We start from the raw sequence: 72089 nt of genomic DNA on the forward strand, positions 1-72089 counted from the left end.
ACGATTTAAAAATGCTTGAAAAAAATATTTTGATTTTCTTAATAATAGGTATGTACATATATTACAATTATATACGTGTTATATATTTATTGCGGGAATGTCAGGATAGACATCATTTTTGGTAATTAATCGTTCCAACTCAAGTCACACAAAAGCAAGTATTATTTAAACGTAAATCACGGTCGGCGTATAATTTGTACCTTTGCCTTAGTTTGTATTAAAAAAGAAAACAAATCCTTCATTGCAGTATGTTTTTTTCCTTCAAGCTATAAACGCTTTAATCTCATTAAACGAGTTTTATGAGATGTCTCAAGTCGTTAAAACTTCGTAACAATTAAGATAAATTGAATGTTATAAACATATATAGTCTGATAATACTTTAAGTTAACTTGTAAGGTTCTGGTGTTCTCTGTGAGGAGTGTCATCCGGAGAGAGGGGGGTTGATACCTCAGCCCACCACGTTGTCACTTTGTTGGTAAACATAGAATTTTATCTGAGTAAGAAATGTTTACATTAGGAGATAGATTTTTGTAATACCTAACTGAATGTCTAAACCATATAATACTGCTATATACCCAGTTTTACTCGCTTTTAAATTAGAATACTGTTGGAATTTCTTGTCTCGTGTATATATTCAATTCTAACTACTAAAGAATCTAGACTAGAATCTAAAATCCTTTCTAAAATTATAAAGGCGAAAGTTTTTGTGTACGGGTGGGTGTTACTCATCCACGCAAATTTATTGAATAGATTTTAATGAAACTTTACAATAATATAGTTTATACATCCGAATTACATATAGGCTAAAATTTATGAAGATATTGTTTGAATAATACCTGAAAACCAACCCCCATAGCTACTCCTTTTATAATGCTTATAAAAAAGAATTTAGCTATATACATATATGTGTATATGTCAACGTATCTCAGAAACTATCTACGAACGAAATTACATTTATATTTCAATCGAAGTGCGTTCAATAGAATATCATATTTATTTATGATGATTCGATAAACTTCAAAGTAAACAAGACTGATAGCTTTTAGAGTCACGCAACGATATATGACAGGATTAACTTTCGACGGGAACATTCCGCTTTGTTAGATTCAAATAAACACAACTGTTATACTAAAAGCGGATTTTCCAGCATTAAATATTGACAGGCAAATATACGTCTGAAGTTTATGAGAAGATCTGTCGCGTCCGTTAGATCGACTATTATTTTCGCAATATACTATGAATTCAATGACAAAAACAATTAAATACATGTTCAACGTTTGAACACACTCCACACAATCCACATAAGGATTTCATTGATGTTTTCCTTCGCCGCCGAGCACGAAATGAATTACAAATACAAATTATACATGTGCTGCGTTTAGTGCTGCTTGCCTGGACTTGAACCCGCAATGAATACGCTTTTTAACCACTCTGCTCTCCTCTGCTTTTAAGGTGTAGCTCATATTATCATTGTACCACAAACCAAGTAAGATGTTATGTCTGGATAGTATCACTGGACTCGCCCTTCAAACCGGAACACAGATAATATTAAGTATTGCTATTTGGCAGTACTAAATGTGTTGAGTGGGCTGTACCTACTCAGACAGCTTGCACAAAGCCCCACCAAGTTAAAAAACCAAGTTTAAAATGTATCCACGGCACAGGGGTGGGTTATCTTATAAATATGTAACGCACTTCAATGTAACATTTAAATTTTTCCAAAGCGTCTGTCGAAATTATTATTCATGAATGCACGCGTTTAACAAAAGGTGAATTTCGTCTTACAATTCAAGAACTCCGATTATATTTTAATAACTATATCCCGTGACTTTTATGCGGATACTAGTTTTTGATTAAGGCTTTATTTAAAGGGATTCGTTTTGTTTGTTGATCTTTATTTATAATTTTACTATATTTTTTTTATATTAATAAATGAGACTTTATTGTAATACCAAACTGAAAAACTAAATCAAAATATATAAAACTTATACCAAAATATGCAACGTGTTTCGGAGAAGATTTTATTATGAAATCTGTGCGTAGTATAAAACAAAGTCGTTTCCCGTCGTTACTCGTTAAATCTTTTAGACTACAATGGATTTTAACGCGGTTTACATCAATAAACAGACTGATTCAAGAGGAATGTTTGTGCGTATAATACATGCACATTAAATTTGAGAAAAGTCCAGTATTTCAACTATCCTAACCGGAAAAAATAAGATTTTTTTTCTGTTTACAATTGTTCTTTAATCTAAAATTTGTATATAGACCTTCACTGTACCTCAGTGAAACCGGGAGGGTTAGCTAGTAGAAGGTATTATATAAGGCTCAATTTTTAATATCATTGCTCTGTTCAGTGTTCAATTGTTTAAACAGACAAAGACAGATAAATATGGTCACATGCCGTTTAAAAACGATTACAATCAAAAACGCAAATCCATCTTAAATAACCGCGACAAAAAAGCATTATTGAAATTAAACAAGAACATCTCTAGCTAACATTTATAATTGAATGTTCTAAAACGACGAACCAAAGGTTCCATTAAACTAAACGCCACGACGAATAACTAATTTACGTAAGAAACATCTCAAATAAATCGAATATTTAATATTTTTATATAAATATGTTATTTAAAATGATTTAGTTAAAAATACGACAGTATATAATATTGTAAGGGGCTAAAAATATGGGGTCAATAGTTCGTTGCCCGTTATAATAGTTCCGAAGGTGTGCCGCCCGGATGCTGGATCGATAGAGAGCGTCTGAACGGGTAGTGATGTGCCTATTGTTGAAATATCGATAACATAATTTTGTCATTATTTTTTTCAAGCGACACGTACAACGTTGCAATATATTTTCGCAAGTAAAATCTCTGAAATATTTTACTAACGTCAACATAACCCGATCCTATAATTAGTCAATTATTTTGAACACGATGCCTTCGTAACTTAACTCTTAACACTTAGTTTACTTAAACTTGATCCTATCGTAATATTTAGTGTAATTACAGAGTAATTCCGCAATTTTCAAGCAGTTAACTTAGATGATGGATTTTGCACCTCGTTCCGATTAAGTTAACGACGTTACGCGAATTTTACGCCGTTTAAAGTAACGGACATCGCTCTTGGCGAGTTAATTATAACTTAGATATATATAAGTTATATAATTCGGGCGGAAGAGTCCCCCTGTTCAAACAGAATTCATCCTAAGTTGGACGCTGTTAAGAAACTGAATAATGGACGAATACATAATCAATTATACTGCTAATTGTAATTTTTTTTGAAAGCTGAGTGAGCCGGTTTCATAAGTACATTGGAAACATGATTACAACAGGTGACATGTTGATCTGAATTAAATAAATAAATTAATATCCGACAACATCACACACATTACTCTGATCCCAATGCAAGCAGCTGAAGCACTTGTGTTATGGAAAATCAGAAGTAACGACGGCACCACAAACACCCTGACCCAAGACAATATAGAAAACTAATGAACTTTTTCTACATCGACTCGGCCGGGAATCGAACCCGAGATCTCGGAGTAGTGAGTTAAGTAGTGAGTTAAGTGAGTGAGTGTGAAGCTACCATCGGTTTGGAATGCAGATTATACCGAGAAGAAACGGCAACAAATTCGAAAATAAAATTAAAATTGAGACACAAAATTAAAAAATTAACAAATTGACAATTGCTTCTCAACAAATACTATGTAAAATTACGTATTTTCGGAATATTAATGATTTTGTTAGAAAACTGGTGAACACACTACTCGACCACGGAGCTCGTCAAAATTTCCGTAGAAAATTTTACATTTACCAGAGAATATTTTTTAATGTCACGTTCAGAAAGCATTGATGATACTGTTCAGTATTATAAATAATAACATTCGTTTGTTAAAATTCGTTTAAAGCCATAGATACATTAATATCTTTACACGATTGATGAAATATAGTAACTAGTAAGTTTCTTGGTCGTTGAATCTACATTCCGAAGGCATATCTTTCAACCAAAGATTATATAGACAGTGAAAAGTAGGGAGCTAATACTTGTTGACATTCAAACAGGATATATAATTGTATTTAACTAACATAATGTATCTCAAATGTTGTAAAGGTTAACTTTTTGTCGGTTCTCGGTAGAATCTACATTCCGTATCGGTTGATACAGTTCTGTAAAATGACGATTGCTAAGTCCTCGTAAAAGTCTACTCGAATAAAGTATATTCTGCTTTGTTGGACCCGCCGCTGGACCGATTTCCATCTATACAAGTAAAAGATAAATATTTCAACTATCGGAATCCTTGTTACGTCACAAATAGGAATGTCCAATGAGAATTCTTTCTATAGCGTCTCTATGGAGCTGAATTATGTCAGCGAATTTATTTTGAGGTTTTTGTATACGATACGATGTATGCTGTAAGATAAACTATAGCTTGCTTACCGTGAGATATATAGTAACCGTCATTAGGATTCGAACTTGGACCGTTGGTCTAAAACCTTTAAGAGTTTTTTTTCATATTATATGATTTGAATCTTTAAAATGTAATTTGAATTATTTAGACTTGAGATTCTCTTACGGGCTTCGATTAATTTTAATTTGAAAATATTTGATTTTATATGTTACAATTATATGTACATATACTAGCCGTGCCCGCGACTTCGTCTGCGTCAAACAAAGTTATTGTTGTCGCCTAAGTTACTCCCAGCTAGCCAGAAAATCCCTTCAAAATCGGTCCAGCCGTTTCAAAAATTGAAAAACATGTTATTTTGGCCTATGTACCGTGTATACAAACATATGCATTTAGTATAAAGCGGTTATTTTAAAATTACAAACAGACACTCCAATTTTATTATATGTATATATATAGCTTTTTTTTTATTTCGGCAAATGGGCCGCTTGATGGTAAATAGTCACAACCGACACTTAAATAAACATGATATAAAATATAGAACGTAAAGTCGTTTGTCCTGCGCCCGAACTCTTTCCGGCCGTATCGGATTCGCCGTCCCATCGGATCTGGAGAGGGAATTGAAAGTGTACCTGTTCTTGCACACACTTGTGCACTGCGTCCTGCGTAGCTGGCTGGTCTCACGATGACGTTCAATTCAACATCATCGTTAGAATTTTGTTAAAGATCATCAGTAAACACGATCATTCGATACATTGTCTAGCTGAACCATTAGTTTAACGTAACTGCTCTACCTTCGTAGGTCGATTGTGTTATAACTTTATCAAAGAATGCGCTATCTGATGTACAAAATACTGTTTTTAAAATTGACTGGTTAGGACAGCTAGATCTCTCGTGGTAGTAGCCTTATAGGTGATAGATTGTCTTTTAAATAAGACATTTCATACGAGTAAATAAATGATGTAATGTATCATTAACATCAAAAGCGTAATTAAATTATTAATAACACAGATCATACGTTTTGTTACAAGTTTAAATAAATTACTTTTTTTATAAAATAAAAATTTAACAAATATAATTTAATTTGTTTTGCTGTCTGTACTCTCACGCACACCATCTTGTTAGCACTCACACACACATACGAAAGCACGTTGATAATAATGAAATTCTAAATGAAATATATCACGCTCGAATTTCGAATCAATTATATCAATTTTGATCACTATATATTATAAAAAAAAGTCTCCTCGGCAAGTCTGTCTGTAATCAATCGAAAAACTACCGAATAGGTTCTCATACGTTAGTTAGATTTTCCCACTTGACAGAGCTATTTATAAGAGATGTTTAGGTTAATAATTCCAAGAAATGTTCCAAAGAATTGTTTAGTTTAATCCCGAGACACCGCGTCAGAATTCCAAGTTGCATCCGCTCGGATGTCACCTAAATGCCGGAAAATTCACAACAGCGCGATTTTCAGGGTTTTTTCTGCCAAGCACAACTACTCTGTGTACAACTGCTTTCACCGGCCCTTTTTTCCGAACCGATACGACTTGGAAACCTTAAGAAAAAGAGCCTACACATTGCTTAAAGGCCTCTTGTGTTCGACATGTCTATAAGAGGAAGTAGTAACTTTCCATCAGGAGAACCTCCTGATCATGTGCCATCTATTTCATTAAATATATATACATATATACTATTATGTTCGTTAATCTGTCTCGAGTATATAAGACACTACCGTCGATAACAGCTTTCCTGTGTATTCAATCAATCAAGTCTTTGACCTTCATTGGAGTCGGGAAGGTCATTTCCTATTTGCTTTCATTTTATTCGAGATGTATCTGTTTTTCTTTGTTACACACAACTCTCTTAGAATCTATATTTATATCTAAAACTTTTATTAAAAAATCACATACTTTACTCAATTGGGATGTAGTCTATTAAGAGTACCTAAATTATCTTCAAAATACACGTAATTTTACATATGTTACATACATACGTTCAAGTTATTTGTGGAATTAACACTGTTTAGGACCCTTTCCCACCAAAACCAGGTCGTCTATTTAAACGGAAGACAGCCATACTTTCGTTTTCAGATCCCCGATCAGTTTGCGTTCAGTATGAATTTGAACAGTGTTACATACATTGGACTGCCTCTGGGATATCCTCTTTAGATTGAACAAGAAAGCCGATGGTCCTTCCTGGTGAAAACGGGTCCTTACCGTAAACCCTAGTAAAAACCGACAAGAAACTCAGCAGTTACTATTTCATTTTAATACTTATTACAAGTCATACCACTACTGGTTGTGATATACAAAGGTCTCCCTTTCAAAACACTCGTTTTTGAAAGCATATTGGATAAGAAAGAAACACTTTTAAAAGTTACTTTTGTTTTTGTTTCACAAAAGTCAAAATGTAAAAAATGCTTTATGCGAATAGGCTCTTACAAGCAGTTTTGAATCGTCATTGAACAGACTATATCAAGTTAAGCCACCACCGATTTGGAATGTATAATACTCTTTTTCAACATTTAAAACATGTTCACTCTTGGATGTCAAAACAGCTGAATAAATTTTGAAAGAACTTTTACAGTAAGGTAGAGAACTTAACAAATAATAGTCTAGTCAAATTCATATCCTGAAAACAATTAGGATTTATAGAAAAAAATAAATCAAAATTACGGATAACCCGACAAAATAATACCGGTTAAACTATTACGCAATTTACCGCAAAAAATGTTTTATATATTAAAGTGAATAAATTAAATTAATTATTAATATTATAAATGTTATTTTTGAGCGTCTAAATTAATATTATATGATTAATAGCAGAAGGGTGTACGGAATTCGATTTATTAAGTCGGTCGTTCAAAGCAATTTAGTTCAAAATTGATTTTGAGTCATTTTAGAGAGCCGTCGTTTCGTTTATTATATTTCTCGTCTTTATACTTATTCTAATATATTTTATAATAAACTTAAGATCACTTTATGATCACTATTGGAAGCTTTTAAAGCTCTAAGAGACCTGGAAAAGAGAGCACCTGATTTTGCGTGCGACCAATTCATGACTCATTTCCCGCATGAGTCGGAAAATATCTGTTATGGGTTAAGCTTGAAAGCCTCTCCTGAAGATGACAGGAGGCCCTTACCCGGAAACGGAATATTTGCAACCTTTTTTTAATGTAATATTATTTTGATATTAAAGTTTTTGTTTGAACAAAAAGCGTTTGACAAATACGACAGCCATATTGATGACGTCATAACACATTTTAATGAAGTCCCTTATCCATTCTGATAATTATTTGTCAACTTTGACGTACTTCTTGATAAATAAAATATCATTGCACTTTGTTAACGATCTTTTGGATATAAATGATATTGCGTCAAAATTATTCGATTACGTCATACCTAATAAGAAGTTAACAGCCTTAGTTAAAAACGTACTTTATTTAAACATGAATTGCTCTCATTCTGACATTATAGATTTGTCATATAAATGAGGAAGACAGCATTGTTACCACACGCACAAAAAAGGCACATATTATTTAGATTGTATCCCTCTTTGAAGATTTAATTGAAAACGTCTATCTTGCCAATATACCGCAATAGTTGGACTTCGTTTAAGGCTGTATAAAAGTATTATAATTAAAAAAAAAATGCATGTACTTTCATGTGTACTCGCGTGAGCAGTTCTACTTCTACGGCTAGCTTATATATCATGAAAAAACACTTAAAATAATTATTATTATTACGATATATTTAATTTAATTTTTTAAATCACAAATTTAAACATTCACAATAAATATTTGTAATAAATAAGGCGTTGTCTATTTCGATCGACTTGACGCTTAAATAGCAGTTTAGCGAGCTTCGTCGTGTCATTTTAATCGCCCAGTACGCATCATACTAATTCATACTCATATTTTTTCATGACGCACCAAAATAAGTACAACTTCCACTAAAATAAGTGATCTCGCTTACACTTACGTACACGAGGTCGTGAGCTTATTCAATTAGAATTGTTTTCAAATTGAATATTTTACTAATGTGACGAACTACATCGAAATTCGTGGAACAACTGATTATTAGTTTGTTTTTTTTTTTTTAATGGCGATGAAGTTGCTCACTAAGACGCCAATTACGACAACATCACACCTTTCAACTTAAATTTCGATATCACTCTGGGAAAAAGCTAACAGAAACATAAACGACCATTTTAATTATTACTGACACTTGACACTGTGTGTCATTTATTGTATTATAGTTTGTGTCTTATTTTTTTAGTATTATTTAATTTTAAAATCGGTACAAAAGTATCGACAAAAATCCATCGACTACACCCCATCACAATCAGTAACCCTCCATACGGTATGCATTCCTGCACAGCTACATGTAGATTTGAGAATGATTCCAGGGGTAGTACACCGCAAATTTTTTCATTTGACTTACCCCTTATAGACAAGCCATGTCTACAAATAACAAAGAAGTACTAACAGAGCCGAACGATCGATATTTTTTTAATTATACCTACGAAACAATTGTCCGTGATTAAAAAAAATATATATACATACAGTGTAGTTTATACATAAGTGAACAATTATTAACAAAGGCAGTCAAGATTTTCGTTAATTAATTTGTAAACTCGTTATAAAAACTTTAAAAAGGTTATTGTTTCCGTAAATAATTGTACATTTGCCACTTAAACAATAAAAGATAAATTAAAAAAGTTGTCAATACACAAAGGCACAAATTATTCTGCTCAAAATTATGTATTATTAAAATTGTATCTTTAATTACACATACCCATTCGAATGAGATTTAATCGGGAGAGAAGACGATTACTTTTTTTAATTAATCTTAGGCAAAGGTAAAATATTGTGAAGCTTTAAATTGTTTATTTGCACTATGTTTGTCCACTTATTCGTTATTTTAAATGTACTCCGTGTTGCTTATTACTTGAAGCTTGAGTAAATCAGTGTAATTACAGATAATATAACATTGGATCCAATAGTTGGCAACGCATTGACGTTATGAAAAGTTTACACTATTTAATAAAATCAAAATGTACTTTATTCAAGTAGGCTTTTACAAGCACTTTTGAATCGTCATTTAACAAACTTTATTAAATGAAGCTAGCATCGGTTCGGAATGCAGATTCTACCGAGAATGTTCCTTACTACATACAATTATTATCACTGATTCTATCAAAGTGATCAATGTTACTGTGGATATACATATATATTGTTGTAAATATATTGTGACGCAACAATTCCTACTTTGTTAAAAACATCCCGAAGAGTATCAATATTATATTATCTAGTTCCAAGATTATAAATAGGCCGGAATGCACTCTTTTGTAGTTTAATAGTTAATATCTCGTTTTAGTACTGTACTAGGTTTGAGTCCGGGATCGGGTTATAAAAAAAACGGGTTTTTTTGTCGATAAAGTATTATTATCAACCCGGGGTGTGTTCATTTGCTTCGAGCAAATAGATGGTTCGAGAAAATCTGTTAACAAACAGAGGAGAAAAGGCGCTGAAGTGTTTCGTCGTTTTCTATTTAAATATTTGTATAAATATATATGATAAAACTCAGCTTAGAGATAGACACGATATCTATTTATTTATTTCCGGAAATTTAAAGATATTTCAGATATCATACGTCACTCTGCATATAAAGACGAATGTACAAGCATTAAATTAATTATAGTCCATGAGGCGAAATTGAATTTAAATGTTCAATTGAAAAAATATGTAACACTAAAATCTCATATTCAATACTGAAGTTTTTGATTTATTCATTCGTTGAAGCGACGAAATATATGAAATGCTTTTATTAATTTTATTACTCGAACCGTTAACCAATGATTTCATTATCAATACAATTTTTAATGTTTTTACATGAATTTCGAGCTGATTTATAAATCCTTACTGTTATTGTATATATGGAATATAATTTGATAGTGCCTTGTGCAAGCCCGTCTGGGTGGTACCACCTACTCATCACATATTCTACCGCCAAACAGCAATGTATACTAATATTATAAATGCGAAAGTAACTCTGTCCGTTACATTTTCACGAACCGATTTTGATGAAATTATTAGCAAATTTGAACCCCAAGGTAGGACATATGCTTTTTATACCTAAAACCTACGAAACCACCGTCCCCTTAAACTGAGAGTGAAAATACTAGTTTTATATTGTTGTGTTCAAGTTTGGAGATATATTATCAAATAACATCACAGTTCCTAAGGTTGGTGGCGCATGGGCGATGTAAGGCGACTTACATTTTCCATAGTGCCAATGTCTATGAGCATTGACAACGTATCATCAGGTTGCCTATTTGGATATTTATAAGGTTTTTTTTTCAAATTATTTCTGTATAGTTAAGTTATATAACTGTAATTTGATTTGAGTGCTGAGTCATCAGTTTCGTGCCATTTAATGTTGTAGAATCTAATTTCCACAATGATAAAAGATGCTTATTTAATAAAATATATAATTTATGTAAATTAGTGGAACACAGCAAGTAAGTTACAAGTTCTTCTCAATGAAGTTATCGGATTGAGACGATATCATTGGTCGATAATAATCTATGGTATGTATTATGGATTTGCGAAAAAATCGCGTTTGAACGTCGACGAAGCTATCGGAACTTAAGAATTGAATTAAATAAATAAATTGAATAGCCTAATCCATATTGTAAATTCGAAAGTAGGTCTGCTTGTTTGTTATATTGTCGTTTTAATTACTCAACCAATAGTCCCTGACATAAAATGCTTAGTAGTGCTAGTAGGAACTAGTAAGAAAAGAAAAAAAACGTAAAAATAGTTTTACGTTTTTTTTTTACCTTTAATGGACTTAGCAGTGAATATACAGCCGAATACTTGGGTAAATATTACAAAGATACCAAAGCTCTAAAGCTCACACAGAACAATCCTAAAGCTACTTATCAGTACTGTTACGTGTCTGTCCATCCGGTCATTATTCGGCACCCTTATAGCAGTTACACTGAGCATCCCATATTAAAATCTGTTAAAACATTAAGATTGTGTTCGGGCAAATGTTAAACTAAACGCCAAAATCATGATACTTGTCTTAATATGGTTGAAGATGAAATGAAAAATTTTAAATTTAGGTCTTAAAAAAATATTACTTTTTTTTAATAATAAGTATGAGGTGACTGCCATACTAGATTATACTTACATATAACTAAAAACATCATAAAATAATAATATTTAACAATTAAAATAACTTTAAGTCACTACATTAGGACAAGAAGGTAATATTCAAACAAATGGGCTTTGTTTTCATTATCTAACATATTACGACAATAAACAAGTCGATACTTCAGTCATCCATGACATTCAAGATATTATGCCCCTAACTATAAAGATAAATGAGCTGCATATATCCAACTTACAGGTAAAGTAAATTATTAGAATAAATTCGGACTACAAAATCTATACAGTAACTTGTAATTATCTAATTCCACATAATTTCATACAAGTTTTTTTTTAAAACAACCGATGGAACCGACAACAAATGGAAACCAATACTGATTACATAAATATATACCGATAATGGCCATCATTTGTGAGGGAACAATGCTCTTTTATAGGCCAAGAGTCGACTTCGTTTTAACAAAACAGTTTTAACAAAACGAAATTAAACATTAATTATATTTTTATACTCTTGGGGTCGCTTTATTTGTTTGTGGTTAATGAAATTTTAAGGAGAATGCTTATTAATGTCATCTATTCTTTTTAACGTAAACGTAATTAATGTTAACAAAATTCAGAGAAGTTTCTTGTTGTGGAACTTCGTTTGAAATAAAAAAAAACTTTTTCGTTATAATACTATGGTGTTTAAAAATATATTGGCGCTGATTTTAATAATTTTCAAATAATACGTTGCTTATCGCATTTAAACTAGTTACCTGCTAACAGTAAATTAAATTTTAGTAAAGTTGTATTAATTGTTTGTATTAATTCTACAATACAATCGGCTTATTCGTAGAATTTTAGTAAAATTCGACCAAATATTAGACCGGATTAGTAACGGATTATTTTATAAATAAATATATTCGTCAAAAGACGAAAGCAATTTAGATTGTGTGAGGTAACAATATTAAGCAGAGATTAGGAAGAAAAAGTAGGCCATTTTGTTTCAAACATTATCTTTAAAAAATTTAAATTATAATTTCTCAATAATATTCCGAGAACTTTGAATATAATTTAAACACCTATACTCTATTCCAACCATGACAGGAAAAAGCTAAATAAACAACATTCGACAGCAAATTGACGCGATATCATTGGTCGAGAGCTTGATTAATCTATGATATTCACTATGGTTTTGCGAAAAAATGACGTTTTGAATGTCGACGAAACTGTTGTCGAAATTTTGAAAGTAACATTAAAGTTGAAATAAGTAGTTAAGTATAATAAGTGTTGTATCATAAATAAGTTTATGATTAATATATGTATCGTATATTAATCTTAAACTCTTAGTAGTACAAAATTTAGCTGAATTATTAGTAAATCGTATGAAATACGGAAAGTAAATGTAAAGTTTGTTTATCTTTTTCCTACTTCCATTGGAATAGGCTATATATGTATTTATTATATCATATATACTACTGGGGCTTAATCTCGATCATATATCGTTTATGTGAAATAATTTAAAATTATAACAGTAAGGGTGATTAAAAATCTCAACCTCATCACTTATTGGTAGAAATGTATTAATTTAAGAAAATTAAAATACCAATGACATATTCAAAACTGCAAATATATAGATATGAACAATTATATTATCTTATTCAATGTAAAATACATAAGAAATTTATCAAATAACGCAAACGAAATCGTATTCGAACCAAAGATACGATCATTAATAACTAAACTATTTCTTAACAATTGAAGATTACTCGTCAAATTCAAAACATGCGATCTATTGATGTATATAACAACACAATTACCTTACAAAATGTTTATACACAATTAAAATTTAACCAAACCTAATTTATCAAAACACACAAAGGATACACGATAAATGAACTTGAAAATTCAATAAGGAATGCGTTAAGGGGATTCGTCATCGTCCCTCGGACTATTTTACAATAGATACAAATCAATCAACGTAGATAAAAAGATTCAAAGGATTCTATTAATACAAATTTTTGCATCAATTTCGGAAGTTTATTATATATTATCTATCTATTTAAACAGTTTAGCAAATATATTTTTTGATGATGGCCATACATATAGAACTATAAGACACATTTATTCTATACTTAAGATGTTATGTCTATTGTGCTTGTAATTACACTGGCTCTCTCATTCCCGAGCTGGAACTACCGCCAAACAACTGTATTGCTGTTTGGCGGTAGTATTTATTAATTAAAGACGGTATTGAAATTTCGTAGTTTTAAAAATAAAATATGTTGCGTCACGGGGGATGATGTAAGGATTCTAGCGATACCTACTTCCAAATCGGTTCAGGCATTTAAAAGTTATGGAATAAATAACATGCATACAAAAACCTTAGATTTTTTGTATATTTAGATAATGTCGCACTACAAAAGAACTAAAACGAACGAGCCAATTTTATTGTCTTGGTGAGATTGACAGCTACTCTCGATACTCGCCGAACGTCATAATACTTTAATAATGTGCGTGTGCTTAGTGGCCATCTGTTGACCTCTTTTTTCCACAGATTATCTAGAAATATATATTATCAAAAACGTGAACACTGAAAACATTACACTCTTTTGGGCAGTCGTGTAAATGATAATTAATATTTCCAAATGTTCATACATTATTTATTAATATGGCCAATAAAATCGTTTATTATTTATAAATATATCCCAAGAGATTTGGCGCGTAACTCATTGACATTTCGGGCGCCATTTTGTGAGGTTGACATTTTATCAAAATGTCGACTCGACCATTAAAATTTCTTTTGTAAATATATACGTTATGTTATAATAACAGCGGCTTAATTTGTTATAGTATGTTAAAATGTCAGCGGATTTTAAATATTTAATTGTTATTTTTGAAGTATTGTGAATTAATTTTACGGTTTCAAATAAATGAGATTTGACTTAAAATATATTTAGTTGAGAAATAATAAAGTATTTTATGTACAATATTATTATATTTACATTACTATTACGCCATATTTTATATATCAACTAAACCCACAATATATCTTCAAATAGTATAACAATATTTAAATTACATAACTTGCCTTTTGCCAAATATCAAATAACACTGTATGAGGTACCTATTGTACAGAGGATAATATATAAGATGCAAAATTCCAGATAAATTTTGACAATACCGATCACAAAACCAATAACGAAAATGACCGAACGCATTATCAAGATGCCTCGTTCAATAATTTTAACGGCCGTAAATATAAGCTAGATATTCCAGCTATCCGCCACTAGATGGCGCTACACAAACTATTCCGTCGTCGTCGACTTCGCATAGTTCCCTTTGAATTTATGCCAAAATATGGGGGTTGATAGATATTTCGAAGAGGAAACTTTGCCGAGTTTTGGCGACTGTAGATTAAACTTAACATTGTCCTGGTTGAGCCGGATTGCGGTCGACTTTGATGTCAAAAAGCAACGAAAATTTCGGGAATATAATTTATTTAATGCTCTTGCGGTTAGATAGATATGATGTTTATTATTTTCAAAGTACTATTACAAATATTGCAAATAGCAAGATTATTATACCAAAGGTTTGAAGTTAAGCGATATGAATTTTATATAATAGCATTAATATTACATACAAATCTCATTATTATATTTATATGGCTTGTATATTTAACATAAGGTTTGTAATTGTATGTATATGCAATACATCAATAATGAATCGACGATTTGACTAGGGAATAATAATTATGATAGTGTAATTTATTTTATGATTGAATTGTAACGAAAAATGTTAACACTAGGTTTTTTAAAATAAAAAAAATCTTTCAAATTGACTTCAACATTTCCCTGAATTGAAGAACTGTTTATTTCATTACATAAACCATACACAGTCTAATTATCGTATTGTATAATGTTGATATATCCAGAAACGATTTTCATTAAACCCATGATGTTGATTGTCTACTATTTGAACATCTCTGACATAATCTGTATTACGCAAAGACATTTATAGATAAATAATGTCTACATCCAAAGATTATATTATATTTGATAAAACGCTTCTTATAATGCAAATAAAACAAAAGGAATAGCACAAGCAATTTTGAATCATTTTTAAGGATTCAATTTAAAGCAAACTCTGATTAATCATTTGTATAATAAACCATCAATTTGGCAGAGCCGAGCGTCCCGTGACGGCCACAACAATATCCCTTCCAACTCTCAATAAAATTATATATATTTGTAGTATTCAGAATAATGCTCGTTTTAATTTAAATATTAACAAAATATAAATAACCGTGACTTTTTGGTCATACCAAAAAAGCACAAAAGTGCTTCAAGATATTGGTATGAACAAAAATAATACAGGTTTTAAAATACTATACCCGCCATTTCTGACATTTACACATGTCAAATGTCAAATTTCCCGCCAAATCTCGCTAGCGGGCGTACTTAATCTACCGTGAAAGCTTTGAAATCATATTTGGAATGAAAAATTGTATTTGTTTAATTTAAAAATTATAAAAAAAATGTCCAAATTGCTATTAATGTTTGTTTATTTTTTTGTACTTTTTGAACGATTTTTTGTACCTTTTATACTTTTTGATTAAAAAATATTCGATTGCATAACCTAATATTAGTAGTAGACACTTATCTGACTGAGCGAACTTTAATTTCTACGTTAAAATTAAACATAATATGTAATACAATATAAAAACATCAGTTAGGTTCTGTATATCTTTACTGACATAGAATAATAAATCTAACATATACAAAAATATAAAGTACAACATTTACAAAATAATATTATTTTTTTTAAAAACAAACTTATTATACATAAGTAAAAATATATCTTATCTAGAATTCTATGAATGTATCTCGTGGCGACATCTATCGGTGAATAGCAGAACAAATTTTAAATATACCTCTTAGGATTATCGCTTTTTCTGCTCGAACGCTTCAATGCGTTTTGAAGTGAACAGACACACAAAACAAGTAAGATTGCGGTTTTCTATATTATTACCGACTGAATGCTTCCAATATGAAATGCATAATAATTTTCAACAAATATATCTACTAGCGCCTCATGTGTGAAAACTATGATATATTATTATTAAATAAGAAAAAGTATTACAATTATTTTCAAAATTGGAATTCATTTGGAGGCGCCGGGTATCGATCCCGGTACCTCTCGCATGCTAAGCGAGCGCTCTACCATCTGAGCTACGCCCCCGTTGGGAAGGTTTGCGAAATTATATTACAATATCTATCATTGAATACATTGAATAGTATTAAAACATTACATTGATCAATTTATATATGGCAATAAATATTATTTATATAAATAATATTAAAATAATATTTTTTAAAAAAATCATCTGTTTAAATAATATGTATACAAGAATAGTACACAGGTACATTTATATACATTAACTATGTAAACTATTGTTTTTTTTAATATTATACAAACGTGCAAACATGCTAGGAAACAGATTCTTATTTTTGTAAATTGATTTACAATTTGCTTAAAACCATAACAGCAATAAAAATATACAACATTGATCTCAAAATAAAAAAACAACGAGAATGTCACAACAATAAAACCTCCAATTAAATCATAAGCCCCGATTTCAATTCATAATAATCTTAAAAGATGTTATTGAGAAAGTTTTCATTACGTAAAAATCACAAAATGGCGGTTTCCGAACTCCTCGAACTATTAATTGACGTTTTGAATTATAACCCTTTCAAAACCTCTGAAAGTTTCCTAACTTCGTTCCATACTTGAAATTAATAACCGATATTTTTTTAATTTAATAAATACCGAAGCAAAGGTTTTTGTTTTAAAGTCAGTAATTTACAAGCAATTATTTTATTTTACCTGTCAAATCTTGGATCCAAATTATTCAATTCGATTCTTAGTTTAATGGCTTTTAGTTGTGCCGACAGGGCAGATCCAAATTATAAACATTTATTTATTACTGGTGACAATACAATCCTAGTTTAATAAATGTCATCTATTAATTCTCAACTTGGCTGTATGAAAAAGATTGGTGCTCTATTAAATAATCAAACAAAAAAAAAAAACAATTTGTCACATAAATCAATGTGGATTCGTATGCAAAAGCAAGTATTAATTCGTTATAGAGAAATTTTATTTTTCGTCATAATTGTTTGAGAGTTAATTAAAAATTGTCTCGGTTCTCAATGATGCCAATTAACTGGAGTATTCTTTTTAGGGATTCGCGGAACAAAAGAGAAAACCACTTGATAATATTCTGAATTATAATGTAATTGTGATTAAAATTGAACCATTATTACCATTCGTTAAAAAGTAACATCGTTCGTCTCAATTGGGCCGTGTTATACAGAAAGAAACCAACCCACTGAAGCACTATTAAAAGTTTATTATTTTAAAGACATTTCACAAACTTTTTTTTAAATTTCAAATATTGTTTTTATATTTTAAATCTTAAAAACTTTACATTTCTGGACAATACGGGACGATAGACAATTGTTCGTAAACAAAAAACATAACTTAATTTTTTTACATTTCAAAATGTTCACATTCGTCGCTGAAATATTTCTATGTGAAGGATATAAAGATTTACAGTTTAATCCAAAATATGAGTTTTAGAGTTTTTGAAAACAAAACATATTTCGTTACACACATATCAATGATTTCTATCTTTTATAAAGTTTAAAACCTACGGAACCAGCGATGCGTTTGCGGAACGCACTTCACAATATCCCCATAATCTGTCTGTCCGGGGAGTATAATCCGATTATCTATTTTTTAATTCCCTTTAGTTTTGTAGACGAAATATCCGGAAACAATTTTTAGATAAAAAATATTTTGTCTTTTATTAACCAGTGACATTATATATACCTAATATAGGTATTATATATTGCAACGCTGTATGTACGTCAAATATTTTGAAACATTTTGGACATTTATATTTGTTAATAATAATATGGCAGATATTAACTACGCACGCACAAGTCGGAGGGCGAGATCTAGTTCCCGATATAGAAAATTAGGACGTCTGTCAATATGTTCAGATCTTCTATAATCCGTTATTAATTACTTAGGTACTAAACAGCATTTTAAGTTATCGTAGATCTGACGCAAATTTAGTGACGTAACTGTAAATCTGAAATGGTGGGCGGTAGATGATGAATGTAAAATAACATTTTAAAGACTTATTATAATTATTATTGTCTTTGTTACAGATTAAATATATACTCCAAACTACACAGATGACGCGGTAAGTTTTTTTTTAAACATTACATAACTAATCAATTGTTTACACCAAAAATATTCTTAAAGTATAAGTACTTACCTAGTTTTAAAATAAATTAAACCCAAAAAAAAAACAAATTGATAAATGTCAGAACATATTTGATTTTAAAAATAGAACTTATATAATGTTTTATTATAATATACGTACATAAATAATTTCGAAGCAAAGTATTTAATAAAATTTATACACATAATCAATTATATATTAATATAATTGATTATTTAGTGCACTTCCTGACAAAAAATCTATCATAAAAATAGCGTCGAACAAAAATTAAATCACATTGCAATATGTTAAACTACATTTCAAGGACCGTCAGCGTTTCTCAAACTTATGCTTTTTTTTAACATAAATCAAATATGAATGTCTTATAATGACTCAAAGACATTTTCGTCGTTTGCTTCATCCCCTAATCTTTCTTAACTAGCCGTATTCATAAAAGTGTCCGCCACAAATAATCCTCACAATTATATACATCAATACTGAATATGTTATTTATTTTATTAAAAAAAAAAGTAAGGGTAGAAATATATTATAAAAATTAGTTACATCAAGTTTTATAAAATAATTTATTATTTACATCAGAAAGACAATATTAACATATATATCAGTGTTAAACAGTTAGCATAAAACACATTTTTATTCCTTCACTTATCAGCGCCGTTACACGTGTCGGTCTGTCCGTCCGGCCATTACTCCGCTGCTATCAACCCTAATAACAGTTAAACCCCTCTTTATTAAAAGCGGTTTCAGCATTAAGATTTTGTTTTATTAAGGCAAAAGGTCCGAAGCAATTTTTTTTCTATACACGAATTGAAAATAATTTGATTTTCAACTAGGGCCTTTTTATACTTATACTTATCATTGGTTATAGTAGTAGTTCCTCAGTTTATAATAATTTTTAAATTAATACATGTTGCCCATAAGAACGTAAAAGATACTTAGTTTTATAAAAATCTGTAGCTTCAAATGTCAAGTAGCATACATATAAATTGAAACAGATATGAGATACATAAGGATAATTTTAGCAATGTAAATAATAATCTTATTATGTATGTGTACTACGTTACATGCGTACGTAAAATACCTGATGTAATTGCTTGGCCGTTCTTGTTTAATTTTAGACACTATCACTAAAATCCGCAAAAACATGTAGCATAGTCTAATTATTCAATCTACCATTTTCATTATAGTTGAATCAAAGCAACACAAAGGGCACACGTCCCCGAACTATGTAATATTGTGTACCTCCAAATTCATTGGCTTACGTCACACAGTAGGTACGTACCTATGAGAATTTCATTAGAGGGAAAATATCCCAGCTTTACCTTAGGGTGACTACACACGAGAGACTAGACATATTTTCGTCTGAGCTATGCAATTATTATTGTCTTAGGCCTGTCGGCTTGAGTGAAATATTTTCAATCATTTTAACCAATATTGCATCATGCTTGTGCTTATTATTAAGCCTATCCAATATAAGGTGTATATACAACACCTTAAGATATCTATATTATGCCTCATTTAAAGCTACATTATCAATAGAAAAGTCAACTTATATGTGAAAGAATAAGTTTCTCAAATACACATAACATTATTATCAGAAGGTTTCGTGAGCGTTTATATTTTTAACAAAACTAATTATATCATGAATGTCTGTAATATAAGGTATATTACAGACATTCATGATATAATTAGTTTTTAAGATAGAGTAAATCATGGTATTATTAAAAAGGTTATTTTTCAGTTTATCGTTGATTCATGATTCCCATTTTGTTATATTGAGGCGATTAGTTCTTTAATCTACTATTAAGTATGCAAAATGAAATTTGAAAACAGAAGAGAAACAATTCACTTTATTAATATAAAAGATCCTTTTAAATTAAGATTTTATGATATATAACTCACCCAAAGAAAAATTACTATTTGTTAATTTCATTATTAAAAATAAGCGTATGAATTATTGCCTTAAAAAATTACATTCATTCGAATGCGTTTAAATGTAAATTGTTAATGTTCCAACAATTAAAAAAAAAAAATTGTTGCATATTTATTGCTATAAAATTCTATAATTTGAGTTGAAATTATGTGAAATGACCATTAATGCAGCATAATTTTCTTCATCTCACTTATCACAGTCAGAAATTCATAAAGTTTAAGGTTCGTCTATTAACAAATGAGTCTTAAAAGGCACTAAAAATAGTTTTATTTCCCTTGGAGTACAAATGCATATCCATAAGGGTACATTACGCCTTATGAGTTACAAAACACCGCCTGAAACAAAGTGACGCATTAAAAGATCATACTCATTGTGATGAGATCTGGGTCGCAGTGTGTGGTGTAATGTTCATTTCACGGCGATATCTACAATCGCTACCATTTCCCACAAATATAAAAAGCAGAGTAAATGTGTTATAGGAAATATTATTTTAACGGTTTTAAAATCGATACATATATCTTCCTTATAAAATTTTAATAATAACGAATATGGAAACTAAATTGTTTTTTTATTTTATTTAATATATAAAAAGCCAAGTTTTATCTTTAGAACATAATGCACATGCAATATTTTACTTTATTTAAATGATTGATGCAGAGTATTCTATCTTAGCCAAAGTATACTTGAAGTTTGAGCTATACAAATAAAGATTGTTATATAAAAAGCAACATTGTTAAGCTTGAGTGGTTTTAGGGGTAGTACATTTCCGCTAAAACTATAATTTTAGACCACGCGCCATGATTCCACCCAAGAGCGTAATTATAGTCGCTTTTGCCTGCCAACACAGTATTTGCATTACTTCACGTTGAAATTTCCAAGTCACAATGCTGAAACTGAAAAAAAAAATTACGTTTTCAAGCCGTTTACGTGGTTCACGGTGCGCTGGGTACGGTGGAGTTTTGAGTGATTATTAATTTGACGTTTGATATTACGGCTCGGTTTCGAGTAGACTAAATTTTTTTAGTTTGTTTACGGGTGGTTAATTAAAGGAAACTGTAACAACGCTGCACAACTTTAAGTTAATTAGTTTCGAAATCTGAAATATTAAACAATGAAATACTCTTGACTGTAAGCAGTCGTAACTTTTGATTTATTTCTTTTTATTTATCTTTATTAATCATTTCAAAAGAAATAATTCTTAATGAAAACATACTCATACCAAGCATGAGATTCGCTCAAAATTCCAAAAACGAAGTATTATCGCTGTGTAAAGTGATATAAAAAACGGAATTCTAACATTTAAAAATGGATCAAAAGACTGAAAAATTGTCTCTTAAACTTCTAAATGCCCCATTGAATAAAAACTTTGTCATGTTTCAGAAACATTTAAGTGTCTTCCCCTGTCAGTGGTTACAATGGTTACTAAGGAGGAATCTTTTTTATCTTTTGAGCCTGAAAAAATGGATCGCAACACTTAAAATAATATTATTTTTTCTATACTATATAAAAATAAAATTGATCTAAGATGCATTTACTTCTTCGAATAATTAACAAATCTGTTTTTATATCTACAATACTTCATTTTAATTTACATTTAATTTCAGAATGGTAACATTTATGAAATTATAAAATAACATTTTTACTTTGGTGATTGTAATAACTCTGTTGACAGATGGATGTCTTGGATAAACGAAATATTTTACATTAAGGAATGTTAACCTAAATATTTGTTATAGCACATCAAAAGATGTGTCTCGCGAAATGTTAAATTTATTTCACAAACAAGACTGTCAACGCAGTTGATGATTATGAAATAAAAATTTAATATTTATACGAAAATTCTATTTACTTGAATATTAGTGCATAAATTTTACCTATACACTTAACATATATTTGGCGCATTTAGATTAAATTAATAAGTCCGTGTTTGAAGTGTTCCTTATACAAATTACTGGTATTAGTGATAAAACGTTTATTCGGACTATATACATGAACTCAAAATTAATCTAGTTGTTTATTAAATATTTGCCAAAATACCATACTGTTTACAATAAAAATAGTTTGAACTAAAAGTCACTATATGATACTACTGAATAGAATTGCTATGCTTTTAATTACATAATGGTTTCAGAACCACTGACCGCTCTATTACAAGCTTCTGGAAAAAGAACGCCATTGGTTGGTTGTATACGCGCCTAGTGACTATCAATCGTAGAGCGCTTAAACCGCTTAACAATTGTACATTTATAGCAGAATTATTATTATTATAAAAATATTTAATAAAAATACATGTAACAGGCATAATTTATTTTCAATAAAAATAATAGGATCATACGAAAATAAATAATTTAAAATAATGAAATAGCGTGATTAACAATATACTTATCAATTATTCTAAAAAAAAAAAAAAATATGAGGAGAATATATTAAAAATTTTCGAGCGCTACAAGCGCTTTAGTATCACGAAACTAAATTCCTCCCTTCATCTATTTCTGTCATCATTCACTCTTTTCGTTCAAATCATGCCATGTCAGTTTGAAACAGCGCGATTTCAGTGATACTCGTTTCATATAATATTATGATTTGAATAAATATTTACAGTAAACAATATTTGTTTAACATTATAAAAGTTTATTATAATATTTCTGTTAAATTTCGGTGTTGAAACGTTGTAAATATGATTACTTTTATCTTATTAGTGTCAAGATTTTGGCGGTTAATAGTATTGCGTTTTGTTTCATAATGGCGGATTTTTATCTCGTGTTTTATATTGAATAAAATGGTGAGTTATCTTTTTTATTTAAAAACATTTTAATGTCCACTAAATTGTTTTTTTACAATATCATTTTGTTCGTAATTAAATTGATGATATATGATAGTAATATTTGTATAAAAAAACATTGTCATATAAATTTTGTTAATTTTAAAAACTAAGTTCTTGTCATTTATTAAATCTAATGTTCATTTCATTCAGGAATCATTGCTTAGCCTAAATAACTAATATTATTTAGCATCTCACTCACAAAGAGAAAGGACTATCAAAATATGTACAGTAATTTTCGTTTATACCACAAAAATATTTTAATAATAGACGCGTGTTTTTACGGAAATCACTTAAAAATGACATTAAAGTTTTATTAAAACTGGGTTAATAATATTTGGTGTTAACGGCGATGTGTAAAAACATCGTTTTATAAATGATAACGATTTTTTCACATTAAACATGACTGACATGTTTTCCACACCCTAAAGCCACTCCTATCCATTAAATACTATCTTTATGTAAAGCAATACTAATAAAGTACTATTACACTATTAGTGCATAACCCGACATACTGGACAGGGATAATAAATATCTGAAGTTTTGTACATAGGATTAATGATAATGTTACAAGCATAAAAAAAAAGTTAGCACATACTTTACGAATAAAATGATGACTAACCATAGATCAATATTATAAGATTTAAAAAGTTATTTAAAAATATTGTTTCGGTTTTACATTATTTAAATAATTGGTAAACAATTAATAATAATAATATAATAAAATTTACTGTTATTTTTGAACAGAAGCATGTTTAGGAAAATGTGATCGCACTTTCGTCCTACTCTGAAAATTAAAAAATAGGCAGTTATAGTTTGTATGATGTAATACCAACAGTATAAGGCATACTGTAGGATATCATTCACTTTGTTGGCCCTCCCTATCATCAGAACCAAGCGCTTTGCAAACTCTAAATAATGTGCACAGCTAATTTACACAGTTTTGAAATTTATACGGCGTCTGTATTTCCGGACTGTTTAGCCCCTAATGCCTATGTATCTTCAATCTGCATTTAATATGTTTGTCTTCTGACATTGCGGCCAAGACTTTATAAAATAATACCTTTGCCTATTCCAAGAAAATAAAAAGGAAACTTTGTGACTGTCAAACTTGTTAACGTATTCCTAGTGTTAATTGTAGCGCTGCGTAGCTGCTGCATGACCTCATTGTTTCAAACGATTCAAATTTCAACCAATCAATTTTATTTATTGTTGTATGAATTCTGTCATGGACTTTGTGCTGTCGAGGTACAGATGTGTGATTGGACTTGGGCACGCTTCACCGGCACAGTTTGCTTTATAGTTTTTAAAATGGGCGTGGCATCTAACAGGCACTTTCAAATATTAACCATCTCTTACATCGCCAATGTGCCAATCACGAGAACTAAGTTATGATATGTATGTCCCTCCTGTGGTAACACTAGGTCACTTACCCTTCAAACCAATACTGAGTAATGCTGGTTGGCGGCACAGAGTAAAAATTTAAAAGTAAAAAATCTTTTATTTCGTACAAATTATGACACTAACGTCATTGTTTTAATTGACTTGATTAATTTAAAAGACGTAAAGTAGGAAACGATTAGTCTTAGTTCATGGAATATTTATAATGATAAACATACAAATAACACTAATTTATGTTACAATATATCTTTAGAAGTGTGGTAAAAGTTAGAAGTGAGCTTAAATCATTATTCAATTTAAATGCGTCGTGGCTGACTAATAAATAAATAACTTTGTTTTATGCGACCGCCATATTGAACGCCATTTTAATTTTGACATTTTTCGCAAGCCTGCCAAGCGGAATAGTTCGAATGTTTAATTTCAAAGTTAGAACGCGAACGAACGACTCGCACGTCCAAAATCGTGTCAGCGATGTTAGGGATTCTTTTTTTGAATTTATGGAATTCTATCATATGTTTAAAGTTATAGAGAATTAAAGTCATCCAATTTTTGGACGCAGAAACCATTCAATCAGATCATTCGTTCTGAATTTTAATTCGGTCTTATGCGATGAACCGTGACTGTTCTGTTTAGTGTTAATGAACTGTAGAATATAATTTAGTGTTTTGTTAGTATTAGCTAAACCCTGGCTTTGCACGGCTATAATATATATCATCATATTTCAACAAATTAACGCAAAATCTCAATGAATTCACCTAAACCAGAGTGAATGAAGCACTTCACGTAGTTCTAGTTTATCGTTTTGACGTTGTCTTGACTATAATACATTTTGGACATTTATTGCACTCTTTCTGTGTCCCTCTAACAAGCGTGCCAATTTCACGGCGATCGATTGAAGCGTTGAGGCGTGAAGACAAATATTCAATTTGCCATTTGAAATATCTGTATTTAAAACATTGTCAAAGTTTTTGTGGAAAATACAGTAACTTTAGAAAATTTGATAATTATTGAACATTTAATTATATCGCTTATTGAGAATTTAATTTATAATAAGGCTTGTGAGTCCAAATTGCCGTTCAAGAATTAATTATTATATTCATAAGTTTAGGACAATGTCTGAAATTCAGTGAGAAAATTCGGTTAAAAAGTTATATAATACGCATTAAATACAATTAATTGTAAAAATAGGGAAATATCATGCCCAAAAGGGCATGCCCATAAACCAATAATTCTCGTAGTTAGTCTTGCAATACAATTTTTCGATAACAATAAAATACGAGTAGGTAGCAACATTTCTGATGTTTGTAGTTTAAGGTAAATGAAGAGATTAAAAAAAAAACTTGTAATATATATTTTGAACTAGTAATTTGTATGTCTACTAATTTCCGCTCATCTACGCTGGCGTGTGTATGTTACCCTATGTTCCTTGCTGTACCCTTGACTGCATGTATGAAAAAATTCATAATGATCGGCTTTGACAAATTTAATTACAATCTTTTTAGTAGCTATGAGGTAACAGGAGAGTTACTTGTACATTTATTATTTTGTTATAGATGTAGAGCGTTTGTCTGTCCGCGCGAATCTTGTTCAAACATCACCAATACCCCGAGCCCCCATATTCAATTACCCATTGAATGCCCGCACGGTTCCCATGGCGTATTGTCCCAAAATCGACCCACGTGCGGGGCAGATGTTGCGTAGGAGTTTATTTTTTTTGTACCATAGGATGACCATCGCTTACGGTTTTCTATGGACTAGTCTCAAACGATCTTTAATCGTTTGTTTTTTTAAATTATATATGTTTATTGCGTGAAGTCACAATTTCATGCAGGATCTGTTCATTTAATTGTATTTGTTAATTGGTGATAAAATAATAATAACTGCCAATTAATAAAAGTAGAATCTTACATTCCGATCCAGTGGTGATTGTACAATTGATTTGATATCGTTTGGTTTAATATTATGTGTAGAAACTCACTTTGCTTTTTGAATAGTGCATATTCTTTTAGACGTATCGTATATAGAAAATATACGTGTATACGTATATATAAAAAAAAATCTTCATCAATCAAAGTTCTTCATATTCCGTTTAGGAGGAGGGATTAGGCCTTTATAACTTCACGATATATGTTTAAAATACAGGATGCATATATCGTGCAATCTACGAAACGCGGACGAAACCGCGCGGCAAAGCTATTATCTAACAGAAATAGTAAAAATTTCGTCTACAGTAGTTTCGAATCAGTAAATTACAAGAATTCTCAAGTTAGCTTGAAACTTTTTATAAAAAGTAGTTTTTTTTTTGTTTTTTTTTTTTCGAACCGAGAGATTTATTTTTATCAACAGAACTCGTGCCTTCAGAGACCCACTCTAATTAAAGTTATCTAATTGCAGTACAAAAGTTATCATTCCGTGTAAAGTATTCTTGAAATCAGTGGTCGGTTTAAAGTTTTACGAATCGGAATTAATTATTCCCTGGATGCTAAAGTTTTTCCACTTTGAATCTTGTAATATAATCACTCTGTGATAAATTAATTTTAGTTGAATTTTAATGGTTTTTAATGATGAAGTTTAAATTGTTAACATCGAATCGCCTTTAATAGTCAAAGTCTGGTCGATGTTACCAATTTAAATCAGTACTTTTTTTAAAACCTTGCTTAGATGTTAATAGTCTTCAAAAACTAAATTTGACTATGAAACGCATGAATGTCTAGAATAGAGATATTATAGGAGATGAGGATGACGATATCTTCTGAGTGGCCTAAGTGTGTTTTAATTTTGACGCCCCGTGTATTTTTTTTTTTTGAATAATTAACAATAATAAATACTAGCCAAACTGGACAGATGTTTTGTCTGTAATTGTGAATAAATTATTTTCGTAATGGCGATCGCTTAAACGTTGTAGAAGCTGATGAACTGCAGATTTAGTAGTGAGTTACGACAGTGGTTTATAAAAAAGCATTCACATGATATATTTACACGTAGTGTCGACTTTAACGTGAACCGTCTAACAATGTAAGTTTTTAATTATCTATTTAAATTTCGGAATGTAGATTCTACTATGAACCGACAAGAAACTCAACAGTTATTGTTTCCTATTTAAGAAATCCTTGAAATTAACGTGTACTATATTTGAATGCTTTTTTGTTATTTATATTATTAATATAAACAAATATGCCGTATTGATTAGGGTTTTTTTTTTTAAATTTAATATAGTCTTCTAAACGTCAGTTTAATGGTCACCACACACGGGCATGCTTATCTACAGTTTGAACAACGACAGATGTATAGCATCCGTACAACAAAAATCCCTATTCCTTTATTCATTTTAATTTGTTGTAATTCTGCTGTACAATGCTAGAGCGAGACGGTGTTGCGTCTCTCTCTCTCTCTCTCGAGTAGATTTGTTCGTGATTTTGAATTACAACAGTGGATAATACAAGTGCTGTAGGTTTTATTATTATTATCTATGTTAAAGTTGCTCTGGTAATTGAATGAGTGAACGAACGAATAGAGGACCGGAATATGATGTGTTACCAATTGGTTGTTATTTTGGACTTAAAGTTGCCGTTGTAATTTAATGAATGGATGGACGATCGGATAGATTTTTTTTTGTCTTATTAGTACTTAATGCATTTATTGTTTCTTTTAAAATCATAGAGTGTGTTGGTTAAATATAGCGATTCATTTCTTAACCAATTCCAAGTCATCAAATAAGAGGCACATATGTTGGTGTTCTTGGACACTCAGTTAAAAGGTTTTTTATTTAAAGGCCTGTACACAAACATTAATTCGATGTCGTAATCCGATGGGACCATACGACCGTTGATAGTTGATTCTTCTATCCCTCCAGAAAGCTATAGAATTCCAATACTGGACATAACCTTAGCCTCCCTTAAAAACGTGCCTTGTTCCCCTTTAAATCTAACCGTCCATCTTATTCGGTAGCGTACTGTAGATACTTTAGTTGAATGCCCTTCTTCAGCAAAATTACTCTACGTTTATATAATATAGTATCACCAAAGTTGCCCCTCTCATTTCCTTCCCACTAAGTTCTCGATTTCAGGAATTTTGGCTGTGCATTTAGTCAGTTATTACAATATATTTTTTATGCATAGTTTAATTATACTAAGTACATAATAGGTTTCAGCGCTGTCAAGTCAAAAATGACATCATATATATATGTATATATGTATAAATAACTATGTTTAAACATTAGCAGACTGTAGAGTAATCAAACAGATGTTACGATCGTGCTACGTCACTGTTGATCTGTGAAAAAACAGACGCTCAGCTATTTCATTGAAACAAATATATATTTATTGTGTTTAATACATATTTTTTTATCATTTTTCAATTTGTAACTATATATGTAAATCCGTATATATGAACGGTCTTCGAATATATAATATATTAGTTACATGGTACAAAAAGTAGCCTATAGGGTCCATATAGAATAGATTATAAAAATGCGTTGTACTAATACTTGTTGACTTCCAGGTAGAACATATTATATACATATATAATTGTATTTAACTAACATAACTTTGTATATTAAATGTTGAAAAAGAGTAACTGCTGAGTTTCTTCTCGGTTCTTCTCGGTAGAATCTACATTCCGTACCGGTGGAAGCTTCGCTTAATATAGTCCTGTAAAATGACGATTCAAAAGTGCCTGTATATTTTGTTTTTTTTTTTTTGTATCAAATTTCATCAAATTCGGTTCACTGATTTACTGCGAAAGCGTAACAGGCAAACATATACATAGACAGATACATTCAATATTAAAATCTCTAACTAGATTTAATACTTTTTTAATAAAATTGACTCATTATTCTATACTATCTAAATGAAAGAGTAGCTTACTGTTAATATTCGTTGATGTTTATATAGGACACATATGTATAATTGTATATGTCTAGCGACCAGCTCCAGCTTCGTAAGGGTTCAATTTATTAATCTCTGAAGTGATATGATATCAATATAATGTATATAGTATATATACCTATGTATATATAAAAATCTTAGAATCGAATCAGTAGTTCCTGAGATATTAGTATAGATTATTATATGAAAAACAGTTACTATTAAGTTTCTTGACGGTCTAATCAACATTCCAAGATTTTGAAATCTTGTGAAATGACCATTCAAAAGTACTTTTAAGGGTTTATTTGAATTCGAAAGTATTTCGTTTTAGATTTTTGAATTAGTTGGATAAAACCCGGTTATTCTACAGGTGTTGTAGGTCTGCTACTAAATATAATACAATCAATTGTAGTTTATAACGAGCCGCGTATGTTTGAATCAATTTTATTAATTGTATAATACAGTCGCGTACAGTGTGTCTGATAGCGCGGCCTTCACTCGCTGATAACCCGATAACAGATAAACGCCGAGGGCATTGTCGAACCTTGCCTATGAAACGGGCTGGAGTAATTTTGTTATTTAAAAAAAATTAAATTAACGTTATCCTAAATGATATTGTGATTGCGGCGCCTTAGTTACTCAACGATCATGAAATTTTGTATACAGTATATGTATGTATGTGTGTATGTATGTATGTATAGAATGTGTGTGTAAGGTGTACGGAACAGTATATAGGGTTAATAACACCTAACACGTGGGCAGGAAGATAGTTTTCTAAGTATTTGTAAACGTAAATTAACTCTGTCTGCTTGGTATGGAATCACGACTAAAACGCCGATATTTTTACCTAGAGCGAGGTAGACTAGGTCTAGGAAATAGATGAGGACAGGGTTTTCGATGGGGGAAAATTGGCGAATAGACTGATGGTGTCACAAGATGGTGTCACCGAGAACAGTCATTACTACCAATTTATAATATTTAAATGAACTAAACCAATTATTATAACGTATGGATACTGTTATTGTACGTGACTTGATTCGAGACCATTTATCGTTATTTTATAGATACCCGGGTTCTGGGGGTTCCCTCGGGGTATTTATTTACCCTTCCTCGATAACGATCGGAAAATTTTTGAGATCGTTTTAACATCGGAACTGCCGTGCTCCACTCGTGATCTGACGGAGTGAGATCACTCTCAACACCTGAAGAGCTAGACACTAGAGTGTAGTCTAGTACTAGAGCACTGAATCCATAAGGCATAGATGTTGATGATTTTATCCAGGATAAAAAAGTTTACATAAAACACCGGTCCATATACTATCTCTATGCGAAGAATAGTTAATAGTAGAGCTTTGTGCAAACCTTTCTGGGGGGTACCAACCCCCTACCACACGTTAAGCAACGAAACAGCAATACTAAAGTATTGTGTTCCACTTTGACGGCTGAGTGAACCAATGTAACTTCAGGCACTTAACATCTTAGTTGCCAAGCTTGGTTGGTTGGCGATGTAGGTAAGGAATGATTAATAGTATTAAAAGTGCCACTGTCTAAGGACTTTGGTGACCACTTACCATCTACACACTTTTATAAAGAATAACAAATTGAAAGTCGGTTGTAATGCTTATTGAACATACCTGAGATTTTATGCTGACCAGGTTGTTATTGTAATACAATATACACTTGATTTAAATAGTGTGTTGTTGTGTTATGTTCCTAGAAATTATTGTTTGGTATTGTATAATATATATACTATTGAATAGGTACCTAATGTTGCCTTACGATATTGTTCGTTACAAGCTTTGCAGCGGTTTTATTCAACTTCGATTCCATTGAAATTTCTTTGTTCGATACTAGATTCTGATCGCGTCTTTAGGGGGTGGTGGTTACCACATACCAATCTTTAGGCTTCGCACGGGTGCTTTATTAATAAAGAATATGATAGAGTACTCAGGAATCATTTAGCTTTCTATCAGTGATTTTTCTTAGAATTTGATCATTAGTTTCAGAGATTACTCTCTATATATAAACAAATAAATTTCACCTCTGTATAATATTATTATTATTAGTATATATATGGAATAGTTACTGTCTCTTGTGAGATGTGAATTTGATTTTTTTTTATTTAATAACGCGTTTAAATCCCCGGTATATTTCAGTAGTCGATTAAAAATGTACAGAATCTCAAAGACTTACTGCACTTCAGCGTTTTACAATAGGTTTTAGCGGTCACAGCCGTCAGTGTCGCCTGGTCGGACCCCTCGCCATAACGTCAGAGGAGCACCCTCGCACTACACAACTGTAAACTCTATCATCATATAAATAAAGCTCGGAATACGTTGGAAGTTTGCGGTATAAATCCACAGCATCCCCATACGGCTAAGCTCTCAAAAGATCGATTCTTCAGTTACAAAGTCAGTATCCGTCTTGTTTGTAGACTGGTCGTAAGATTCGATCCGGTCGTGTTGATTGTTGAGTTAGTTGTCAACGGATTTGCGGGGTTTATAAGAAATATACACGATGGCTTCCTTTTTACTGAATGACTTGATGACAGGGCTCGTTTAATTTGATAATGGATGTGTATGCTTGGTGGTACGGTCTGGGTAGGTACCACCCACTCATCAGTTATTGTATCTGTCGTCGAACACAAATACTTGGCACTGCTTTGTTGCGGTTTGAAGGGTGAGTGAGCCAGTGTGACTACAGGCACAAGGGACGTAACATCTTAGCTCCCAAGATTGGTGGCGCACTGGCGATGTAAGGAATGATTAATATTTCTAACTGCGCCATGTCTAGGGGCGGTAGTGATCACTTAACATCAGGTGGTTCAATTGCGGTCCGCCTATCTATTACATAAAAAAAAAGTATAGTTAATAGAAAAAAGACCACTTATGATTCGTTTTTGAACGACTTCGTACGGGTAAATTTCATATAAAGTGGTATGGGAACGGTACCCCCCCCCATTTTAACTCCTTAAAGATTAAATTTTCAAATTTCTTTTGTTAGCGTTTGACGTTAGAAAGCTATGTCCCGTTATTATTTCTGATGATATATATCAGTAAAGATATATATCATGAGATTAATTGTAAATAATGTAGGTTATAATCTATACAGATTAACAACTAGTTAGATGCTAGTCGGTTCTTTGTAGAATCTATAGTTTGTATCTCTTAGCTGTACGATTCATTTTATATTCTGTTTGACGATACAAAAGTACTTCTAAGAGCCTACTTAAATAAACAATACTCTGATTTTGTACGGATTTCGCAATGAAACTATTGAGATACAGATTTTCTTTACGTCTTATGTAATAATTAAACCAAAGAAAAGAAATTTCAAGCTTAACTGGAAGATACTTGAAAATACAAATATTAATTAAATTCTTCTTACCTCCATAATTCTCTCCAAGACTCCCTGGTGGGGAGTATTATCCACTTTAATAAAAAATCGCTCCGTCAGCCCATTGCACGTCTATATTTAACATATTCACTCTATTATAGACGACGTCTGCCCTTTATAATCTTAAAAATGTAAAATTATATTATGATATATTTATGTAACTATGTCTTAGTAGTACAAAGTTTGAGTTATGTACTTTAATTCGATGTTAAATTGTATATATTCAATACTAAACGTTTATTTTGTTAATTAAATACTGAATAAAAAAAAACTGTTAAAAGAGAACAGAAATCATTTGAATTAAGAACTTTGTAAATATAAACTATTTACGAAATTTAAAAAAGGGAATATTAACGTATATACATTATTGATTATTAGATGACCGAAATTTTGAATTAAGAACTGTATATTTTTTTTTTATAAAAATATTTAACTAAAATTCGATTTAAAAAAGGAATAAATATCGTTCTTTTTCTTGTAGAAAATATTTAAAATCGTTTCTAACATTTGAGTACGTTTATCTTATTTATAATAACGAATATCGGAAGAGAACACCAATTTATAAAAGTAAATTTGAATGAGGATTTTTTGATTATTACTTTTTATATAATATAACATTCATGTATCGAAATTTAAATTAAAAAAAAATAATTAAGGAAGATATTCAATACTAGTTCTTCTTTATTTAATTATTAATTATCAGAATATAATTGAAATAAAAACTCGTCGGACATCCTATGTATACTTATTTTCGTGAAATCGGTTTAAATCATATGTGGAATTTTCGTATTTCGAATTCGATTTAAAAAGAAACATCGCCAATAAAATTAATTTTGTACTATTATTAAATGTTAAATTTAATTTTGTATTCGATTTTTAAATAAATAGAAATTCCATAGACTTAAAATCATTGTTAGTTTAGACAAATAACAACATTATTAATCTATATTTAAGGTTCAAATTGAAACGATTAATTTCCAAGGTCGAAGTCCCCTACCATTCTCTCGGAGATCTCGATAGTATGTCGAAAATAACGCGGGACACCGCAGCTGCCGTGCAACAATGAGGCGGGACACAATGCGGGATTTCGTTTATTTTTATTATATATACGTATGTATGTATTTGATTCACAATACCCCGTAACGGTGTTTCGGGAAGTGATTTTTTTCGCATTGTACGCGTGAGATTTCTTTATAATGGATTTATTATTATTGAATCATTGGTTGCTGAGCAGCTTCCCGATATTCGGATGTTTGTTACACGGCATGTGCGAGGTGTTTGAACTAAAAAAAGTTGAGATTTTTATTTTAATTGGCATCCTGACAAAGGTTTTAAGATATACAGCCAACTGTATCTTTATATATTTATCATGACTGTCGATTATAATAGTTTACTTTATTTTGAGATAGTAAAGCATTGTAACATGTTTCAAATTGTATTTAATAGGTAACCTACGTCTCGTTCGGCCAATCAGTGACGAGCAAAATTTACGTAATATCCTCACAAAAAAAACATCTTACCCAAAATTTTACAGTGACATATTTACTTTCATAATGTTTTACGAAAAGAATAATTCAGATAATATTTTTAATAGACTGCGTGCAATGTTGAAGACTTTTTCGTAACGTGAAACCTGACACAAAACATGAACAATACGAATAAATTCAATAAATTCATCTAGTTGCAAAAAAATCACAATTACTATCTCATTTTCTTGTAATGTGATTATATTCCCATTGAATCATGTACTCCATGTTTATATATATAATATATATATAGAAATAAAATTATTCTGTCCGTCTGTCCGTATATACGTTCCCGTTAATCTCTAATAATTTGGATTCTATGAAGATGCCATTGGAATATCAATACTAATTTACTATTCTTGGTGGTAGGAATTTTTAGGCCACCTAGGTAGGTACCACCTTGTCATCAGATATTCTACCGCCAAACAAGGACAGTTAGTTGTTATGTTTGAAATGGGTTCAAAGGTAAAGTCGCATTCAGAAACTATTTGTAGTATGGATTGGAGCTGGAATCGTTCGTAGTCCTTTGCTTAGAACTCAGTCGCCATCACCACTAAGCCAGCAGGTCGTGTAATTTCTATGAATCGATATAAGTTATCACGTCTAGTTCCGGCAAACGTATCTATTGACTTCCGGGCGTTGCGTGCAAAAATGAACATTATTTGGTTTAAAAAATATTTAAGGATTTTCAATGTACAGACAAGAGTATGTTATGGGTTATACGTATATGTTACAACTGGTTAAAACTGAAATTATAGTCGCTCATTGGTCAAAATTCGACGTAGTTAGAAGACGGGAGTTTATTTGAAGTTTTTTTTTTTTAATTATTAATGTTGCTAAAGCTGGTATAGCTATTAAACAAAAGGGATTCGATTGACTGAAGAGAAAAGGGTACTGGACTGTTGAGTGTTAATAAAGACAATTTGAAGTACAATGAAGTTTGTGACCACTTACCATCAGGTGGTGACAGTTTTTTAGTATTAATTTTTAAAAAAAAAGCGGAAGACTCCTTTAATCCAGCGAGCTACATACCCAGAATCCAATCATTAATTTTAAAAGTTTATTATATATGTGTTTTAAGGAAAATAAACGTAACGTCAAATTCTATAATTAGTTTATTAAATAATCGTTACGAGGAAAAATAAACGTACGTTTTGTTTCTTTGAAATCAGTATTGTTTTTAATTTAATCGTAATAATAATTTAATTGTAAACTTTTAATTAACATTAATATGTGACTAGGATTGGTTTTTTTTTTTTCTGATGTTATATTACTCTTTAAAGTTTCACGTTTTCTAGCCACTGGCCTGACTCGCAACTAAGTCGATATCAACTAGAAAAAAAAATGTTATTAAATTTATTATAGGCAATCTAAACGCATAACTACCAGTGTTACATATGTTAGAATTAACGAATAATTGAGCTATTATATTTAATATGTAGTTTATTAGATAACGTGATGTTATTGAGTATATAACCTTAATGGGGTATCTAACGCAATAATTGTTTTTTAAATCATTCTAACAGCACCTAAGATAGACAACAAATAAACTCCTCTGCTGAATATTACAGTATAGATCCTGTCTTAATCATACCAGGGTCGTAAGAGCCGACGGAAGGGCTTTTTTTAAAAGCATATATATCGATAGTCGATACCTTACATTATTTATACGATTGTGGTGGGTAACTTAACATACCTAACTGTATGCCAAATGATGTTAACTCAGACATACAATAATTGGAATTATAATAAAAAGCAATAGGAATACAATAAAATAGTAATATATATAAAATAATAATAAAAAGAAAAAAAGATACATAATCAGCACATCCCTAACGTCCACCGCAACGGTCATTCCCGCCAAAATGCGTTCCATTTCCAAATTATTTCAAATATGGCCGCCGTAACGAGCCGAATGGGCAAACAACAATTGACCCCAATTCGCGGCTAATGGTTCGCTCCGAGACTACATTACAGGGTTGCCACTTGGAGAGCGCGCCATTAGCTAATGCCGCGGCTATACTTTGCACATGTTTAATTTTATTTAACAGATTTAACCTAATGCTTTTACTTAATTTTCATTGATATTATTGGATTACTAGATTCGTCAGCGTATAGGCAGCTGGGAGTGTGTCAGTTTATAAGCTGTCTATATTCCAAATTACATCCAATTCGGTCTAGCCTAATTGGATGAAGTCTTGTTTCGTGTTCGAAGAAACGCCACAACTTGTCACTCTGAAATATTTCAATGATAATGCAATTGTTATTATGTATCTATTTTTTCATTTTATGATCTTTGAGAAGACTAGGCAACTATGCTAGTCATAACATAGTACAGAAGTATGTGCGAAAACACAAGCACTCTATTTCGACCAATGTGACAAGAATAAAATGAGTTCAGGCTCATAACCAGCTGTTATAAGTGCTTTCTACCAACTCTAAACCTAACGGCAATATTTATTATTGTTATGTTCCGGTTTGGTGGGTGAGAGAGAGTATAACTGCAAGCACATGGGACATAACATTCCAGGTCCCATGGTGGTTGGCGAATTGGTTATGTAAGAATTGCTTAAAATTTCTTAAGGCGCCATTGTCTATGTGCACTGGTGACCAATTACAATCAGATGGCGCAATTGCTCGTCCGTCAGTCAACCTATGTTATAAAAAAATCTCTAATTCCGGTACATTTGTATGATTTACTTTATGATCACACATGGGGAGTAGTCCCCAGGGTGGGAGTGTTAAGTTATACAGTCCGTACGTACCTTATTAAGGAGGCTATTTAACGCGAATATACTTTTTCAAATCGGTCCGTTAGTTCCTGAGATTCGTGCGTTTAAACTTACCGACTTGCCAACTTTGTAATATAATTATGACGAGTAGTGTAATTTTTGTGAGTAGTCTTTATAACGGTATATGATTCTCAAATTAATAAAGATTTAAAGTTTAATGTTTAATATATCTTCATTTATATATGTATATCTTCTTTGTTATATGCTAAGACTAAACAGTTCAGTACTGATTTTTGTTTATTAACGATTGACACACCTAGGATTGATACACTTAGGAGTAATTAATAAAAAAAGATTTAGAATCTAGCGAGCGACCTGCCTCGGTTTAACGCGGATGCAATTTATAAAAAAAAGAAATTGATATGATATAAATGTAATATATAGGATATGTAATACTCAGGAATAATGTAGCTATCTAACAGTATATTTTTTTAGAAATGGAGAACTAATTCCAGAGATTACCACATACATACAAATTTACCAATTTAATAATATTAGTACTTATACATAAAACTAGAAAAATGCATGAGTTTTACAAAAATTTATAGTATCGACCACTAGCTTAAATAAAAACACGAACTTACTATTTAAACAGCAACAACTCCCAACTGTTAAAATACTTCAAGTATCAAAAATCATAACGTACAAAAAAAAAAAAAACAACTAAAACTTTCAAGTGGTCTTGATCCAGATACAATTTGAGCTCCCGACCCGAACTAACTTTCAGAGCACTATAAAAACATTGTCGACATTTTAAGTACAACTGCGATCTGCAAATCCACTACACGTTATATAAATTCACCATCAGTAAAGTAGGTAGGGATTAAGTATCGTCTCGGTAGCTGGCCATACTGATATGTATATACATATATTATATACTAAAACCGAATGCCTCCTTGGTCTAGTGGCAGATTTCGAGGTGCTGGCTTCTCACTCCAGGTCACCCCGGGAAAAAGCACTTGGATTCTTCTGTCGAAAAAATGGAAGGTTCAGAAAGTTGAAGCCGTTGGTCCTGCGTTTGAACTCTGTGCCGTCGTGACGTGTAACTCGTCATGTCATTGTAATATTTTTTTATTTGTGATTCGCATCTCGAATAACTACGAAATCGAAATACGTAGAAACTATGCCCATAATGTGCAGCGCGTCACGGAGATTTAAGTAACTATGCAGTTACACTGGCTCCCTCAACCTTCAAACCGATACACAACACGAAGTAATCCTGTTGGGCGAACGAATAAAATATAATACATCGCAAATTAACTCATTATTGCTGCGATTTTTTCATTATCTTGAACATTTAAAATATATTATTGAACAATTGAATTAATTTGTAAAGGTTTTGACTTTTAAATGTAGATTTTTAACCTTGTACACGTTTTTGTCAATACCAATACAATTTATTATGGCACTGTAAAATAATCATAAAATTAACCATGTATAAATAACCATATATACCCAATTATAATAGTTTACTAAAAATACAAGCAATTTTTGTTATCATAAAAAAAATTCTGTATATCGATAAGCCTAAGCCCAAAATACGCATAAATTGTCCAAAAAAATATATAAAATGTTAAACAGACGCACTGTCGGTAAAAAATTTAATATTTCAAATATCGAACGGGAAGTGACGCCGATAAATGCGATAGGAAGCGCTGACCCCGGCGCGATAACAGCGGCATTCGAAATTCAAATTGCGACACCCGCCATCTTTGTAAACATGGCGTGCTTTATTTTTTATCTGTGTACATTGTTATAGAATTATTATAACTCTGCCTTATTCCGTGAAACCGTTCTATTTTTTGAATAGGTTTTTGAAGAGATAAATTAAATTGTATTTTAAAATTTGTAATATAAAACAGACTGCGCGTTACGTGTCGTTATTAAGTGAGAAAGAAAAATATCTGTTTTTTTTTATTGTAGTTGTCCTTACGCGGTGTCGATTATCAGACAACAGTAAGCACAGTGAAGCGTATATTTGATCGGTTAAACGATTTGCAACGCATTACCAGCATCAAAATAACTCCATGGCGTAGCATTTGCGTTTGCATTGTAGTGTGGTAAAATTGTTTGTGCCTCTAATAATCAAATCGCAAATATTAATACACAAGCAGTCTATCATTTAGAAGATTCCCTCATCTAGATGACGACCGATTACGAAATACTTTATACTGGCTTGGATTAAAACGATTTAGAATTGTGTATTTTGTGTGTATGTAGTCCATTGCAGGACTAAGGCCTTCTCTCTTTTTGAGGAGAAGGTTTGAAGCTTATTCCATCATGCTGCTCCAATGTGGGGGTTGCTGGGTGTGGCAGACTTTCGTTGAAATTAGATATATACACATTACAGGTTTCTTCACGGAGCTTTTGTTCACCAAATACCGACATAGATGAATTATAACGACAAATTAACTAAAAGAAAATTCAGCGTTGCTTGCTTGGGTTTGATCCCGCAATTATCGGCAGCTATTAATTTCGGCAAAAGTACAAGACTTAAACATATCTAATAGACTTTCCTGTCTTATTATCCTTCTGTTATAACCAAATGTTAGGAATTGTGCTCACTGACGTAAGGACTTACCCGTATGATATAACCGGCAATTATTCGATCGCAATCATTCATTTAGGTTCAATTACAGCTTCGCTGTGATCGGTGAAGCATCAGATCCTAAGCAATGAAATGAGAATGCATGTATGACTTTAATAGCGCAGTAAGTTCGAAAATCAAAGATAATTGGATGTGGCCTGAGTGCTGTTTTCAAAGATTGATAATGAATGTAGATCTATCTTTTTACTTCGATAGTAGTTTTTAATGGTATTTTATTATATTTACAGATTCCAAAAGTGCTCTTCTATTGTTGAACAATCGTTCATGTTTATATACGATAGATTTTACAAACTTTTATTTTTGTCTCGTTAGTATAAAATCTACGCCTTGTATAATATTTTATTTGGTTTTTATAAAAATTTAAATTTGGAAGGCGAACGAAATCGGTTTTGTAATAGATCGATTTTTTCAAACCTTGTGAAATATTTCGGTGTGTCACAGTAACATATTGACGTATGAATTCTAAAATTGAATGTTAACAAGAGTCGATTTATCATTATCACATATCAAATGTAGGCCATTCTCGAAGAGGATGCATAAAAAATGTTATCAGTCTTTTAGAGATGCGAATATGGCTCTATTTTAAAAGCAATAAAGCTCATATTGCTGTTTGCTTGTTAATAATCTGTGACAGTGAAATATACAATGATTCTTGTACTTATTCACTGTCAGACTGAAAGAGCAATAACAGCTGTCTCGTTCTCGTGAAGTCGCCAATTTGTTGGTTTGAAACAAATAAAAATGCAATATCAATAAAAATATACAATATCTTGTAGTAGAGTATAAATAACTATGCATACTGAAATTTATTGAAAAGAGCAAGTAATGAATGCCTCGAAAATAGTTGCTTTTAGTATGTAGAATTGACATGAGAGAGTTACTAAAATGCCTTTCAAAAATGCTCCCAATGGCTTCTCTAATAAGGTATATTTTATATTTGTAAGAGGCGTTTAATATTAATATTCTTGCTTCTCCTTTTGTCTCGTTTGTTTTTTTGTGTTCTAAGTATGCATATCGCGACGTCCGTGTTACGTCTGTGAAAGACTTAACAAAACAGTTCCTTTATCGGTGACGAAATCGAATTCGGAATTTGAAATTTAAATCTGGAACTATTCAACGGCTGTATTACGCGCGCATAAATGATATTTCTTAGGCTCCCTTACTCGTGGTAAAATTTTTATTTTGATAAAGAGATTTTGTATAAACGAGATTATTTTTTCTTTTTATAAATAATATATAATAAGGGCTTTGTAAAATGATGTCTGAGTATAATATAACAGTCTATTGCCAAGCAGCTTGCTTAGTTTTGTTGTTGTGTTCTACTATGGTGTGTGTGTCTGTGTGCAACTACAGAACATAGTTACCAAAGTTGGTGGAATGTTGGCGATGTAAGGGATAGTTAATAAAACTTACATTACCAGGCGGGATATTACAGTAGGTGGAATTATTTTTCGTAACTAAAAAGCCTCCCCGTGTGTCGTCTGCCTTATGTCGTCGAAACGTATTCGTATCGCATTAAATGAATAAAAAATTAAGGGGACACGTTTGTCCCAGTTTTACGTTGATTTTATGAATCGTAATGGAATCTGAAAGGAGCGGCCATTTTGTACTTTTTTTTTTATTAATACTCAGCGTCCTTTCGAAATTGATTTTTTTGTATTTGGAATGTATGAATGTTTTTTACTGATTGTTGAACGACTTTTAGTTTTTTTTTTTGAGAATTAATTAGTGCACTGGCTCAAATCTATGCGCATTTTAATTAATAGTAGGTACTTACTGAGTAATGGTTTCGTTCAATTGTCAAATATGAACGAAGATTCGAACATAATACGCATTTCGATCTGACTTAACATAAGACAGACAATTTAAGTGAAATTGTCCCACCTCTGGGCAAAGGGTGTGGGCTAGTTTTAGTTCGGATTACACGAATGACAATATGACTCATACGACACATGCAGGTTCTCCTTTAAAGCTGAACACGAGATAAATAATACAGCGTCAGCTCTAAAGTTCTACTTTGATAACTTTTTTTATAATATATTAAAAAAAAAAAAACATTAAATAGTTTTCGCATAATTTGCTTAGCATTGTAAACCTCATAACGAACTATCAGTATCTCCGATTCTTTTGTCTTTGTCATTAACAAATGAATATTTCACGTCGTCACGCATATCAATACTTATCTGTATATGTATGTATGTATATCTGCATTCGTAAAGACGTCATTTCGACGCCAAGCTTTTCAATCAAAACTAGAGTAGCGGGAACCCTATACAATAACCCCAAAACAAGCCTTCGTCGAGTATATCTGCGAACTTTTTAATTTCACATCTACCGCCAGACTTCAATTTGCCTCTTACTCGTCGTGCCCCGTTTGAATTTTAACCACCCCAGTCACTCGCCTGTCGCGTAATTCAGACGGGCTAGTTACTTGCTAGTGTTTTTTATGTCTATATATATTTTTGGTTCTAAGTGTTTGTAATCTAATCGCAGTTTCTATTTTGTGTAGTTTATTTCGATAAGAATTGATATATTGAAAGTCTTCAAAGTCTAAATCTTGATAGATCTAGACATGAAATACAATTAATTTATGGACATATTTTAGTTTATAATGTTTTAAGGTACAACTAAACAACAATCAGATATAGAACAGAAATGTTGTTTGTTAACTAAACATTCGCTCAACAATGTTTAAACTAAAGATTAATCAATTCACTCAAAGAATAATAATGGTTATCTTATTTGGTTAAACAAGATAGTAGTTAATTAAATCTCATTGATCTGTATACAATATACTTTTGTGTAAATATTTCACACGAATCCATCGCAACAATCCGGATATATCCGGTTCAATGACATAAAAGGACATTCCCATCAGACAGCATAGCAACTAGCACGAGTAACCCTACCCGTTCGAACAGGCAACAGTCATTAGCTAAAAACATGGCGTCGCATAGGGGAGTACGCATGCGTCAGTCACACAGGCGGGAACGAGCGCGATTGGTTGCTTCCTGCCGCAAATTGAACTCCGCGGACGTCCGTCGCACACGCGTTCCTATTTTAAAATATTTTAAATTCGATTCGAATTGTCAATATTTATTTTGTGTTCGTGAGTGAGTGAGCTGTGAGTTGCAATGGTAGGGGATACTGAAACACACGCTGCTATATATATGGTACATATAAATCATCTTTATATATTATATTATTAATAATATTCTAGTAATACTTTATTTATAATAATTATATAGGATGATATTTCATATATTTTAGTTTTTGTATTGACTTCGTTTTTATGAAATCTTACGCAATGAGCAATGAATCTCATTTTGAGGTTATTTTATTATAATGTGTGAATGTGAAGTATTTGGACAGATATATGTATATCTGTATACTATTATCTAGTATGTTGACATTTTTATAATAATGTACAAAAAAAAAAAATATTTTTCAGTGACAAAGAAACACATTTTTAAGATTTTTTTATTTTATTTTTCCTTGTTTGATTTGATGATCAATATATGTATTAATAAATAACACTTAGTATGATTAATATTCTTATACTGCGTTGATATTAATAGTCTTAATTATAGGAGCTCAATCCACCTCTCTACTCTAATGTTGGTTGGTGTCTACATGTGGTAGAATTTATCCGACACGTGCTGGTTATTCACGGTGTTTTCCTCCATCGATCTTCATGATATATACTATAAATTTAAATTCAATATGAAACCATGATCTGAACGAACGATTAGTGGTTAAGAACCACGTGCTTAATCCATTTGACCATCTCGGTTGTAATACCTATTATTAAATCGTTTTGGACATACGTTCATTATATTTAAATGATGACAATGTAACTGTGTATTAGTTCAGTATTCGCGCGAAAGCTCGATTTGCTTACCGATGTTAGAATTGTGTACTAGTCGTAATTCAAAAGCATCTCAATAAACTGTTTCGTGTGTTTCGAAGTTAGAGACATATTTATAGGAAACTTTATCGTAGTAACATTTTACAGATAGTAATAAATTCGTTTTCTCTGATAATTTAAATAAGATACGATAGTTTTCGATATTCAATGGTTTAATTATAAAGATCGGTTTCAATTTCATATGTTTGGAAACGGATAAACTTAGGTAGAGCTATTCAGTAAGAACGTCAAAACTCATCGCAAAACTCTATCATTGAATGTCAGAACGTTATATGCGACATGGTCTATAATAATAATGACATTTAAATGAAACACCGTAAGTCTGTTTACGATGTTTCACGAGTGAGAGACGAAGCGAGTTCCAAATACATAAAAATATAAGAGGAATTGTTCCGATTCAATCATATAATATTCGTTCGGTCTCTGAAGCGAAAAGTTATGTTTTAGTACCAATCACGCCTAAGTATCGCTCATTCCGAGCCGGTCCGGACAGGAAACGTTACCCGAGAGTCCGGGGAATACGCGCAAGCAGGATACAAGTCAGATATTATCCTGAACAAACGAACCCCTTCATTTATTATTTTACTATAGATTAAAATTCATGTTACCGTAAATATAACAAAGGCCACACTCCACAGTGAAACTACATGGGGGGGGGGGGGTGCAGCTTCAACCGGAGCGAACTCTGACCCCAATACCGATGCACATAAGGACCACTCGCTACGGTGTTTCGGAGCCCATCTCTGAAATTAGAGTTTTTAATTAAGGACCGCCATCCACGATACGATCTCGCTTTGTCGCCGGCATTATTTACATTTCTTTTTGCAAGCTAAAGACCCCGTAATTATACGGAGATTTTTAGCGAGGCTCGTTCAGAGCGAATACAAAAATTAATTTCTCTCTTGTCATATTCAAAACTCTTTACGGCGTCTGCATTTGTCGTTTAAGTTTTTTTTTTTTTTTTTTTCGTTGAATATTTTCAGAGCTATCGCTGCGAGCTTTGGTGACAATGGGTGGTTTTTTTGTTAGACTTGAGATGAATAGTTGCTATCTCCTGTTGATGTTTGCTCGGTATTGTGGCGACGCTTGATGCGATTGCGAGATGATGTAATCTGTCTCAACTGGCAGTTTTCATTCATAATATAATATTAAAGTCCGGTGTAGTATAAAACGGCAATACTCAGTATCGTTGTGTTACAGTTTGAAGGATCAGTGAGCCAGTCAGTCACGAGAGACGTTATATTTTAGTTCCCAAAGTTGGTGGCAAAAAAAAAAATCGACAAAAGTTTAGCGAAATTTAAAAATAGAACCATTGATATTCAGAACATAGGTAAATATGTAGTTCTAAATTTAAAAATTTCAAAGCAAAACGGAATATGAAATTTCATTTTCAGTCCGCACACGTATTAAGCATTATATTTGTCCTATACGAATATAGTTTGTTTTGAATTTACATTTCTTTGTCCGCAGATGTTCGTTGAGGTCGGTGCTGTGTCACGTTCGAGTTGGAATCGAGTCGGCATCGAGATGAGACTGATCGTAGGGGTATGTATATATTTTTTTAAATTGTATCTAAGTACTACCTGCAGTCTATAGGGTACTGTTAAGTTGAAAGAATTGTAAGTATTTTTATAGCGCCAATATATATAGGCGGTGGTGACCACTCTCCACCATATATTGGCCCGTTTGCATATTTCATAAAAAAAAGTTAATAAAGTAGGTACAAACGAAAGTTATATGTTGTAGTAATGCAATAAAGGTCAGTGACCCGGGTGCCAATTTAGTTGTTTTATTGAGCGACAAAACGTACTCCGCCTAACCTCTTTTATTGTTTTCATTCCGGACGAGAGGTCAGCTGGATGTGGCTTGACCTGTTTTGGTAATATCGATTGTTAAATTTTTTTTTTTTTTTTCGGTTAGTTTCTTTGTGGTACGTTGTAGTAGTAGTAGTAGTCGATTTATTGTAGTATTGCTGACTTTGGTAGGTAACCTAATGAAAATAATAATCGTCATATATATATAAATATATATTTGCGTTTTCAAACAATCTGATATTGATTGATTTGACAATCTGATAAAGAAAATATTGTGTTTATCACTTCGCAATCCTATCGGCATGTTTATAATATATATTGCAATAAACAATGATGCACTAATAGTCTTAAAAATAACGTAAAAAATGACAAATAAAATACGTAGTTAGAGGTCGCAGCGGAACTAGTATGGAGAAGATTAAATCGCAAGTCGGCACGGGTTATCCTTAATAAATCGGGCTTAAATTTTTTCCAGAGAATATTGGGTTGTTACTAAAGTTTTAAGAAGGTATGCGTAAAAATATATCGAAGTTGAAATTTAAGGGACACCCTTATATATATATATTAACTTTATTCAAGTAAATTCTTACAAGCATTATTGAATTAATTCTGTATCCACCAAAGTTGTTAAGGTTGCATTTATATATATGCTGAGAGCGACGAGCTTAAATCTCAATAATCACTGTTCTATACCAATAATATAACGTATCTTAATAATAGTTTACGTGTCATTATGTTGCTGCGTATAAAAAAACAACGCCCAACAGACACGTTCTCAATTACAATATTTATACATATGTATATAATATATCTGTATACATGAAGCTTAAAGTTAAAACCTTCTCCGAAACGCGTTGCATGTTCTGGTATAAGTTTTATGTATATCGGTTTAGTATTTTTTTTTAAGTTAGACATTACAAAAAAAATGTCTCATTTTTAACTTTTTTTTATTCGCAAGCCGCATCTATCTTACCTCTCTGTCTCTGATAACCGCACCCCTAGATCACAAACTGGGGGTGTGATGACCTAATCAATTCGGCTATCAAACGCTTTGTTAGCGGCTAAATAAAAGGTATTAAATGGACGTATACATCGTTTACTCGTTCGTTCTGTAACGGAAAGGGTTTTAATTGCTCACTCGGATTATATATATGTATATATATATTAATAATATAAATGCAAAATTGACTCTGTCTGTTACTACATAAACCACTGAACCGATTCAGATGAAATTTGGAATGGAGATAGTTTAGAGTCCCGGGGAAAGATATAGTCTATTTTTTTTAATATACCCCTCGGGGGGGTAAATTTGTGGTGACGGTTTGTATTTTATAGGTAAAACGAGTATATAAAATTTAAAAATATTCGAGAAATTAAACGAAATCGAACTGTTAGTAGCCCTTTATCCGTTCGAAACAAAAAATAATTTAAATTCGTGCTTAAATGACAGCGTTCTCAGACAGCCATCAAAAACAAAAATTACTGAAAAATTCACGCGTGTAATGGCGCAGGTTCAGTTAGTATATATATAATCCAATAGTCGATTGTCGATACTAACTAACTAAGACTAAAAGACTAATGATACTAAGACACTAAGGAAACAAAGTAAATTAAACCACATTTTGCCATTTGTGAAATCATTTAAAATATATGTATTTGTTGTAAAACCACAAAAGCGTCCACTGCTACCAATAATATTACACAAAAGGGCATATGTCATTAAACAACATATCATGTCAATTTGTTCATTGTTTCTTATCGGATTATCAATAGTAAAGGTTATTGATATAGGCCCTTTTAGCACTACGTTACAATTGATTGGCTTCGGTTTAGCACTATCGGCCTTATAAATAAATAAACAAATATTGGACAACATCAAATCACTTGTGTTATGGAAAATCAGAAGTAACGACGGTACCACATACACCCAGACCCAAGACAACATAGAAAACTAATGAACTTTTTCTGCATCGACTCGAATCGAACCCACCTCGGAGTGGCGTACTCATGAAAACCGGCTTACACACTACTCGACCCCCAAGGTCGTCAAAAATATAATTTTAGCTCGTGCTTATATAACGCTGTTTCTTTTATATTTGGTATAATTATTTTGACAACGGAGAGAAGACGATTGTCGAACTGTTAGGAGGCCGACCTGAATTGTCTTTTTAAAAAAAATACGTTGTTATATGCACAAGCGTTTATTCTACAAAACGTGTTATTTGTACAATTTATTATTCTGTAACCGACTTCTGATATCCCGGTAGCGTACAAGCGCTCAACGCGGCAGGCAAGATCGAACTGCTTTTTAATTTTTTGAATAAAATAAAGAAATACAAATATGATGATCTAAGGATTTTGAAAACAATGGAATATTCCAGTAAAATTGTAATTGCAGACTAAAGAATATGGTCATATTAACGTCGGGTGTAACAGAACGAATAGTCTTTGAATTACATTTATGTGTGAAACCGATACCATACGTGGATGAACGTCTTAACCTGAGATTAATCTCTGTTTATTCCGACAGATCTGTTTAATGAGACTATCAATGCATATCCAAAAAACGGAATCTAGAAAGTATGAAATTTGAGACGTAGGTTTATTTTACAATTTAAAACATCCGTTGAGAAAAGTTTTCTTTTTTAATTTAAACTTTGTGGGGACATTTATTTACCTATACGGAGTCGGAACAGATAGCAGGTCCGCTCGTGTTTCTTGGACAGTCTATCTAGACTTAAATAGTGAAAGATTGAAGGATACCGTTATATGCTCAAGTTTTGCCCGTATGAAGTCGCGTCGCTGAGCATGATTTCAGACACGAGTGACGACCCTCTCAGACCCCGTTACACGCACAGCAGAAGGGAAGGGAGACTATGGGAAACGCGTAATAATGTTCGGGAGATGGTGCGTAGACATTGACTAATGGTTATTTTAATGAACCAATAATATTACTTCATTTGTCACTAAGTGATTTTACAACAGCTTGTTGAAACGATCTTATAAGCTACAGTAACCGCACAGCCTAATCCGATCGACGAAGGGATAACGATAAACAAACCATAGATTTACGTATTCCATGTGATTTGCTAATTATCTTTATTTATAATACAAAACTATTCCACGTAAATACTCTATCGATTTTGATTTTACTTTTGAAGTTCCGATATCGGCTTCGTCGACTTTAAAACGCGAATCAATAGAGAATATCGTAGATTTTATTCAAGCTATCGACCAATGATATCGCGTGAATTCGATGTCAAATTTTGTTTATTTGGCTTTTGTGCTCTTGTGGTTGGAATAGACCAACTTATATATCTTTATACGTTTAAATCTTCTGTATATGTGTATGTAATTGGACTCCTAAACGAATATTCTCGGATACAAGACAATAACTTTTTATTAACGTATGTCTGATCCGGAGTTTGAATCCAGGTCCTCGGTGTGTGTGTGTGCCATTCGAGCTGCCCAATAAACAAACGGAACTGTTAATTTCATATAATATATATTATTCAATAATTATTATTAAACCCTGTACCATATCGAATAGTCGAAATTGCGAGCATAGGGTGGAAATATATATAATTATATGTATGTGTACATAAAAAGTATATAATAAAACTCTCTCTCGCGTTCATTCATTCCGTGAAATTTTAATTAAAACGTTAAGAAATTGCAACAATGCATTGTAATTAAAAGCCTAGTAATAAGCTACTATTTTTTTTGTTTGAGGGAATACTGTGTTTTTTTTTTTTTTTTAATTTCGCCGCTGGCTTTGTGGGCTCCATTCATAGTCGCGTTGGTTTCGCGTCCGAATATATTTTACATTTATTCAAATATTCATCGTGTTTTTTTAAAATACAGAGTGTAGTGTTTTTTTTTTAAAACGCGAGCGTCTTCGTGTTGCGGTGAAAGAAAATATGACGAAATTCGTGTCGGGGGGAGGTTGGGGGGAGGTTAACGGTTAGCTTTATTCATGTAGGCATTTATAAGTACTTTTGAATCGTCATTTTACAGAATTATACTAAAACTAAAGTTACCACCGGTCCAGAATTACATTCTACCGAGAACTGACAAGAACATCAGTAGTTCATCATCATCATCTTTTCCAGCATTTGAGATACAAAGTTTGTCAGTTAAATTCAATTAAATTTGTTTACAACACTAGCTGAAGGCCGCGGTTTCGTTCGCGTTTTACGGGTTTATCGTCAGGTGTTAGGCGTAAAATAGTAGACAGACAGAGTTACTTTCGCATTTATAATATTAGTATGGATAAATGTTTTGTTGATGGTAAGACTCGTCTGTGAAGAAATATTAGTCAATTAGTAAATCCGAGAAAGTGAGGAGCTTGTTAATCTAGTGGCTAGCTTAATGAGCCTGTAGATAGCGAAACTGATCCATAGAATGTTGTGTTATTCTGTCATTTCTTGGTGCCTCGGAAAGCGAGTAAAGCCACTGATCAGGACCATCTCCGGTCTGATTGGATTGCTATGACCATGGACTAACCCCTTGATATTTATATTTTTGGTCTGTGTTTATCTATAATTCGTCTTGTTCTCGAGCGGTTAAGGAATACATTGTTAAGAAATATTCCGACAGATATAAGCTCCAAGCCCAGCGGTGGGATGTTTATAGGCTGATATTTAGTCATATTTACGTTTAGACTTTATAGTTTAATTAAATGTTAATACAACCCGTACATGACTTATTTTAATTAATTAATAATTTTAATATAAACATAGTTTAGATAAATCTAAATGGTCCCCACTTTTATGAGCTCAATGTAATCCAGACAAAGCTGCGGGCTCCACTAAGTATAATAATACCTGCATCGTTTAAATTAACACCGTGATCCTGTCGTAGTATAGCGCTATGCTGTGCTATGTATTGATTCAATGAGACATTATCAGGATATTGCGATTTGATATAGTTTATTTATACTGTGATAAATAACTGATAAAACAACTTAACCGATATAAATAAAACTTATACCAGAATATGCAACGATTTTTTCTTTTTTTTGTATCTTGTTTGAAGTAGTGCTGTTGGCCCTACTGGCCTTTACAGCGTCACCGAACGTTGGGGCGAGTGTTAAAACTCTGCCTTAAGGTGAACCCTTTCGGGCTCGAGAGTGACGTTCGTCCTGAGGGTGTCTCCTATGAGATCGCACCTCGGCTCAGAACGTAGTCGGTGGGGAGATATGCAGCGAGATTTGGAGAAGGTTTAATATTGCACTCCGTTTCACACTCTACCTATTTCGACCATTGACGTGTCGAGTGTGAATTTTGTGGATTTGTAATATAAAGCATTAAACCGGCCAAGCCAAAAATCGGGACCTTTAAGCCAAAGAGTTCCCTACACAAACTTCCTGGATACATTATCAGCGGTCTTGCTCATTTTATTATATATTTACTACTGGTTGAAATTAAAATGCCCACCTATATTCATTTAGATTTAAATGAGCACATTTATCGTACATTAAATACGGCTACAATATTAACCGATACGACTTGGGAACCTTCAAGAAAAGAGGTACACGTTTCTTAAAGGCTGGCAACGCACCTGCCACCCCCCGGTGTTGCAATTGTCGATTTCCCTCAGCTGAGCCTGCTGCTCGTTTGCCACCTATAGCATAAAAAAATATATATATTATATCGCCTAGCATAGCGCTGAATGATCCTATGTATCAGTGGACTGTCACTATTATCACATTCAGATAGGGTATGGATACCATATGGTATTTTAAAATGGGGATGAGCCGACATTTAAAAGATTTAAGGGTGAAGGGGTCAGTAGGTTATTATAAGATTAGATTTTAATCATATCCAAACGGGATACCGGATTCATTTCCGGTTGTATCTATTGTGACTTTTTTTTTTAATTTAATTGTTAATTCTATTCATATGCCTTGCTTTTTTTTATTTTTTCACGTGCCTGTATTGCGATGATTTTATGATATTTTCTTATGTATCTAATGTTAAGGGAAATAATGTCATCTACCATTTATAATGTAACTTCTAAAACGTTGACACGTAATAAAATAAATTCAAACCAAATAAAAACGAATTTTAAAGAGATGCAAAAATACATACGGGCACAAAACGGCTCGAGCCACGAGCGGCATTCGAAACATAAAACTTCACATCAAAGGGTTACCGTGTTAACGCACAGCAAACAGACAAACAATGCTAATTACAAAAGCTCTGAGTCGTCTGATCCTAAACAAACTAAGCTCGTGGAGCACTAATCCCTTAGTGTACGAAATGACACATAATATGCTATATTTATACGTGTATGCATACACATATTTAAATCTACGTATACTTATCTGTTACATTTAAAAAACCGAGAAAAATAAAGTAACTTAGTTTTTAATTGCATGCAAGTAATTAATTAATAATATAAATAAATATTGGACAACATCACATACATTACTCTGATCCCAATGTAAGTAGCTGAAGCACTTGTGTTATGGAAAATCAGAAGTAACGACGGTACCACAAACACTAAGACCCGAGGCAACATAGTAAACTAATGAACTTTTTCTACATCGACTCGGCCGGGAATCGAACCTCGGAGTGGCGTACCCATGAAAACCGGTGTACACACTACTCGACCACGGAGGTCGCGATATAATAATAATTGTTATTGAAATAAATGTAGTTTCTTCTTCTTTAACCTCTACTATGACGCTCTCTCGCCTATTTAAATATTCACAATTTAAATTTGTACTAATAATGTAAGATGTGAAGTTGTCTATTGCGAGCGACTTGACACTTGGCGGTGTAGCGAGCAACTCCATCGTGTAGTTTTCATATTGGAAAATATGTTGATTGTATCTCTGTCAAACAAATCATCCGTCTCAACTTCACACTTGTAAAATAAGAGTTCATATTTAAGGACGAACGTTGAACAAATCTTGTGTGTTTATGACAAGGCATACGCAGATAAAGATATTTAAGTTATTTGATAACCGGATGAATGGTTTAGGGACTAAATTATGAGTTGTTATGACCTAGTGAGAAAATAATCTTAAGCGTGGATCGTTGATTCAAACGTGATATAATCATATATAATTATAGCCAAAGAACGATTTCAAACAATATTCTGGGAAAATAAATAATAGAAGCCATAAAAAGTCATCTTTTATGAATGTTTTTTTTTTTAATGATGACGTTTACTTTCCCAAACTAAAAATTAATTTTCTCCATCGGTTCTTAAAAGGCAAACATCAAAAATATCAGCGATTGATATAATGTTTTTCTTTTTTTAAGTCGGTTAAATGTTGACTAAGTTTTTCTCTGTAGAATAGTTTCCAAATCGGCCCGGTGCGGTGGTTTCATTATATTTAATTGTGAAATCACTTTGAAAAGTATTGTTTTGTATTGATATACTTAAGACGTCTCGTAGTTCGTTTGTATAATTATTTTTGCAAATTGCACTCTCTATTTTTCTAGTCTCATTATCCGATGGGACGGAAATCCGACACGCAATGAGATAAATCAGACACGGTACTCTGCAGTGCATCTCTGCCAACTTCCCAATTACAATTCTGACAATTCTAACTTTGAACCCACGAGCTCAGCATCAAAAGCCATAAAATAATAGCCACTAGTCTAACGAAAACATCGCTATATATAAATAGTTAGTACAATTATGCATGAGATCAGTCATCAAAGCGTTTTAAAAAAAAATATATATATCTGCAGGTCACTGTACCCCATTTCGCGAAACACGGTCAGAACTCAGAACACACTAATTCACCCCGTGTTCAGAAAATTTTTTCAACCCCTAAAAATAAACTTTTCAATTTAACGTAACGATTATAACGCCCCTGTCAAACCCGCCCCGGGCGTTTTCGACACTTCGGTAAAAATTTCGGGGGCGCTTTCAACCCCATCTGGAGTTGTTATAATGATGCACGATGACATTTGACGGGTTACTTTTACGCGATCCTCTTTTAGGCCGTCGTTTCGGTTACATTTGTATCGCTGTTTGATTGTTCGCCTGTTGCTTCAAAATTAAAATGTTTGCAAAATTTTATTAAGAAGTGTATATGAGCCAAGATGGGCCAGTAGTTAGACAATACTAGTCATAAGCGAAGGTTGAGGGTTTAAACCCGGCAAGCTCCGCTGAGTTGTCAAGAGTTTCAACTGAATATATTTATCTACACTAAAGAGGTCAAATTTGTTTGTTCGTATGTCCCCTACACGTAGTTATAAATATAATTTTGCACTCTCTGACTCTTATATATTCCAGCAATATTGTTATGCTCCAGTGTAACTCGAGGCACAGGGGACATAGCACGTTAGTTTCCGATATTGATCGCGCTTGGCGAAGTAAGAGATTTTAACGGTAACATAATAGCCGCTGGTGAAAATCGGTTTGCCAATTTGCTAGTCTGACAATCGCATTGCGATAGTATTGTTATTTGTAAGCATTAGTAAAGCTATCTCACTCTGAGACCCAAATCAATACAGATACTAAATTGTCAGCTGGTAACGACTTCCCTATAAAATCTACGACAGAAGAGTAAATTCTAAAGCATCCTATTATTTTAATCGCGACGACGGAACGCGTTCGATTTTCGACCTTATAACTAGAGCGATAGAGGTCGTGCATTAACGGGTATATAGCTCGATGGAAGAATACGTTGCGAAAAAAAAAAAAACTTTGTATCTCTCTTTGTACTGTCCTTTCATCTGTAACGATTCCTACCAGTTATTGTTTAGTACATTCACTAATGAGATTACACAGCGCCGCCAAGCGTCGAGTAGACGAACCTGTTTATAGCGAGTCGCTTGAAAGATGGAATTGTATTATGTTTCGCGGTTCCATGGTTTTATCTTATCTATTTTTAAATAGACAAAGATCGAATGGTTCGGTATCTTTTTCTTTGATTGTCAACCGATTTATGAGCTTTAGTGTTTAAACAATGATAGTTTTGAACGTATAATTTGAATATGTTTTAATAATGACTGTACGTTCGAATTTCGATCGCTGGTATATAGAAATAGTTGTTGATTTTACTCTGACACGGTTTAGTACATGTTATAGTATATTTTCATGGAGGTCTTTTTTATGTTATTTGTATTTTTGTAATTCATAGTTAATTGGCACTGATCGATTTTCTATTGGTAGGTTTACCTGGTGTGGTATAGACCAACAATTGTTAAATTAAGTCTAATCTTTATACATATTATATGTAAATCTGGACAACAGTTCTGGGTTAATATAAGTGTGTTAAAGTAAATACCCTCGTTCACAAATATCTTCAGGAATTTCTTAATTCGTCGATATTTTTGATGTCTAGTCAGCGAAGATTTATTACTGAAATCAGTTTTTGTTCAATTTCAATTTTAACAATGTTAGAAAAGGAGTTTGAAGTAGATCTGTTCGAAATACATTTAATCAAGATTTTTATAATGGGATCCATAAGAAACCCATCAAGCTCTGTAGTCCTGTGAAGGTAATCCACACGACATAAAATGTCCCACTTCAACCGAGAATCACATATATTTCGCTAATTTCTATGGGCGTTGATGACCAGTTAGCAGTCCAGTCTAGCTATGTATAAAAATTAAAGTACCATTCGCAATAAAGTCCCTTGGAAAACTTCAATAAATAATACAGGATTCCATTGGCAGTGTTCCGTCCAGTTCTCATTTATCTAAATCACCTCAACTTGAAACGCCATCTATTAACAATCGAAATGACTAACACGTCAGATCGTTACATAGATGGGGCTGTACGCAACACGTCAATACGAAACCCATGAATAGTTGATCAACTCGAAGCATCATAACCGGGTCCCGGAGAGATTTATCAGATTGCTACACCCCGTGCCCCGGAATGGCGTGTAAAATATTCAACGGAACGGTAACTGGTTTTGTTTCAGGATGTAATGATGGACCTCCGTGGACGATTACACGATTTATTATTTATATACTTGTTGTATGTTAGTTTGTCGGTGTTTGTTTTTTTATTTTATACGAGCTCTACGTTGAGCTGTCGGAACTCGCTTTGGTAACTGACTTCGGCGATGCGCTGTTATACTGCGTGAATGCTTTAATGGTCCATCATTTTTATTGCCAATCCGTGTCCACCTGCAAACGGTGTGGAGAGGTGTTAGGTTCCCTGCATCCATTTTTGATGACGTGACGTTGTGTTTCCGAAAGATCATGATGATGGGCTGAGTAGTTGAGGCGTGAAACCGTAACAATCGAACTCACTCTCGCATTTATAAAATTAGGATTAGGATATCTCATATAACATTCTGAAATTACACAATCGTGTCCCACGTTGAGATTCGAGTTTGCTCTTAAATAACGGCTCTAGTGCAAGCTATACGCTATACGACTGTGATGTGATTAGTTATTTTGACTATCCAAATGTAATGTAATTTGTACTTTATTTTAGGACGTGAGCTATCGCGATGCAGACATGTAATTAAAATTCTCATCAAGTCGCTTTCGTTTGAAGTATGCACCTGATAGAGACGAGGAATAGATAATATTTTTCAACGGTAATAGACTATTTGAAGAGTTGTTCGGGTCAAGTATAGTGTATAGAAGTAAAATCCTACGTAAGATCGATGACGGTTTTGAGTAATGACAAAGATTTATTGAATTTTACGAAATAGTGACAAATTCGCTTTTTGTACTTCAATTTCTATATCAGTGTGATGTTTCGAAACAGTTTGAGACGGAGTTTTTATGATAATCTGTAGGACGAAGTTTACGCGAAGGTACCTGTTAGTAAAAATATTTGTGAAAGATATAAACCATGTAAATGTCCCTGGGCCTTCTCTCCAGTTGACGAGGTTTTTTAATGCTCTTTGACTACGCTGATTCATTGTGGGTTGTCGGATACACATCTGACACAATATCCAATAACTACTGTATTCATCACGATGTTTTCCTTCACCTCCAAAGATAAGTCGTCAGGAGAAACTTGCGTTCTTCAACAATTACTATAACATACCAAAATATACAAACTTTATCAAGTAGGTAGTTTTTTTTTTTATCGTTATCATAGGCAGGATTGTCCAAAAAGTTACCACTGATTGAGATTGTAGTTGAAAAGATCTGATTATAAAATCTTAACCCAAACGTATTACCTATTATTTACATATAAATATAATTAATCCTGTAATTTAAATCAACATATACAAATATATGTAAACGTCCATACCGGACGTGATACGCGAATTCCTAAACTGGAAACATAATGCGAAGTCGTAAATTACAAGCGAATATGCATGTAGATACTGGCGGCAATCCTGTAGTGGGCATCAATTCATCTGTCCTCGGCACTGCCTGCCCGTGAGAGGTTTATTGCGCTGGAGTACTAGCATTATAGAATTTAGGGTAATTTGTGGGGTAGTTCTCATTTGTTTACCGAATTATACATTATATTATTTGCGTTCGGATATCAGGAAACTTTTTGTCATATAAAATACTAAAAATTTTGAATAGTTATGTAATAAAATTATTGTTTGATTTTGATACATAAGGTTCTAGTAATTACTGACGAAACTTTGTTATTTGATGAGACGGTAAAAATAAATTGTATTGTATTAATATTATTAAAGGAGTAATTATTTAGTGTCTTGCCGGTTTTTAGGATTTACGTTTGGAACCGGAGCTGATCTTGTAAAAAGACGATTCAAATGTAGGCATATGTTTAATTTGGCTGGCGGCTTACCTTGCTGTTTCTCCATATTTTTTTTGGAAAATGTAACACAAAGCTTTCTATTTACAGTTTATACAATCCTTAATAACCTCATCTCGTCAAACGAAGTTACGTTGATATGATGCGAGATCGCGTACCTTCGTGAAATTTTAATCACGTCAGTTGAACAGATTCGCCTCTGGTGCTCAAAAATGTTCGGTTCGGTACGTAATTTGCAACTGTTAGTTAGTTGACTTTAATTTGCATAAAACTAGACTTTGATATGATATTTGAAATCCCCCCAGTAGACCTGGCACGTTAGTGTCTTCTATGTTTTGATAGAATCATTTAACTTTGCTTTATTTTACTTTGTGGTAGGTTTTGTTCAGGTTTGAAAGGTAAGCCAGTGTACCTGAAGACATGACATCTTAGTTCCCAACTAATGGTCCCTAACGACGATGAGGGGTGTTATATTTCTTAGTGCCAATGTACCTTGGGCGCTAGTGATCATTCGCCATCAAGAGTTCCACTTGCCGGTACTTTGCCAGTAGTTCGTGTCTTTTATGTACTGAGGTTTCAACTCACTATCATTCCGTCAGTGTCAATATTAAGTAATTATATTAGCAACAGCAAATGCTGAACGGTTGTAGAAGGAAATTTAAAGTATTTATATTACAAATGCTAAAAATGCCAAATTCGGTTGAAGAGCCTTAATGACATTTTACCCCATAAAGTGCTTGGTTCCCCTTGTTATCACTATGGGGTGCTATTTTTATTATATTTTAAATTGAATTAATAATACTATAAAATTGATGACATTTTCAATTTATTATCTTTGTTGGAAATGTTTATACAGACTGGCAATGTTTTGAATGTTTTAGTATATATTTGTTTTAATGTATGGAAATTAAACACTCAAATAATAACAGGTTAAGTTTGATCTCCCAATGGATAAATTACATGAATTTTAAATTAAGTTAGTGCTTTCAAATCTTACTACTTACATTTCATGTGCTTAACGTGTGTTTATAATTTATCTCGAATTATGACAAGTATCCATAATATTACGATTTCATAGACGGTCACATATTGTAATTTTAATAAGATATTAAGATATTCTATACATGCAAATTAAAACATATAGCGGCAACAATGTTTGAACACTTTATTCATGTGGTCCCACATTGGGCGCCAAATACAAAATCGTTAACAAATTGTTGGTCTAAAATGAATAATTTACTTTGGTTAGTCTTACGTTTGTGTACAGAACCCGATTTACATATGCTTTATCTCTTAAGCCGCTGTGTTAGTTATATTGTTACAGTGCAAGAAATAAATGGCACTCTAGTTATGTAAAGGTTATATAGGACCAAAAGAAATTCTGTTGGTATTTGTAGACTTAAATGTTAAGTAAGATCAAATGTTCTTTCCAGGTTTCATATAGTAGTAGTGTCTACACTAAAGAGACTCATATATCTGTCGTTGATCTAAAGAAATACTTGTAATTTCAGTTTTTTCTTTTCGTTTTTCGTTGTATATTCTATATTTCAATTTTAAACGTTTTGAGCACAATAGTTGTAGACTTACTGACCCCATGTTGGAAGCCAATGACAAGACGAACACGGTAACTTAACCCTCGTCAAAGGTTCGTGCCTGGAATTAACGCGTTTCTCATTAGTCAGTTTGTTGTTATTTATGTTAATACACGTTGTATATTAGATGACGTAATGATGGAGCGACTCGAGACTGTCATACGTTATTAAAATACGACTAACAATTAAGCAACTCGTGTGCGTAATGAGATTGCGAGGGATCGCAGATGTATCGGAATATGTATACGGAAGTGTTTATTAATTAATATATCTATGTCATTTAATTGCTGAAAAAGATTAGCTGATGAATTTATTGCCCGTTCTCCTTTGCATTTCATTGAAATGACGATTCGAAAGTGCATGTATTAGCTCTATAAAGTGTATTTCGATTGTTGGTCTTCGAGATTATTCCTTATGCAAAATTTAAACTGGATTAAACCAGAAAGCGCAGCTACTTGATATAACAGCATTATCTACTAAAGTCTTCTCTCGAATGTGCTGCATATTCTTGCATAAGTTTTATGTATATCGGTTTAGTTTGTTTTTTCAGTTAGGCTTTACAAAAGAAAGTGGGCACGTTTTTTAATATACTGTACAGCGAAAAAAGTGATATTTAGATAGAGTTATACAATATTTTCGCCAGTACTTTGCCAAGTATCTGAAGGTTGTATAAGACTTCGTAGTGAGTATTCGTAAATGGCAAATTGACTCTAATTAACGACTCGACCGGATGTAACTGACTAAAATATAGGTAGTACCGAAACGTAAATAAAGTTTATACTTTCGAAAAGAGAATGTTTTTGCGGTTGTTTATTTTTTTTTTTTTGGTAGAAAAGCAACGAACTTTTGGACCATCAGAGTCATGATTTTTTCTCAACTTTTTACGGGTAATTGAGATAAGTTTATTAAAATGCGTACCGCGAAGCATTTATCGTAGCATTTTCTTGTACCTTCGTAGATATTTTGTTCGTTTTATATTCGGTTTCATTTCGGAGGTAGGTTGGTTTTTGTTTCGAAATCATCCGACTAGTCGATTTTATTTAACTAACTTGAATGTATAGCCTATTGTCTTTTGAATTAGTATCGGTATTATCGGAAGAAGTTTGTTTGTTTAAATTGGCTACGTGAAGACTTTGTAAAAAAATTGCGCTCGTCCATATATCGAGGAAATATCTCGAGAACAATAATTATATATATTTATTTCTCAATACAAAGTTATATAGTTGATAAAAAGTGCAAAGTTAATATTTGTTGATTTCCATATATACATAAATTAATTTTTTTATTATTAACAAGGGTCTCCGCTATTTAATTTGTGGAAAGGAGTAAATTCTGAGATTTCTCGACGGTTATATTCGGAATAATCTAAAACTACATTTATTAATACATTTTTTTATTATATTATTATATTTGTTATTGTATTTACTATATAGGTTAGGTTGTGTTTGTTACGAAAGCTAATAAAATCACTTATATAATAGGTACTACAGGGTAAAAATGGCGTGAAATAGATATTGATTTAAACTTCACACCAATAATACCCAATAACGACCTCTGAGGGTCATTCGTTCTTATTAATGACCTCTTATGACCTCTTTCTGTCGCCGTTAAGTATTTTACGTTATTAATAGGTGTAATGAGCGAGGGTCGCGATACTTTTACGAGGATTTTTCATCTAAAAGTATTGATAGGTATTTATTTTTTTTTTGTTAAAAAAGAAATCTTTTATAATTTATTTATATAATTATTATTTGTAATATCGTATGATTTAATATAGTATCGAGTTACTACGCTTACATAAATAGTACCTAAAGAAAATTATTATAAAACTAGATCGGCTCAAAATAGTTTTATATTTGAAAAAATAATTGATACATTTTCATATAAGTTTGATATATAAATAAGATATAATAAAAAAACGATACTGTGTTACATTCCTATATGTAGCTAAATACATATATGTAAATTTTATATAATTATATATCATATGTATGAAGAGAATATTCATAAACGTATTGAAATTAATCGAGTTTAATATGAGTGTTCGAAAACATTTGTGAAAACGTATAGTGGTCGCGTTTCATTCAATTTAAACTATTATTACGGATTACTCTTGTGGTCGTGTGGCGTATCTATTTAACGCACAGTTTAGCAATGTACATATAATTAAAGCAATTCCAATTACACGAAACGTATCGTTATATAGTATGTCTGCTTAGGTAATAGTTAACTCTATGTTTAAACATGTGTCATATTTTTTACTTACCATTTTTTATATCGTATAGATGTCAACGAGAATCTCGTTAACGGGACATTGGTAGATAATGTCGAAATATCGAGCTCCACGAAATAAAAATAAAAAACGTGGTATATGTAATTTAAAAAAAAAAACAACATGTTAATTTAAAATCTTATATCGTCTAGATATGTATACCAATAATATATTGCGCTAAAATATTCTCAAATGTACACCATTGTCACGGTGATCGCTTGAGTGTTGTAGAATATGTGCAAGGCCATTTTGCGGCGAGCTACAATAACGTGGTTAATGTAAAAATATTTTTCAACTAACTTGCGAACTTATACGGTGATCGGTCAAACGGTGTCGAACCCTGTTAAACTCAAACATATACGTAGGTACCAAACAGCCGTTTTTATCTATACGAATATTATAATAACGAAAGTAACTCTGTTTTTCTGTCTGTCTGTCGCTCTTTAATGGCCAAACCATTTCGTATAAAGCAATATATAACTCCAAGGAAGGACATACTACTTTTTATGACTAACAGGCGAAGAATTTAGTCTTCTAAATAAAAGGGTACCGACTAATTTTCTTCTGAATTGAACTATTGGAAATCTATCAGCAGCAATAAAAGCATTAGAAGTCCAAACTCCATCATAATCCTCAAACAACTTCATAGCTTGTAACCCGTAAAAAAACCGTATAAACCGACAGCTGGGTCAAATGGACCCCAATAGATTTACGACCTGAGTAACTATTACGGCGGTCTAATCGACCCGCGGTAAATCGTTCCAAAGTAGAAATTGAATTTTTCTTATTGTATCGGCCATTAATGGTCGTTGCTTTCGATAATTTGTCAAATTTTTATAAAGTATTATACGTTGAACTGACGGAAAATTTATTTTCTTTCAATACGAAGATTAATAAAGTATTTTTGTTTATTTAAATGGTACTTACGACGTTTCACGATTGTATTCATACTAGTTTTTTGTTGAAATTATTCTGGTCGATAAAAGATAAGTGTGAACGTATTTGCCGTTAGATGGTCGTGGTGAGCGGTATTACCAACGCGTATTAATAACTAGACTATTATATACTAGGACTATATACACTAACTATATTTTGACTTACTTTTCAACGTCAAAATATAACATACAAGTACACGCTTATTTAAAACACAATACGTAGCTCCATCTGTTACTGAGTAGCGTAAGACCAGAAGCAAATTTACAACTTGTCACTGAGTTAGTCCTTCAGGAGTTGCCGGGCGTGGCACTAATATGCACGTCTCTCACGATGCAAAGCCTATTAATATATTCAATAATAATATCCCAAAGAACAGTACAATTTAATGGAATCATGTATGGATTATTTTGATGATACCTTGACTTAAAAAAATATTCCCGAAAGTTTTGGTGTATAAATCACCATCGAAACTTAATATTACAAACGATCAGCGCCATCTACGGGCGGACTGAACTAGCTATAAGGAGTCGCAGCTTGCAAGTTTCATCAGTGAACGCCCCGCGCTCGAACCATTCAGGCGTGCTTGAAAAATGTAGTCCGCACGAATCATTACATCTCCTGCTTTCATTGTAATAAATCGTTTGGCAATTTTCTGGCATTGACGTCTTGTCGTGTTGATGGTTTTTTTTTTGTTTTTGTGTGTTTTGTTTTTAGTGTCGTTAATCGCGATTTATTAGTGCATTAATCCCAATCCAGTGTTTTAAATGGGTTGTTATATTTATATAAATTGTATATTGTGTGTTTGTATGTGTCTCAATGTATACTAGATAACATCTGAGCTATTTTATTATTTAAATTTAACTGTTGAAGTGTGTACTTTAGTCCTAATTTAAGTGGGATTATAAATTTAAAATTGAAATTTAATCTTAATCCACAAAATTGACGATTATTAGATATTTCATTCGTCTATAAAGTTAAATATAAAAGCTGTTACGTATATCATAATAAAGTTTGGGTCGAATACATTAATATATAAACAGACGATATTTTATTCGCGTTTAACATTGATATCAAAATTTCGATTCACACATCGTCTGAATAAAACAGCGAACCTGGCAAAAGCTTTCGAAACCACTTCCGGATTACTGATTTTTAATCACCGTATCTAGTCCCACGTCGTGTGTGAACATTAATTTTATATATGCTGCCTTTTGTCAGCAATCTCATTATCATAAAGGGAAAGTTAGACGTTATATATAAATGTAAAAACTGATATTATGTTCTCGACTCGCAAGAGATTTTCGCGAGAATTTATAACAGTTTACAACTATTTGGTGAAATACGTACAATATACAACAATCGCTTCGAAGTTTGCCTTGATTATGCAAAGTTGCGGGAAATCGTTTGATTAATATTTGACTAGCGACACTCTGCCTTGAGTCCACGTTAACTTGATTTGCTCGCTAGTGAACCATAACAGTACATACAGATTTAATATATATAAATAACATACTCAATTTATAAAATGCGTAATATAATAGTTTGTTTTTTGAGTCTCACTGTGTTAATGATTCTAAAGTCCCACGTCGGGCGCCACTCTGAATTTCTATTAATCAGACGTTTTTTGTTTCAGGTAAATGAGGATGTGAGATCGCTCACGAGAAGAATGGGATTGGGAAATGTGTTTTTTAATTTAATGTCTGTGGTTGTATTGTATTAAAATAAATTAAGTAGTTTATTACTTTACATTTTTTTATGTACAATAATTTCTGTTCTAATTGTCATTGAAAATAGTATACATTTTAGTTCATACGAGTGCTGTCTGTATGTACGCTTAAAATGTTTTTATTTCAGATGAAAACTACGTGCTCGAAACCACATTCAGCCAAACAGTCACCGTTTAAAACCACATCATATCCTGCGTTTTAATTTGTGTTTCACATTTAGAACGCCGGTTTATGAAATCATCACGAGGATACTCCGAACAAACGACTGTGTAGTTTAAGAGTCTGACGCTAGATGGCGATGTTTAAATATTATGGACATGCAATATTTTGTTAAGCCTTTTATTAGCAATGATTTACTTTATTTATTGAAGTATTAGTTTTTGTTAGTGTACTCTAGGAGATTTTGTTTGTTATTAAAAAGGTTAACTCGTCTTTAATAAAGTGGATATCTCGTTAAGAGTTAAATAATTGCTCAATTTTGATATTCTCAAATGCTGTTATAAATATATATAGCATTATTATATATAACAGTATAGGTTAAATTAAATCAAGAAGTTAGAAGATAGTGTACAGTACCGTGCCCTTGTCATTCTTCTTGCCCGGTGTTTTATACTACTGGACGGAGAACTGATAAGGGCTCGTTCTGTACCATAGCGTCGTGAACAATACCAGAGAAGAATGAAGAAAATATTATCAAACGGAGAAGGTATTAAAATAGCCTCTAAATCTTTTACAGGTACGCTAAGGTTTATTTGGGAAGGGGTTTTAGAGGTTATTCATAACGCTTCTCCTTTGCGGGTTTTTCTTATACACGTGTTAATGTTTTATAGAATTTCTAAATTAATATTATACAAATAAATAAACTTACCGATCAGAGAAGATGACTTTTTATAATAGATTACTTATGTTATTATTATTTTTACTATCTGACTTAACAATAAACAATTAAATCAAATACAAAAAACTAAAACAACACCTTCTGCTATGATTCAGCAACAATATGTCCGAAGCACACAAACTTCGCACCGTAAAGTAAACCCAAGCCTTTGTGACAGGTGATCGCGTTTATAAATGACCATCGAAACAAGGTACTGCGGTAGGTGGTAAGAGTATATTTATTTTGTTATATATATATATATATATATATATATATAGTTGTTGTCTCGCCAGATATGTCCGTGCCTTTGGTGTATGACTAATTTATATTTCTATTTCTTTTTAATATTAGTGTGACTGCATGCTTTATTACTAAACTAAAATAAAAAATATCTCATTACTTAAGTGTCTTAACTTTGTGTATAATTTTAGTATTTTTCTGAATGACTGTGTAACTTTCTGTATGTATATATTTTACGATAAGTATAATTAATATGTTTGGTATTGTTATATAAAGATTTGGCTGTTTTTTTACAAATTGATTATGTCAGTAACTTCGATTTTATGTTATATTGTTATTCATAGGGAGACAATGCGAAACTGTTTACATAAAATGTTTTATCAAAAACGGTGCAGTAATTGAGCTTGATGCTCGAATATAAACTAACACTTTACTGTAAATAATAAATATAATAATGATGTAAAATAATGTGTTACTTAAATAAATATTTGATTAATTATTACTTGCTTTTTCTTTTTTTTTTTTAATTAAATTGTATTCCAAATTTCATTTAAAAGTTCTGTATGGCTGAGTTAGGCAAGAGAAATGATTTTAAGAGTTCTTAACGAAATAATGATCTTATATATACCAAATTTTAATACTAATTGCTAATCATCAAGACGAGTCTTGTGAGTTTTGGAAGATCTACTTTCTTAGCGACAAGATTAAATATATAGTTTTTTTTTTTATATTTGTGAAGTCATTTGACAATTTCATTGAAATTGTTATAATGTCACTATAATATGTTGACGACTTTTATATACATACATACATTAACGGCCTGTAAATTTCCCACTGCTGGGCTAAGGCCTCCTCTCCCTTTGAGGTGAAGGTATGGAGCATATTCCACCACGCCGCTCCAATGCGGGTTGGTGGAATACACATGTGGCAGAATTTCGTTGAAATTAGACACATACAGGTTTCTTCACGATGTTTTCCTTCACCGCCGAGCACGAGATGAATTATAAAAACAAATTAAGCACATGAAAATTCAGTGGTGCCTGCCTGGGCTTGAACCCGAAATCATCGGTTAAGATGCACGCGTTCTAACCACTCTCACCACAATATTATTTAAATTATTACAAATACATAAACAGCAGGATACAAAGAAAATTATTATTAGATTCAATAAATAAGTGTACTGCTTGTATATCGAATACAGATTGACTTTGAATAACCAGCAAATCACATTTAACTTAAACATATTCGTAAAACTAAAATCATACATTCAAATATTTCTATCGAATACAAAAGTAACCTTCAAAGATGTTTTTATTAATGGTCATTGTGCACTATAGACTAGACTAGACTTTAAATACTAGGTCTGGATAGGTTATGTATAATATGCATAGTATTGTTCTATTTCACTTTGAAGAGTAAGCCAATGTAACTACAGACAACTTAAGATATTAGTTAACGTATTTATGATATAAGGGTTAGTTAATATTTCTGACCATCAAATGGCCAATTTGCAAGTATACCTACCTATTTAATTTAAGTTATGATAATATATTTATAAACTGAATATATATACTGCAATGACGTTATAGAATTAAGAGATCAACTTATGTTTTACAATCAAAAGGATTTCTTAGCTAAAAATGAAATTAATTTATCGAGATAAATCAAGTACATTTTAATACTTCATTTCCACCCGCAATTAATTTACTCATACTAAATTGCTTCTAAAGTAAGTCCCTATGGACTGTCAAGTATCATTATAGCTGCGTCTTACCCCCACAAACACGAAGCAGTGTTGCCAGCTTAAGTCAAAGCCGCCGCCATGAAAATACGCTAATTTGTCATGTTAAGTATATATATTGTATTTGGCGAACTGTTGGTAGCTTCACTTTATATAATTAGTAAAATAATGATTCAAAAGTGTTTGGAAAAGCCTACTTGAATAAAGTATATTTGATTTTGATGAAGTTTAAGAAATTAAAACAATACCTATGTCAAAAAAAAAAAAATCTTGGGGTTTTTATATTGACACAAATATACACTTTTCATCAAGCAATATTTAACTTAAAAAACGAAAAGGTGTCGTTTGTATATATGTATTATGTTTTGAAAGATATGACGAAATAAATTTACTTTTGAAAATAAGTAAATAGATTAAAAAATTAACAACAAATAGGCTTAAATGAAACATAAAATTGTACACAAGCGAAAGAGAGAAAGAGAGGTCCGATGAAATGTCGACCGGAGAGTTTATAACGTTTTCTCCTAACGTGACTATTTCTGCCAGTTCACTCTATTCTATGCTGCGTAAAAGTACTTCGTTTCAAAACGTAAAACATACCCTTTAAAGCACTATAACTTCAAAACAGTTTTAAAGAATTGTTTACATAATTAAACTGATACTCAAATACTATACTGATTGACAAACAGTCACACACTTTTAATTATATTGAACACTAGCGACAGACAACAATATGATATAAATATAATGAATACTGATACTTAGGAATAATGTAGCTTGCTACTATGAAAGCATTTATAGAATTAGTTAATTAGTTTCGGAGATTACCCCCTACATACAAACAAATGTTACCTGTTTATAATAGCTTAGAAGAAGAGTGTATGATTATAATCATCCCTAAAAGTTATTATATTATAAGGAGAATTAGTGTGACTTTCCGAACGTCATGCGTCAAGCTGTCAGACGTCTTTTAAATTCATTCACATTTTGGCGGGAAGCAGCGCGATATTCGGTCAGGCGTATCATTGTTAAACTGTTTTTGTAATAATATTAGAAAACCAGAAATTGATTAAAGTATTTTGTTATTAATTTTTTTTTTTTCACGTAATAAACTATATATATGTAAAAGAAAGTTATTTGTTAATTAACTGCTGCTAGTTATTTGTACGGTGTATTTGTATAAATTGTATGTATCACTCGAAATTAATTAATAACGTTTTTCTTTATTGGTTAAGTTAAGAATTAAAGTAAAACAATGTTCCCGGTTCTAGCGTATCCAGAAGAGAGCTTAAATTTCCCGCCAATGTTTTCTTTTTTTTTTAATGTTGCCCGCTTCAAAAATCGTAGCGACAACATATATATATATATCATATAATATAAGTGTGTGTTAACTGTTATAGAACAGCGAGGTCTGTTGTGCAAGCCCGTTTGGGTAAGTACCAGCCACTTTGAAGGGTTACTGAGCCATTGCAATTACAGGCACAAGGGACTTAGCGTCCAAGATTGGTGGCGTTTTGGTGATGTAAGGAATGGTTAATATTTCTGACAGCGCTAATGTAATTGGTTGGTCTTACAATCAAGCGGCCTATTTTCCCCTCAGTCTACCTATATCATAAAAAAATACAGATTGATACATTTTAAACCATTACAAGGAGAATTAGTGCGACTTTCCGAACGCCATACGTCAAACTGTCAGATTGCTTTTTTTATTCACTTTTGGAGGGAGGCAGCGCGAAATACGGTCGGGCGCATCATAGTTATACTGCTTTTATTAATATTAGCAAACCGGAAATTGATTAAAGTATTTTGTTATTAATTATTGTTATTTTATATTCTTGTAATTAATTCATTAAAAGTAATTTTGTTTTGTTAATACTTTTACATTTAAATATTGAAAATAATAATCATTTTGAATAGTAAAAGACAAGAGAGAATGTGACTATTGTGTTGTATACGATCTGTTGTCAAATATAAATGATAATTGTCGTATCAGCCCTCTTGTATATCGCTAGACAAAAGCCTTTACACATTAGAACCTTGGGTTCTGCGATACATACATATATTTATAACTTATTTTACAACATTTATTTCTTCTTAAAAAAACTATTTATCCTTTATGTTTTCTTAAAGCATCCAATTATGCAGGGCCGAATCTACCATATGGTTTTTTGGGCTTCAGCCCAGGGCCCCGTGGATTCAAGGGGCCCCAGCTAAGTCAAGTCAATGTCAAAAATAGACGATAATGCGAAATAATCCATAAATTTATTAAATTAAACATATCATATGGTTTGCAGCTCAGCGAGTCCTGCAATTAATCAAACCCATTCAAGTCTACGTTCAGATATGTCTTAGGTGGGCCCCTAGTAGTGTTAGCTCAGGGCCCCCTTAAATTACGGTCCGGCCCTGCAATTATGACGGGTTTGGTCTATACTAACATTATAAATGCGAAAGTAACTCTGTCTGTTACTTCTTCACGCTTAAACTGCTGAACCGATTTAAATGACATTTAGTCTGGAGATAGTTCGAGGGACACTCGATAGGAGACACTTCGAGGGGGTTAAATAGGGGTTCAAGTCTCGTGCGCTATACTGTTATATATTTATCTCCTTATCTTATAATTATGTCCTATATGGTAATCAACGAATACGAAGTTAATAAAATTATAAAAATCTCTATTAAAACTGTAATTTTCAAGTACTTTGATTTAATTAAAGTCCGTACCTCAGCAGTTAAGATTCGAGCAATACATAAGTATATAGGAAGAATGATTTTACTTGTAGCATTACAGTATTGAGAGAGATACGAGGAATACTGTGTAAAAACTACTGACTCAAATGCAGGCGATTTCTAATAGTATGTTGTATATATATTATTATATATTCCGGGTAGACAAATGTCTCCATTGTATCTGATGTTAAGTGGTACTGAAGTCCAAATGCCGATCAGTCAGTGTAAGAAGTCATGCTCATAATCAATTCTGAGGTTATTACAAGATAGGCGAAAGCTTTTGTTGATAGATCTCCCTCAAATTGTAAAACAGGCGAGAAATTTAGGCGATGTAATATTACAAAATGTATCGTCACTTGGTGGTAGGACTTCTGTATGCAACCCCTCTGGGTAGGTACCACCCACTCATCATATATTTTACAGCCAAATAGCAAAACTTAGTAATGTCGTGTCCTTGTTTGAACCACTCAATTTTTATCATGATGGCGCTTAAACCTCGGCATCAGAACCTCAAGACCTGCAGCGATATTAATGGGAACCAAACCAACGATCTTCAATAATTATGAGATTTAACTGGTGCAGGTATTGAAAATATTCAAATTTGGTCAAAACATGACCTGAAGCGAAATTTCCGACATTTTAAACGCATTTAACGTGGTCAGTACTGAACGGGTGAACCAAGACCCCTGAGGCGATGCAATACTGTACATGATTCCGCAATCAGTGGAACATTGTGACGACACTATAAACATATATATCGATTGAAAAAAAGGTTTTAGTCAATTTTATAATCATTGTCAAATAAATGTATTTAATACTAGCTGTGCCCTGTGCAGCTGTGCTACATCAGGCGCGTTTGAAATTAACAAAAACACTATTGGCCGCGCGCGCTACTGGACATTGCAGCGTGACTTTATCTTTATTTTATATATAATTCTAAAATAAAGTAGCCCAAGTTACTCCTTATTACATCAGCTATCTGCCAGTGAAAGTCCCGTCTAAATCAGTCCAGCCGTTGCAGAGATTAGCCGGAACAAACAGACACACAGACAGTCGGATAAAAATTGTAAAAAATGTTATATTAGTATTGATAAAAATATTTAAAGACGAAAAACAAACTACCGGTTCGGTAAAGAAAATACGATGACTTGAGAGGAACCGGTGGTAACTCAGTGGTTCTTTTATTTTTTGGTCTGTTTTTGTAATTGTTTCGAAAACAAGGTTTTGTGAAAGCCTGTCTAAAAACGTTTTTTTCTATGTTCCGGTTGAAAGGGTGAGTCGTAATATCAGGCAGAAGGGGTTTAACATCTTCAGGAATAATTTATGCAACTGCCTCCGGCAAGAAACTCAGTAAATACTTTTTTCGCAAATTATATATCACAGTGAACTTAAAATTATAACACTAGTTGTCACCGTCGACTTTACTCGCGTTTTAGAGTTTGGTCGTCATTAGTTAAGCAAAAAAATTTATGCATATGTCCTTTCTCGGAGTTTGAGCTTGCTTCATAGCAAATTTCATCAAATTCGGTTCAGTGGTTTCGATTTGAAAGAGCGACGCACGGACAGAGTTACAGTCACATTTATAGTATTAGTATAGATCATTAAATATATTTCCTGTATCGAAATCGACGAATAACTCCAAGCTTTTTTATCATCTAAATATTCTTATATTATGTTATAAACCTTAGGTTTTTTTAACATAAGATAATGAAGCAACGATAAGGGTTAGTGTATCACGTTGGTGTCGCGTGTGCGACACAGTTTTAGCCCACACACGGTTTCACGACGATTCCCTTCACCACCGAGCACGAGATGACTTATAAAAACAAAATCAAAATACAACTTATTCAAGTAAAATCTCCGAAGCACGTTTGAATCTAACGATTCAACTTCGAACGTGAAAACATCGTGAGGAAACCTGCATGTGTCTAATTTCAACGAAATTCTGCCACATGTGTATTCCACAAACCCGCATTGGAGCAGCGTGGTGGAATATGCTCCAAACCTTCTCAAAGGGAGAGGAGGCCTTAGCCCAGCAGTGGGAAATTTACAGGCTGTTTATGTATGTTATGTTATGTATCCTGTATGACTTTCAAAGAACATAACCACCAAGCTATTGTATGTTTGTATGTCTGGAAGTGTTACTCCTTTACGCAAAAACTACTGAATGGATTTTGATGAAACTTTACAATAATATAGCTTATATATTATAGAAGGTGGGTTACCACGGTGGCGGAGAAAATGACGGAACGTTATATAAATAAACACTTGTATGCTCGTTAGAACGGTTACAATACCAATGCCCGATATATTTCAACTGGCGATATTTGTACTA

The 72089-nt window shown here is 32.2% G+C and overlaps 1 non-coding gene across 1 annotated transcript; it reads right to left on the reverse strand.

Moving 5' to 3' along the window:
* Positions 1 to 16735: 16735 nt before the first annotated feature.
* Positions 16736 to 16808, reverse strand: Trnaa-agc (transfer RNA alanine (anticodon AGC)). Its single transcript has one exon. It is a non-coding gene; the product is annotated as a tRNA-Ala (tRNA).
* Between the last annotated feature and the right edge of the window lie 55281 nt (positions 16809 to 72089).

This window comes from Vanessa tameamea, chromosome 28 (genome assembly GCF_037043105.1).
Source record: "Vanessa tameamea isolate UH-Manoa-2023 chromosome 28, ilVanTame1 primary haplotype, whole genome shotgun sequence".
Taxonomy (NCBI): Eukaryota; Metazoa; Arthropoda; class Insecta; order Lepidoptera; family Nymphalidae; genus Vanessa; species Vanessa tameamea.